Source organism: Echinops telfairi, unplaced genomic scaffold (assembly GCF_000313985.2).
Source record: "Echinops telfairi isolate 266 unplaced genomic scaffold, ASM31398v2 ScPeMD7_16;HRSCAF=60, whole genome shotgun sequence".
NCBI classification, from domain to species: domain Eukaryota; kingdom Metazoa; phylum Chordata; class Mammalia; order Afrosoricida; family Tenrecidae; genus Echinops; species Echinops telfairi.
The window spans coordinates 1,037,497-1,089,789 of NW_022103913.1; the positions used below are offsets into that span (position 1 = coordinate 1,037,497).

At 38.7% G+C, this 52,293-nt stretch overlaps 1 pseudogene; it reads right to left on the reverse strand.

Annotated features, from left to right (window-relative positions):
- Positions 1–7,583: 7,583 nt before the first annotated feature.
- Positions 7,584–27,597, reverse strand: LOC115868633 (annotated as a pseudogene).
- Between the last annotated feature and the right edge of the window lie 24,696 nt (positions 27,598–52,293).

Below are 52,293 nucleotides of genomic sequence, written 5' to 3' on the forward strand. Positions count from 1 at the left end.
AAGCCTTTAAGACCCCAGACGCTATACTTTTTGATAGCCGGGCACCATCAGCTTTCTTCGTCACATTTGCTTATGCACCCATTTGTCTTCAGTGGTTGTGTCGTGAAGGTGAGCATCATCGAATGCCAATTTAATAGAAGAAAGTATACTTGCGTTGAGGGAGTACTTGAGTGGAGGCCCAATGTCCTTCTGAGTAGTGAAGATTTCTTTATTGCTTGCAAGGATGGTATTTGTATTAGAGGTTGTCTTAAAAAGTCTGTTATGTCTACTTCAAGTCTAAGTCTAAATCTATAGATGTATTTTTAAAAAGGTGTGTGTGTGTGTGTGTGTGTGTGTGTGTGTTTTGTTGGTGGTGGTGGTGATGCAAAGGATCATGAGCTCTTCGAGGTAAATCTTTCAAAGGCAAATTCCAACTCTTTAAAAATTTCAAGCAATCATGTCTATTTGTTTTAAGTTAGTAAACACTACTCTTACAGAAAGGAGCCCTGCTGGGGTAATGGCTGTGCATTGGACTGAGATCTGCATGGTTGGCAGTTGAAACCACCAGCAGTTCTGTAGGAGAAAGACTGGGATTTCTCCTCCTGTAAACAATGATTGTTTCAGAAAACCACAGGGAGTCACGAGTCAGCGATGGCAGTGAGTCTATTTTGTTTCTTACTCTGTCAGATGTAAAGTGTGTTTATTTGGATTTTGTTTGTCTTATTTAAAATTATTTCAATTTCATTTTAATGAGAATTTTATAACACACTTTAAATAATTCTGATAATCATGGATCCTCACAGCATCATATCTCTGAATATGTTTGAATGGTCTTTCAGAGGTTGTCCTTTTTATCCAGGAGCCTCTGGATGGACTTGAACCTCCAATCTTCAGGTTTTCCGCTGTATATTTTAACCATCTGCAACATGCAGTGACTCCACAGTCTATGTATCATTAACTAAAAGTCGTTGTGTGATCTAGCCTTTAACTACATCTCTCATCTGAACCCTTACTTCTTTCAGATCACTTCATGAGCCCCAAGCACACTATGCCTTTGATATTCTTCAACACTCTGGGCATATTCTCAATTTAGTACAGTTCTCTGTTCCTGACGTACTCTTCCATAAATAGTCCTATATTTTATCATGTAATTAACTTCACTAGCCTATGTAAGAAATATTGATCTGCCCATGTCAAGCTTGCACCCTCTTTTCTGCTTTATCTTTTATATAGTGTGCATAACTACATCACACTGTGCCCTTTTTTTTGTATAATCTTATTAATCTCATCATCCTCTCTCACTAGAATGGATACTTCTTGAGGGAGAGTTCAGGTCAAAGATTTGTTTCTTGTCCTTAAAAGCTAACACAAAGCCAGCACTCAAAAATATTTGCTAAATTCTAATAATCCAAAATGAGTTTCTTTTAAATAAATAATTTTATTAGGGGCTCTTACAACTCATAACAATCCACGCATCGATTGTATCAAATCATACTTGTACATATGCTGTCATGATCATTTTCAAAACATTTTCTTTCTACTTGAGTCTTTGGTATCAGCAATTCTTTTTCCCCTCCCTCCCACCCTCACGAACCCTTGATAAATTATAAATTGTTACTACATTCATATCTTACACCCTCCACTGTCTCCCTTCACCCATGTTTCTATTTTTCACCTTCCTCAGAGTGGAAAGCAATTATACATAAATGATTGCAATCAGTTCCCCGTTTCTCCTTCTTCTCCCCTCACCTTCTCCCTACCCTCATGATATCACTATTCTCAGTACTGTTCCTTAAGGGTTAATCTGTCCTGGATTCTGTGTGTGGGGAGCTCTTATCTATACCAGTGTACACGCTCATCTAGCTGGATTGGTAAGGTAGAACTGGGGTAAGATAGTCGGGGGAGGAAGCATTAAAGAACTCGAGGAATGTTGTGTGTTTTGTTCTCAGTGCTATACTGTACCCTGGTTGGCTCATCTCTTCTTTGTGACCCTTCTGTGAGGGGATGTCCAATTGTCTACAGATGGGCTTTGGGTCTCCATCCTGTCAGCCCTTATTCACATTGATATGGTTGTTTGCTTTGGGCTCTCTGATGCCTGATGCCTGATCCTGTTGACTCCTTATGATCACACAGGCTGGTGTGCTTTTTCCATGTGCACTTTGTTGCTTCCCTGTTACATGGCCGTTTGTTTAACTTCAAGCCTTTAAGACCCCAAGCACTATATCTTGTCATAGCTAGGCACCATCAGCTTTCTTCACCACATTAGCTTATGCACCCATTTTGTCAAATTTAGTTTTAAAACCAATTTTTTGTGCATTACTTTAGCTAAAAATATTTTTTTAAAAGAAAAGAAAAAATATCCAAGCTGTGCTTCCATTCTATAATCCATTTTTTATATTTAATTACTATAATTAATTTATTGTGCTTAATTTTGAAAATATAATGAATAATTCACATTTTAAGTGAATAAGAATTAATATCTGGAAGATTTTAAATATATTATTTAATGACAATACATTATAATTCCTCTAAAACAAAATAGAAACAATCTCTTCATCTATGAAAATGTATCCATTTTATCCATCATTTCAAAAACAATCTGAATTGTTGGTTCTTTATTTGTAAGGACCATGTTCATTCTAGTGAATATCTGCTAATTATTGGGAACTGGAATATGAAGTTGGGCAAGTATAAATTTGGGAAAAATATTCTGGAAGTCTAGCATAGAAATACCCCTCTACCAAATCTTTAGAATATGGAAAACATATTTTATTTATATGAGGAGTACAGGGGGGCGGGGGGATTGGGGGGGTGGGAAGACGGACACCTGAATTGTTCAAAGCTTGGTTGTGGGGAGAAGTCAGACACTTGCTGCCAGACTGCTGTCTCATCCCACAGCAGGGCTGGGCCTGCTCCCTGCTGCTGGGGACAATGGCCTACTTCTCTCTGAAGCTTTGGGACCATTAGCTTGGTTCCTCTAGGTGGGGTTTGCACCCTACTGATAATGTTCCTATGGAGACCCAGAGACCAACCCCTAGACCACCCACTCATTGTTGTGTAACCTATAGTGCAGCCCCTTCCTGTGACGTATGTCTTTACCTGTAATTAGTGGGCTGGATTGCCCCCAAAAGGTATATAGGTGTGAGTCAGCAGAACTTCGCTCTCTGACCCTGAGCTCCTTGCTGCTCACTCCCTGCTCAGTCCCCTCTCCCTTGTTCCCTTCCCCTCCTTCCCTTCCCCCTCTCTCCACGTGGACCACCAAGCTGGGATGAGGTGAGCAATGTTGCTATGTATCATGCCTGACTGTATTATTGTATTATCTCTCATGCTCTCGATGACTTTAATATAATGCTTATATATCTCAACCGTACAATTGTGCATTACTGAACCCAGAAGTAGTATTACTGAACTCGTAGGAGTAATCAGTGGGTGGGTGCTGGTACCTCACCCTCCATCAGCGTCAATTATATTTTATTTAATACTACACTTGGTATTTAATTTTTTTTTTTTTTTTTTTTTTTACAAAACAGCCTCATCACCTTCAAACCACTCTCCATTACACTTAATGCACATGTAAAATCTGCAATTCCATTCTTGGAAATAATTTTCAAACCATTTGTTTGGATGGCTGTAGTGGAAAAGCCAGCCCCCACAACTAATCATGGGTTCGATAGGTGCAATTGTACGGTTTAGATATATAAAGATTATAATAAAGTCATAGAGAGCATGAGATAGAAGAGAGAGCAAAATAAGAGTCAGACGCATTTCATAGTAGCATGCTTACCTCAGCCTCACTTGGTGGTCCACTTGGAGACAGGGGAGACCACTGGAGGGCAGGAGAGAGGGGGAGGGTAAGGAGGACAAGGGGAAAGGGAACAGGGGAGCGAGGTCTGGGGGAAAGAGAATGGGAAGAGCCAAGGGGAGAGGAGAGGGAGCCGAGGAGAGAGTTTATTGCTAACCAACGCTTATAGATCTTTGGGATATGTACAACCCTCTAATTACTAATGACATAGGTCACAGGGAGGGGTTGCACTATAGGCTATACAGCAATGAGAGGGGGACAATCTGGGGGTACACACGCAAAAGGAAGGGGAAGGGTTAAGGGTATACATGTGGCAAGAAGGGCTGATCCTAGATTCAGGATGGCAGCCTAACTTTGGATGTCACTGAGCAGGTTTGATCTGTTCTCTGGCTCACTATAGAAACCATTATCAGTAGGTTGTAAACCCCACCTATAGGGACCAAACTGATGGTCTTGAGCCTTTAGGGTGAAGTAGCCCATTGTCCTTAACAGCAGGGAGTGGGCCCTACTTGTGGTGGGAGCAGACAGAAGTCTGGCAACTGAATGCCTTCAGGGAGGATACTTGACAATCATTTACCATTAGTTGGAAGCACTGCCCTAAGTCTAATATATATTTGGGGGAGATGATTTGAGAGAAATCTTTCTGTTTCCCACAGATGGCTGAAAGCACTTCCCTCTTTTTTTTTTTTCTTCACCTCTTCTATGTCATCAAATCGCTGTCCTTTCATGTCCCTCTTCATTTCTCATCCTGGCTTATAAAGTCACCTATAATTAAACTCTCCCTGAATATTCAGCTTTGTCTCCATTGTTCTTTGTAAATTGTTATCAAGACCTAATTCAAGGACCCATCTTCTAAAAAAACTTCAGATTTCCCTAATTGGATGGGACCGACCAAATTTTCTCCTGTGAGAATTAAGTATTCTCACCTTTCCCCATCACAATCATATGATCTATAAAACTTTTCGGATCTATAAAACATTGTGGAATCTGGCTCCACTCTCATAATTTTTATTATATTTCAGCCAATGCTACATTCATTTTGTCAATCCATCTTGTTGCTGCCCTTCTGCTCTTCCAAGTATGATATCCTTTTCCATGGATGGTCTTTCCTGATACAATATCAAAATATGAGCCAAATATCACCATGTTCTCTTCTAGAGAGCCTTTTGCTGTACTTCTTTCAAGACAGATGTATTTGCTTTTCTGTGTGATAGTTAGGCTTATTGTGCCAACATGGCTCCTGTATAGACATAGGGGCAGTGGATAGCCTATAAATCAGATTGCAGCTTGATTGGAGAGTGATTGAGATGAATGGTTCTCTAGAGGCAGGCCTCTCTCTCTGCCTGCTTCATCTTCCTATTGGAGAGTCACACAGCTGAGGACTTCCTGAGCTTTGAGATGGATCCACAAGACTCTGCACCCACCAGCCCGTGATCTTCTTGCATTCTCCATCATTGTATGTAGCTGTGTGAGTCTGAAGAGGGATTTATGGGCTTGTATCATAGTTATGGACTTAATTTGGACTGGGCTGGGTTGTTTTCTTGATATCCAAATACTCCTTGATATAAAGCTCTTTTTTACATATATATGAGTGTCACTGGATTTGTTTCTCTAGTCAACCCAGCCTAACACATTCTTGCAATTGATGGAACTTTCAATATTTTTCACCAGCATCATAAATCATAGGATTCAAAGCTATGGATAAAGGTAAAAGCATATATAAATACATTGATTCAAAAAAACAGAAGTATTGGCCTAGGCACATATATTTATATGGCAATACACTGAGGTAGTGAATGGACTTTGGGCCTCTGCTCATACTCTCCCTCAATGCAAGAACACTTTGTTCTAACAAACTGGCATTCTGTGATGCTCACCTTCCAGGCACAATCACTGAATACAAAATGTGTGCAAAAGCAAATGTAGTGAAGTGAGACAGTTTATTGTGCCAGCCTGGCTGAGAAACGCAGGTGGGATTGACTGAGGGGCAGAGAGATGGATGGCTTGGTGAGCCTCGCCTTTCTTGCCTCTCGCTCTGTGATCATCGGACCAGTGTGTGGCTGCCTTGCTTGTTCTGTGCCTCAATTTAAAGGCTACACAGCCTGTGGGACGCCTAGCCTGTGGACTGTGTTGCTGTAAATTGAGGTCCCTTTAAGACTTCTCTGGAGCTGGGGACTGGCGATTGGTGACCTGCCTTGTGATTGGCTGCTGTGCTGACATAAACTAGCTCTCTCTACAACTAGAGGAAGATCTGGCATCAGATAGAGACTTAAAGGACTGCTAGTCTCTCAACTTTCTCTCACGGACGTGAGTTGCACTAAGCCATTTATAGTGCTTCCAATTTAACTGTTTATTTCTTGTATTGTATATTTATCTGTATATGATTTAACATTTCATTTCTTGTTATATATCTAATTATCTTTATGATTTAACATTTCATTTTGTGTTATATATTAATTATCTTTATAAATAAATATATTATATTATCAGGAATTTGGTTTTATCTCTCTAGAGAACCCTGTCTAACACATGAAGAAAGTGGATGGTGCCCGACTATCAAAAGATACGGCATATGGAGTCTTAAAGACTTGAAGTTAAACAAGCAGAGAAGCAAAAAGCCCACATGGAAGAAGCACACCAGCCTGTGTGATCATGAGGTGTCGTTGGGAGCAGTTAACAGGGGTCATAAGACCACAAATACACAAACAAAAAAGCATATTGTTGAGAGAGAGAGAGGGCCAAGCAGATTCCCAAAACTCATCTGTAGACGATGGGACTTCCCCTCACAAAAGGGTCACAAGGAAGGGATGAGTTAGCCAGGGCACTAAAGCACCGATGAAACACCCAATATTACTCTGGTTCCTTAAGGCTCCCTTACCCCCCACTATCATGACCCCCTACTGCATTTCCCTGGAGGCTAGACTGGAACATGTGCGCAGGTACACAGGAAATGGACTAGTGATACAAGAAGGGTAGGGGAAAGATGGAGAGGGGAGGAAGGGGGATCCGATCACAATGATAGACATATAACCACACATACCCCCTACAGGGGGATGAACAACACAAAACATGGGAAAAGCAAGACAGTGGTTGGTGTAAGATATGAAAAAAAAATTTATAATTTATCAAGGAGTCACAAGGGTGGGGGCAGAGAGAGGTAAAAAAAAGAGGAGCAGATACCAAGGGCTCAATAGGAAATAAATGTCTAGAAAATGATGATGGCAACATATGTAAAAATATACTTGCTATAATTGATGTATGGATTGTTATAAGAGCCCCCAACAAAATTATATTTTATTATAAAAAAAACCCATCATAATTCAAATGTGTCATTTCCCTTCTTGTCTCCCTATTCGTTGTTCAGCCATCTCACGTATATGAGGTTTTTGATAATGTGGTGGCTTTGGACTAGCACACCTAGAACTCAAATGCATTTTGTTCTTTAACACTTCAAAGAGGATTGTACAGCAGATTTTCCCAAGAAGTCATTTTCTTTCTGTACTGCTATTTCTAGTAGCATTGATTGTGGATTTAAGCCACAAAAATATTTGTTAACTTCAATCTTTATTATTTTTCACCATATTGTCGATTGGTCCATTTATGAGGATATTTGCCTTTTTAACATTAATTTGTAATTCATGTTGAAAGCTATAGTCTTTGATCTTTATTACTAAGTGTTACAAGTCCTCTTGGTAAGCAAGGTTATGCCATTTGCGTACTTGGGTTGCTATAAGCCCTTTTCCAATTTTAATACTTTTTTTCACCAAGTGAAAAAGTTTTTTATTAGAGGTGGGAGGGAGATTCAAGTAAGGAGTGGTCCTGGGAGTGAGTCCCACACAGCATAGGTTGAGAGTTGAGGATATCACAGTAAAGAGGGGCAGGTCATGAACAAAATCACCATCCCCAAGGGGGCTCAGCCCTGAAGAAACACTGGGCTAGATAATGAAAACTGTGCATTGACAAAGTACAGCAAGATGTGGGCAATTCAGCCTATGGACTAGCACACAGTGAGCAGGGCTCCTTTGTTGAAGGAAGGATGGAAAGTGATGAGCTCGGCATATGTCCCTGGCTCCCTCTCGTTAATGCTATAGGGCTGTTCCCAGTGCAAAAAGGGAGAATGGCTAATTTACCAACCTGCACTGCGAATTTCCTTTCATGGGCACAGCCAAACGCTCTTCACTGATGTCCAAGACTGTGCCTCTCCCCCAAGTCTTTTCTTTATTTCTTGTATCTCTATTATTTTCGCAGACAGCTCTACCAAAATTGTGGCTGACTTGGCACCTCCAACACATCCCTTTCGCTTAATGTTCTGGAAAGGATAAGGAGTTAATCAGTGACTCCCTTAACACAGTGAGCAGCAGACTGTTTCATTCAAAGTTCCAGCAGCCAGCTGCCAGGACACTGGCAGCAAGTCCATCTTTCATAGGGCAATATTTGGGTCTCCCAGACTTGAAAGACAGCTGAAGTTAGCCATGTTTTTGTTGCTATCTGATTCCAGAGCAGCTTGATAATCCCACCTCTTCAGAAACAGTGAAGAGAGACACACGTCTCTGTTGATACAAGAATGACACAGGAATAGCAGCATACGCAGGTGAAGCAGAGAGCAGCTATCTCTGAGTGGAGGCTCAAGTCAAGCTGGTGACAAGTGTGTCCCCAGGGTGACAGAAAATTTGGGCACAACCAAAAGACAAGGAAGTGGGGACAAAAGTCCAGATAGGAATGCAGTCTGGCAGCCACAGCCAGTACAGAGGCACTGAGGGGCATCCAGTCCAGGGCCACCATATTTTGCTGGGGTGGTACTTCACTGCTTATTTGCTCAACTTACAAATTGAGTAAGTATAGTGAAAGGATACAATCCTGATGTACACATTTCTTGATTTTAAACTATGTATAATTATCTGATTCTATTCAAAAAGCAGTCTTTTTGAATGCACAGCTTCCCCAAGAGCCCAGTTAAGTGTTTTGGATTTCCCATTTTTGCAATGCCATCCATGTTTTTTTATGGTCCACACAGTTCAATCTGACATCAGCAATGATACTCTGGGTCCATGTCTTCTTCTGAATCAAGAGTGAACTTTTGGGCAGGTCTCTGCTGAAGTTTTGCTGCAAACATTTTTAATTACCTTCAACATTTTATTTTCATGTGATATTAATAGTTATTCAATAATTTCCAATTCTGTGTCACCTTTCTTTTGAATGGGTACCATGTTTTACACTTGATTGGCAAGAGCTTTCAGTGTTGCATTGGTTTGTTAAAACATCAGAATTGGTCTTCTGCCAAGTTTTGGAGCTTTGCTTTGTACTAATTCCTTCAGTGTTGGTGTTAGGTTCCATCAAGTGAGTTCTGACCCATATTAACCTAATACACAGCAGAATGAAACACTCCTGTCTTGCACACTCCTCACAATTGCTCCATGACCGAGGTTATAATTGAAACCATGGTGTCAATGCTTCTCTTTGACATACTTCCTCTTCTTCACTGCCCTAGCACTTTACCAAACATGCTATCTTTCTCCAAGGACTGGTCTCTCCTAACAGTATATCTTAAGTATGTAAGATAGAGTCTTGGCTCCAAAAGGCTTGTCATCTTTGACACTAAGGACCGCTTTTGCAATGCTTCTTACAGGACAGAATGATTTGTCCTTCTTCTTCAGTCTTCTTTATTCAATGTCAACTTTCACATGCATATGAGGTAATTGAAACCATGGCTTTGGGCAGGTGCATCTTAGTCCTAAAAGTAATATCCTTTATTTCCAATACTCTAAAGCGGTCTTGCGCAGCAGATTTACCTAGTGCAACACCTCTTTTGTCAAACAAGACAAAATCCTTGACAACTTCGACCTTTTCTCCATTCATCATGATGTTACCTATTGGTCCAGTTGTGAAGATTTTGGTTTTCTTTACATTGACTTGTACTCCATACTGAAGGCTGTAATCCTTGATCTTCAACAGCAAATATTTCAAACCACTTGAAAGCAAGGTTGTTTCATATGCATAGTGAAGGTTGTTAACGTGTCTTTTCTCCAATCCTGATGCCACATTGTTCTTAATATAAACCAGCTTCTCTGATTGTTTGCTTAGCATAGAGATCGAATAAGTATGGTGAGAGGGTACAACCTTGATGCACACATTTCCTGATTTTAAACCATGAAATTCTGTTCTCTTTAGTCCCTCATTGTCTTTTCAAAACTGCTTGTTGATCCATGCAGAAATTCCACATGAGCATAGGCAATGTTCTGGAATTCCCACTATTCTCGAGGTTACTCATAGTTTGTTATGATCCACACAGTTGAATGGCTTGGCATAATTAACGAAGTACAAGCAAATATCTTTCTGGTATTCTCTACTTTGAGGCAAGATCTATCTGACATCAGTAATGGTATCCCTCATTCCATATTCTCTACTGAATCCAGCCTTAAGTTTGGCCAGCTGAAACCACTGTTACATCATCTTCAGTAGAATTTAGTTGCATATAAACAAGTAAACCATATCAGTGATATTGTCCTATAATTTGAGCATTCTGTTAGTAACCTTTCTTCAGAAAGCATACAAATATGGATCTCTTCCAGTCAGTCGACCCAGTGGCTATCTTCCAAATTTCCTGACATAAACAAGTGAGTGCTTTTTCAGCTTGTTGCAACATTTCAATTGGTATTCCATGAATTCCGGAAGGAAGCCTTGTCGTTTTTTTCCCTAAATTTTTAGAATACTTTTATTGGGGACTCTTACATCTCATCACAATCCATACATTTCTCCAATGTGTCATTTGCACATATGCCACCATCATCCTTTTCAAAGCATTCTCTTCCCACTTGAGGCCCTGATATCAGCTCCCCGTTTCTTCCCCATCTCTCCCCCACCTGCCTCCCTCCCGAACCCTTGATAAGTTATAGATTATTTTTTCCATATCTTACATTATTCCCTGTCACCCCTCACCCACTTTTCCGTTATTCGTCTCCCTGGGTAGGGGTTCTAGTTGATCTTTGTGATCAATTTCCCCTACTCCCCACAGTCTCCCCTAATCTTCCTGGTATCTCTACTCTCCTTGTTTTCCCTGAGGGGTTTTTCTATCCTGGATTCCCTGTGTTTTAGGCTCTTACCTGAAGCAGTGTGCATGCTCTGGTCTAATCCAATTTGTAAGGTAGAATTGAGGTCATTATAGTGGGGGGAAGGAAGCACCAAAGAGCTAGAGGAAAGTTGTGTGTTTCATTGGTGCTATACTACACCATGACTGGCTCGTCTCTTCCCTCTGATCCCTCTGTGAGGGGATGTCCAATTTTCTACAGATGGGCATTGGGTCTCCACTCCATGCACCACCACCCCCAATTCATCCTGGGTATGTTTTTATTCTGGGACTTAGATGCCTGATACCTGATCCCATAGATACCTCATGATCACACAGGCTGGTGTACTTCTTCCATGTGGGCTTTGTTGCTTTTCAGCTAGATGGCCTCTTTTCAACTTCAAGCCTTTAAGACCCCAGATGCTATGTCTTTTGGTAGCCAGGCACCATCACTTTCTTCACCACATTTGCTTATACTCACATTTTGTCTCCTGCGATCATGTCGGGAAGGTGAACATCACAAAATGCTGGATTTTTAGAACAAAATGTTCTTGTGTTAAGGGAGTACTTGAGTTCGGGTCCAATGTCTATCTACAATCTTAATTCTTAACATACAGATATTAGTACATAGTTATATTCCCCTCTCATTATATATATATATTTACATATGTACATGCCTGTATTTAGGCCTCTATAAATGTCCATTTCCTCCTGGTTCTTTCTGCTATTTCCTTTTTACTTCCCACTTGTCCAACCATCATGTTTGGCCTTCATTCAGGTTTAGTAATTCCTTGCTGCTACATTGCCCTTGATTGAGCCCCACTAGGCATCCTACGACCTTCCTTCCTTTGGTTTTAGTTCACTTTTTGTTCCCTTGTAGTGGGTTGGTCCCCCACCCTTTCCTTTATCCCACCACCCCTTCTACTGTACTCCTCTGGAACAATTGGTCCCGTTCTTTTCATCTCCAAATTATTTATCCTGCCTATCTTATCTAGATAGACATGCAGATAAATTAATAAGTGAAAAAAACATGCAAAGCCAAATAAAACAACAAAGGAAGTCAAAACCAACAAAACAACAACAGCAGCAGAAAGCAAGAACAAAATAACAATAACAAAAGGAAAGCCACTGATAAAAATGGAAAAGCCTATAAATAGTTTAAGGTCTGTTTTTTGGCTTTTATGAGTGTTTTCCAGTTGAGTCTGATGGGGTGCCACACTCTGTATCCCAAGTCTATTTTGGTATTCCCTGGGAGTTTCCCCCTCTGCTCCCCCTGCTGCTCTGCTGCATGCCCTCAGTGCCTTACCCCAGTGTTATGGGCCCAGACCCTGCACGATTCTCACACTGTGTCTCCAATGCTGTCCCCCGCATCATCATGGTTAAGTGACGGATGTCACTGTGCTGGGGCCAGCCCTATGGTCCTCCTTTAGCGTTGTCTGCTCTGATCAGGAACATCGTCCTTGGGGCTTGGTGGGCCTGGATGTCTTCTCCTCCCTCTACATCCCATTGCATTTCTTCTATGTGCTCTAATACGACGCACCCCTCTCCCCAAGCTGTAGCCCCAGTGCTGTCCTCTGAAGTGCATTCTTCAGGGGGTGGGGTGGGGTTGGTATCCACATAGTTTGGATTGGAGCCTGCACTGTAGACCTCTCTGTTGGTTCCCTGGTACATGCCAGTATTTTGTATTCAAGTCTTGGCACATTGGGTTGAAGCCTGGTATCTCTCCTTCTCCTGTGGAGATATAAATAATCCCCTCCCCTGAGTGGATTAGTGCCCTGCTCCCCCCCATGCATGTCTTTTTGCCCCCTTTCTTTCCCCCTCTTATTTAGTTGGCTGCTATATGTATCCCAGTATTGGGTTTGGTCCCTGCCATAGTTGCTGGACCTCATCTCAGGGATGTATGTATATAGTAGCTTTTCCTATGCCCCATTTTTGTTGTTGTTGTTGTTTTAAGCTTACCTCAGTGGACTCATGTTGTACATGTCGTTTTGTGCTTTACTAATTCACTTAGTATGATTTCCTCCAGTTCTTCCCATGCGGAATGTGCTCCATGCATTCATCACTGCTTTTTAGGGATGCATAGAATTCCAATGTAAGTCTGTACCACAGTTTTTTGAGCCATTCATCTGTTGATGGAAATTTGGGTTGGTTCCAACTCCTTGCAATTGTGAACTGTGCCACAATGAACATTGGGACGCAGATATCTGGCCGTGGTTTGTTTCTTGCCTCTTCTGTGTATATGCTTAGTAGGGGGATTGCTGGGTCATATGGTAGCTCAATTTCCATCTGTTTTAGATATCACCAATCAATTTCCGTGATGGCTGTACATACCTACAGATTCACCAGCAATGGATGAGAGTACCTATCTCACCAAAGCCCCTCCAACACTTGTTACTTTCTGACTTTTTGAATTGTGCTATCTTTGAGGGTGTTAGGTGGTATCTCATAGTTGTTTTAATTTGCATTTCTCTATGGCTAAAGATTGGGAACATTTTCTCATGTTTATTGGCCACTCGGATTTCTGTCCCTGTGAAACTTCTGTTCAGGTCCTTTTCCCAACTCCACAGTGGGCAGTTAGTTCTTTTCCTATTGTAAGCTTGAAAAGTATTGTAGATTTTCATTATAAAACTTGAGTTTGATGTGTCATTGCGAAAGATGTTTCCCAGTCTGTGCGCTCTCTTATTTCTCCCTTGGTGAATTTGTTTGATGTCCACAGGTGCTTTGTCTTCAGTATATCCCACTTGTCAATTTGTGTCTTCTTGTATTTTTATCCTTCCCTACTTCCAATAGCCTATGTATTCCCGGTGGCAAGGTTCTTAGGTTTGTCCCAATTCCCTCATTAATAGCCCTAATTGTTTGAGGTTTTACTTCAAGATCTGTGATACACGTTGAGTTTATTCTTGTGCATGGAGTGAGGTAAGGGTCTTGCTTCATTTTTCTGCAGGTAGATACCCAGTTTTTTTCTAGCCCCACTTATTAAAGAGGGCATCTGCTTCCAATTTGATAGTTTTGGGGCCCTTGTCAAAGAACAGTTGCCTGTATGCTGATGTTTTTATTTCTGGTCTTCAGTTCTTTTCCATTGGCCTGAATATCTGTCGTTATACCAGTACCACACTATTTTGACCACTGTGGCCATATTGTATGTGCTAAAGTCAGGTAGAGCAAGTCCTCCCACTCTGTCTTTCTTCTTGAGGAGTTCTCTGTTAATGCTGGGCTTCATCCCTCTCCATATGAAGTTGGTAATCAGTTTTTCAGTTCTTTGAAGAAAGATGATGGCATTTGTATAGGATAGCATTAAAATTATATCGTGCCTTGGGTACAACTGACATCTTTAACATAATGAGTCTTCCAATCCATGAGCATGGGATAGTCTTTCATTTGTTGAGGTCACTCTTGGTTCCTTGTAATAGTGTTCTGTAGTTTTCATCGTACAAATCTTTTGTTTTTTTAGTCAAGTATATTCCTAGATATTTCAATTTGTGCTTGGTTATTGTGAAGGGTACTACCTTTTTTATACCCATTTCCTGGTCTTGTCTGATGTTTGTAATAGTCCGATAGACTTCTGTTTGTTGTTCTTGTATACTGCCACTCTGCCATATGCCTCTATTGCTTCCAACACTCCACTTGTGGAGTTTCAGGGATTTTTGATGTATAAAATCATATCATCTGCGAATAATGATAGTTTCGTCTCTTCCTTCCCCAGACAAATAATTTTGATGTATTTTCTTTGTCTTATGTTGTTAGCTAGGACCTTCAGTACAGTGTTAAATAGGAGTGGGGGCTACGGGTATCCTTATCTGGTCCCTTTTTCCTGTGGAATTGTTTTCATCTTTTCTCCATTGATTACCACGTTGGCTGTTAGTGATTCATATATAGCTTGTATAATATTAAGGAATGTCCCTTCTATTCCTATATTCTTGAGTGTCTTAAACAGGAATGGGTGTTGGATGTTGCCAATGCTTTTTCTTCATCTATCAATATTATCATGTTGTTCTTACATTTTTTTCTGTCAATATGGCGAATAACACTAATGGTCTTTTGTATGTTGAACCATCCCTTCATCTCTGGTGTGAATCCCACTTATTCATGGTGACTTACTTTATTTTATATGCTTTTGTATTCATTTGGCCAGTATTTTGTTAAGGATTGTTGCATCAATGTTCATTAAGGATATTGGTCTGTGGTTCTCAATTCTTGTGGGATATTTGCCCAGTTTAGATATCATAGTTATACTAGCCTATAGAAAGAGTTTGGGAGTTTCTGTCTTTTTCTATGTTCTGGAAGAGTTTGTGTAGGATTGGTGTCAGTTCGTCCCTGAATGCTTGGTAGGATTCTCCTGTGAAGCCATCTGGCCCAAGGATTTTTTTTGTTGGTCATTCCTTAATAACTTTGTCTATTTCATTAATTGCTATGGGTTTGTTGAGGTTCTTGACATCCATCTGGGATAAACTAGGGAGGGATTTTTTTCCCAAGTATTTGCTCATGTCTTCCAAGTTGTTGAATTCGTTAGAATACAGGCCTTCATAGTACTGTGTAATTATCCTTTGGATTTCATTAGTGCCCGTTGTAATGTCCCGTTTCATCCCCAATCCTTGCTAATTAAATTTGTTCCTTCCTTTCTTTTGTTAGGCTTACCAGCAGCCTCTGAATTATGCTAATCCTTTTAAAGAACCATATTTTAGCTGCAATATTTTTCCCATAGTTTTCTTGTTTTCCCTCTCCTGAATCTCAGCTTTGATTTTTATTATTTCTTTTATTATTTTATTATTGGTAGGATTGTTCTATTGACACTGCTGTAATTGGTGTAAGCTTTATGCCAGCATATAAACCACAAGTCTCTCTTCCTTTTTCATGTGTGCATGTATTGCTATCAGCCTTCCTCTGATAAACATCTTTGCTGTATCCCAGTTTTTGGCACATAGTATTTTCATTCTCGTGGGTTTTTGGAAACTTCCTGATTTCATATCTGATCTGAGTCAATACCCACTCCTTTTGCATTAGAGAACTATTCATCCTCTAATTGTTTCCTTTATCGTACTTCTGTTGATTTCGTACCTAATAGCACAGTGGTCAGAGCAGGATGCCTGTATAATCTCTATGTACTTGAATTTGCTCGTGTTCAACTTGTGTCCTAGCATGTGGTCTAGCTTTGATTATATGCCATGTGGACTTGAAAAGAATATTAACTTTTTTGCATTTGGTGGAAAGCTCTGAAAATATCAATCAGGTCAAGTCGTCCAATTGTGCTGTTTAGACCTGTAGTCTCTTTGTTGAGTTTCTTTCCCTCTGATCTGTCTTTTTCAGAGAATGGTGTATTAAAGTCAGCCACTTTAATTTTTGAGCCTGTGATTTCTTTTATTATCTTTTGGAGTGTTTATTAATTTCATGGGTCTCTCATTTGGCATGTATATATTTATTATGCTCACTGGTTCTTGGTCTACTGTTCCCTTGAGCATTATAAATAGTGCCCCTCCCTGTCTCTTGTTATGGCTTATAACTTGAAATCAATTTTGTCAGACATTAAGATTGCTACCCCTGCGTTTTTTGCTTTGCCATTTGCTTGGTACATTTTTCTCAAGCCTTGAATTCTCAACCGGATTTTTCTGCAAGCTTGAGTTGTGTCTCCTGTAGCAGCAGATAGATGTATTATGTTTTCTGAGCCAGTCTATTAGCCTCTGCCTTTTAATGCCTGAGATCAGTGCATTGATGTTCAGTGTTATTACATCCATCTGTGAATTCTGTAACTGCATCTTGTACCTTTTGTGTTAGTCGTTGTCCTACCTACCTTATTAGTTTGTGTTGTGTATGTGTGTGTGTTTCATTCTTTCCACTCTTGAGCTAATGATATCTTGGGGGCTGTTTTCTCTTTGTTACCAACTGGTTGAAGTTGTTCTATGTGATGGTCTGTTATTTGCACTCGGTGAATGTTGATCTTCTGCCCATACTGGGTCAACAAGGATCTTTTTTAGGACTTGGTTTCTTTTAATGTATTCTTTGAGTTTTTCCTTGTCTGGAAAGACTCTTCTCAATCTATTTTGATAGATAATTTAGGCGGGGATAGTATTCTTGGGTTTATTATTTTCCTTAAATTTTGGGAATATGTTACTCCATTTCCTCCTCTTCTTCATTGTGTCCGCTGATAGGTCTGAACATACTCTTACTTGGATACCTTTATAAGTGATTTTTTCCCCTAGCTGATCTTATGATCTTCTCTTCCTCATAACTGGATAATTGAACTATTATGTGTCTTGGTGACTTCTTCTTGGAATTCAGTCTGGCTGGTGTTCTTTCAGCCTCCTGAGTGGTTGCCTAATTTTCATTTATTAAACTGGGGAAGTTTTCCTCTAAGAATTCCCTTGCCATTTTCACCGTTGATTTCTTTGCTGTGTCTTATTCCAGTTGTCCAATTATTCTAATATTGTTCCTCTTCATAACTTCATACATGACTCTCAAGTTTTCTTCAGCTTCTCTGATTGTCTTATTTGACTGCTTTTCCTGTTTGTTGAGGTCTCCTTGGCTATACTCTGCCTCCTCAAGTCTGTTGGTAAAGTCTGTTAATTTGCTACTGAATTTTGCTATTTAATCACTTAAATCTTGTATTTCATTTAGGTGTGTTTCCTTTATCTACTCTATCATTTCATCCTTTTTGTGTATTGCTTCCCTCATATCCTGTATTATTCCAATCAGCATTCTGAAAATTTCTTTCTGTGACATCGTTAGGTTCATGACTTCTTCTGGAATTGTCTTCTGTTTCTCCTGCTTTTTCATTGTGGCTATTGGGGCTTGTTGCTGTTTATATGTTGTTTTAGAGGAGCCTGGTGCCATCTGCCAGAGTTGAAGAGCACTGGACTGTCTCTTGGGGAACTCATATGTGTGCTTCTATGAACTACCTGCAGGTAGCTGCACTGGGGAGGTCAGGATACCACTGTATCTTCCTGTGCTTTTACTCTTACCCCAGAAAACCAGTATGCCGTTATTTGTAATGTGTTTTATAGTTCTCTCATGGGTCACTGGTCAGGTGGTTGTGGGCCCAAGTGAATGGCGTTTCACTGGCTGACCTCTCTGTAAACTGCAGTGGTGTGTTTCACAGTGTTTTGAGTGCGTTGGATATTATGTGTTGGTTCTTTCTGCAACTGGAGTGCCACAGAGGATGTGTGTGTAGAACACCGTAGATGGCAGTCGGAATTATCCTAGTCTGAGAGATCACAGCGGAGGTTGGACAGATATTCTCACAGCACCAAGGAACACCACTGATGGTGGGCAGGAAATCCCCAAGTAACTTGTAGGGTCTTGGGGCATATACTGGTGTTCCCCCAGTTATTTAGAGGGGAAATCGCCCAGTCACTTGGGGTATGGTGGAGGATGGCCATGATTTCCCCAGCTGCATGTACAGCCAAGAGGTGTAGGCAAAAGCTCCCCTATCTGGGCTGTAAGAGTTGCCCTAGGTTGAGGGGAGTGGCCTGGAGCCGGAGTGGCTTGTGAAAGGAAAGAGAGGGAGAAGATAAAAAGAGAGAAAGGAGAAAACAAAGACAAGAGCTAATATGAAAAACAAACTAACACATACACACAAAATGCAAAGACAAAATAAAAGTAAAAATAGTCAAATAAAAGAAAACAACAAAAAAGTAAAACTGAAACTGCTGAGATTGTGGTGGGAAAGAGAGAAGGGATATAAGAAGCAGGGAAAAGAAGAAAAAGAGAAGAAAAATAGATAAAGAGATAACTGAGCCCCATACCATGCCATGTGTAGCACTGCCTCATTCCATGTGCAGCACTGTCACAGAGAGCAGGCTGTAGCTCTCCCCACTGAGTTGGCAGAGTTGCCCCAGGCAAAAGTTAGGGGTCTGGAAACCAGTAGTAGCATGTGGAAGGAAAGAGAGGGACAGGATATAAATGGAAAAGAAGAAAGAAAGAAAGAAGAAGAGAAAAAGAGAGAGAGAGAAAGAAAGGGGGGAAAAACCACAACTGTGCTAGCTAGAATTGACAGTGATAGGAAAGAGAAAAGAAAGAGTGAAGAAAAAAAACGTGTAAAGAGATAGCTGATCCCTGATTGCCTGAATGTGGGGCTGGAGGGGTTTAAACCTGAAAAGAAGAAAGGAAGAAGAAGTGGAAAAAAAGAGAGAGAAAATAAAATAAAGAGGAAGAAAGGGGGGGGAAACACCTGTGCTCGCTAAGATTGAGTGTGATGGGAGAGAAGAAATTGAGAAGGAAAAAAAGAGTAAAGAGACAGCTGATCCCTGATTGCTTGAATGTGGGGCTGGAGGGGCTTAAACCCTGCCCCAAGGTGGGAAGTTAGTGTGCCCTTTTAGTGCAGGGTCCCAGTGGTACTGGGAGAAATTGCCCTAGTTGGCAGAATCACCTTAGAGGCCAGACTGAGGTTTCCTCAGCATCTGGGAGCACTTAGATGGTTGTCACAGCTGCCTTGTGTGGTATAAAGCGCCCCCACAGATGGCAGGCTGGAGTTCCCCCTGTTATTTGGGTTGAGTTGCCCTGGGCAGAGTGTAGTGGCCCAGAAACCAGCAGTGCAATATGAAAGGAAAGAGAGAGAGAGAAGAGGAAAAGAGAGAAAGAAAGAAAGAAAGAAAGAAAGAAAGAAAGAAAGAAAGAAAGAAAGAAAGAAAGAAAGAAAGAAAGAAAGAAAGAAAGAGAAAAACATAAAACAAAGCTGGGCTGGCTGAGACTGACTGTAGTGGGAAAGATAGAAGGGTGGAAGAATAAAGAGAGAAGATAAAGAGTTGTAATAAGGAGATAACTGATGCCTGGCTTTGGGGCCAGAGGAGTTACAATCCTGCCTCAAGGTTCCGGGATGGTGTGCCCGCTTGGTGTAGGGTTTCACAGATGCTGGGCAGAATTACCCTCAAAAGAAAGATCACAGCAGAGGCTAGGCAGTGGTTCGTTCCCACAGTGTTGTTGAGCACTGGAGTCACTGGTATAGCTGCCTTGTGCTGCATTGCTGCATGAAGCACTGCAGCAGAGTGGGGTACGTTCCTTCAGCCCCATGTAGGGCCCCAGGACAGGTAGGACCTCCCTACCTGTGTGTAGGATCACAGAGAGTGGAGCTGGGTTTGTTGTTTTAGCTTGTGCCAGGACCACTGATGCCCTAATAGCTCAGAGGTTGTTGTTGTTTTTTTCCTCCTGGCCAGCAGGAATTGAATTAAGTTATCCTCAAACTGAGGCTTGTTATGTTGAAAGCCTCTGGGCTCTGTAGCTAACTTCTGGCCTTCCTTAGCAGGGGCTCCAGTATTCTGCTAATATGTGCTAAAGGACTCATTCTATCAGTTGCCTTAGAGTTAAACAGTGAACCTGGGATTTGCAGTTTTTACTGAGAAAATACTTTTCTTTCTTGTTATATAGTGCTTATGGAGTGCCCTTATTTGGGAGCTGTCATACTGATCCCCAGAGGAGGAGATCCAGCTTATCAGAGAGATTTTCTTCTCAGCCAACTGGAATTGAATTTTCCCCCAGGACTATGACTATCCGCTTATTTTCTGTCATACCATGACCTGACTCAGGTAAATTTCCTTACTTTTTTTCAATTGCTCCAAATCTATGGCTACCCGCTGACCCCGATCCCCAGGCTATGAGCTCAAGGCAGCTAAAAAACGCAGGGAGCCCTGGTGTGGGGTCTTGTGACTAGCTTTCAGAGATTTACATCATGTCTGGGATTATGTCCCTTTTAAAAGGGCATCAGCCTGGGGAAATCGCTACTCACTGCCAAACTGAAGCTAGAGTGATTTAGTGTGTTCTTGGTTCGCATTGAGTGGAAATTTTTAAAAAACGGGGTTCAGGACAGATGTTAGTACCCTGATTCTAATTTCAGGAGTCCACCTCCCAGTCTCCTTCACCTTACCTCCCAGTTTTCTGGTCTGGCAGCAGGAGCTCTAGGTCGATGAATCTAACTAGACATCATCTTCTTGTGTCTCTCGGAGCCTTGTCTTGGACTAATTATTTCAATGCAGCTTGAACACCTTCTTTATGCACAATTGGTTCTTGCCCATATGCTCCTAAAATGCTGTCATGTCAACTAGGTTTTTTAATGTTTTGAAATCCTTTTTTGGCACAGCGATTCTGTGCTCTTTCAAGCTTTTTTGTTAATGCTTCTTGCATCATTCAATATTTTACCCATTGAATTTTCAATACTGCAACTCAAGACTTCAATTTTTTCTTGAGTTCTTTCAGTTTAAGATATGCTGAGCATATTCTTCCCTTTGGGGTTTCTAATTTTAGTTTTTTTTCACATTTCATTATTATATGTGGCTTTGTCTTCTCACTCTGCCCTTTGAAATGTTCTATTAAACTCTGACTTCATCCTTTCTTCCATTAGCTTTAGCTACTCTACAATAAAGAAAAAGTTTCAGAGTCTCATCTGACATACCCTTTGGTCTTTTATTCCTTTTCTGCCTTTTTTAGTAACCTTTTCCTTTTTTCATGAATGAGGTTCTTGATGTCATCCCACAGTTGGGAGGTCTTCTGTCATTAGTGTTCAAAGACTCAATTCTGTTCTTAAAATTCAGGTGGGATTATTCAAGTTCATATTTTAGTTTTCGTGGACTTGTTTTAAATTTCTTAAGCTTTCAGCTGAACTTATATATGAGCAATTTATGGTCTATTCCACAGTTAGCCCCTGGCTTAATTTTAATGGCTGATATGTAGCATTTCCAGTGTCTCTTCCCAAAAATGTAGTCAATTTGATTTTTGTGTACTCCATCTGAAGAAGTCCATGTGTCTAATTGCTCTTTGTTTTATTGAAAAAAATTTCTGTAATATTTCTACTTTCTTAGGTTTTGCAAAATTCTATCATGTAATCTCTAGCTTCATTTCCATCACCAAGTCTATATTTCCCCACCGCTATTTCTTTCTTTTTGTTTCCAAAGTTTGCATCCCAATTGTCAATAATTATCTTGATTGCACATTGGATCAATTTCTGACTGAGGTTGTTAGTAGTATTCTTCAATTTCTTCATCATTAGTTTTATGGTTAGTAAATAAACTTTATTAATTGATTTAATTTCCTTGATGATGGAATATCTTAAAACCATTATTATAAATGGTTAATTTATGACATTCCTCCTGAATTTGTCATTCCTGCATAACAAATCATATTACCTGGCTCAAAATGGCCAATACTATTCCATTTCAACTCTAATACCTAGGATATCAACCTTTATGCATTGTATTACATTTTTATGATTTCCCTTTTTTCCTAAAATCATACATTGTGTGTATCCCACATTCTGATTATTAATGGATGTTTTCAACTCAAATCTTGCCCTATCAGTAAATAAAGTTCCTAAAATATTTGCCCTATCCATTTTCCAACATAATATTTCAAGGGACTTATACTCCCAAAAGCTCATCTTCCAGCACTATATAAGACAATATTCTGTTGCTCTTCACAAAATTTAGTGGCTAATACCCTTAACAGCAGATTTTAAATTCCTTCTTTCCAGACTGCTTTTATTATAAAAGCACCCCAAAAGCCTAGCCACCATGGGTCACCCTGCTGTTATTTAACATACCAGCAGTATAGCAGTAGGTGGCATACCAGCAGGTAGAAAATTTTTCAGCATCACATCAACATTCAGGTCTCCAGAGCATGACAAACTAGCAAACTGGCAGACAAATTGAGAAGAAGATTGACTGAGTTTTTATTTAAAGAGGTCTGTAATCACGAGGCAATTTTTTTTCTTTTCTTTTTTTTTTTATTAATCCCCTTTCTTTTTTTGCTTTTCTTTTTTTAAAACATTTTATTAGGGGCTCATACAACTGTTATCGCAATCCATACACACATCAATTGTGTAAAGCTCATTTGTACATCATTCTCAAAACATTTTCTCTCCACTTAAACCCCCGACATTAGGTCCTCATTTTTCCCCTCCCTCCCCGCTACCCCCTCCCATGAGGCAATTTTTTATTAGGAAATGAAAAACAATGTCAATAAAGAATCCAATATGGGAATGCCTGTGATTTCTTGAGTTTCAGTCATTTGATGTATAAAATCTAGAGATATGAGAAAAGGTTATAATTTTAAAATAATAAAAGTGATTTATACTGTGATAAAAAGTGATAAAATATATACACTATAGTATTTTATAACTTACCAAATTACTTTGTATTTCTTATCTCATTCAAAGTTTCATGATATATTGTTGTGGTTGGGATACAAGTTTCCATGGACAGTAGCTACCTGGGACTGCCTGTCACCCTCACTGACATTGTCAATTCTGACTCATAGTGACCCTGTAGGACCAGGGAAACGCACCTTTTCTTTCAAAGACTGTAACTCTTTTTTTTCCCCCTCATAAGTTTGGGGTGTATGAGAGAAGTTGACAAGTAAAAACAAGTCAAGTTCAGAAACTATTAAGGATACAGTCGTTTTGCCTACAGCAGCACGTCTCCTCAGCCATGCTGGTAGGCATATCTCTTTCTGATCCTGAATTTCTCTCTTGCTATTGTTCTCTCACCCACATGGCCCCTTGGCTTCTTACCTATTCAGGAAAATATTACAAAGCTTCCTTAGCACCGATAAACGCTTAAAGTTTACCCCATTCTAAAAGCCACCCACATGGCTAAAGGTAGTCAGTTTTACTCATCTTTTGGGCTGGGAAGCTTGCTGCTCATTCTCATGATCTCAGTGCTGGAGCCTCTGTTGCCTTTACTCTTGCCTCGCCTTCATGTAGGACTGACATCACTTTATACAAGGATCTCCCATACACTCTACTGGTGGCTCTTCTTTCTTTGTGGTTATAAGATTCTTCTTCCTGCATCTTAGAGGGTCCACTTTATACCAGAGGAATGGTAAAACTGATCAATCCTTCCTTAAAGTCCTCTATACCTTATTTGCATGTCATTTGGTGGGAGATACAAAGACTTTGGATAGAAGAGCCATACCAAGTAATTTCCTTTCATTATAGCACCCTAAATTCCCAAACTCACTGCCGTCAAGTCAATGCCAACTCATAATGACCCTATAGGACAGGATAGAATTACATCTATGAGTTTCTGAGACTGTAACTCTTTTTTTTTTTGGCTTTTTAACTTTCTTTTTAATGTTCCACTCCTCTTCTTGTTGTTCTTCTTTGTTACATTTCTATTCACACCTAATCTACATTTCATACAATTTAATAGTTCAATCATTCAGTCATATTGAGAAAAAATTATAGCAATATTACAACAATCAGTTTAAGAACACACCTCCAAATATGATTAAATTGCCTTTAAAATGAGTTGTGTAAACACAATCAGTTATAGTCCCCCCACACACACTTTCATGGTCTACTCCCCAAATCCCCTCACCCTCCCTATCTCTCACCCCCACACACATACATTCCATATAAACTCTTGCATCAGTTATTAACTCTATGCATCCACTCCTTCTGTGCTTCATAAACTGGAAAACCCAATAGAAATAATTTAAAAAATCAAATTAATGTGGTAAGGATAAAATAATATAATATAAAGATAAAAATACAAGTAATAAGTTAAAAAAAGAAGAGACTTCCCACAGTATTTAAAAAGCTAGGGAATAAATTTTTGCTTTGGAACACACAAGAGATACTTGCACCTAGAAGAAATTCAGGTTGAGTCAATAAGGAGGTCAGCTGAGTAGGTATCAGATTGAATGCAGCATAATCAAGATTACAACAATCTCTATCTGATAATAATGCTGTTTGAGATTTTTTCTTTTGAGTAACGGGGTCTACCAGCAGCTTAATCTAACTAGTTTCACAAAAAATTTCCTCTCCAATACTCTGTATATGTCACTCCATTGTCTTCTTGCATGCATGATTTCTGCTGAGAAATCTGAGGTTGTTTTAAATGCTGACCCTTTGTATGCAATTGATCTTTCTTCTCCAGCTGCTATTAGAATATTTTCCTTGCTGTTGATGTTAGACATTTTGACTACAACATGCCAGGGAGTTTTCCTTTTGGGATCACTTCTGGATGGGTTTCTCCATCTTCTTGAGTAATTAGCTTTTCCTCTTTAGAGATTGAGGAGAGTTCTCTTGCAGGAGCTCTTGGACTGTTCACTGTGTGGATATTTTTCTTATTCCTTTTCTGGAATCCCTATAAGACACACGTTGTTCCACTTTTTTTTTTTGGTCCTTCATTTGTCTCAAACTTTTCTCATCCTTTTTACATTTTTTTGGTTATTTCTTCATATGTTGGGTTTGAATTTATAGATTTTTCTTCTAGCTCACTAATTTGGGTTTCCTTTTCCTGGATTCTGTTTCTCTGTTCCTTTATACCACTGTGTTGTTCCTTTATAGTGTTGTTCAATTCTGCTCTTGTAGTGTTTGATTTTTGTGTTTCTGTTTGGAGTTTCTCTAGTGAGGTTACTAGCTTTTCTTTTGTTTCACTTTTTCTCTCAGACTCTTCCTTCAACTATTGCATGAGCACTATCATATCCTGTTCAATTTCAGGCACTGCATTTAGGTCTGGTTGGTATTCCGTTATTTGTCTGTTTCTCTTTTGTGTGTGTGTGCCAATAGCTTCCTTTGTTTTCCTGATATCTTGGTGTCAATAGCAGGGATGTTAGGTAGGTGGTGTTTTTTGGGAGTGGTTTACTCTGTTATGTTGTGCAGTAGAGGGGTGATGGACAATTTGTATCAAGTATCTGGGAGAATGTGTGAGATTAGGTGTTAGGGGAGCTATCCCAAAGTGGGTAAGTGTTATGGAGGGAGAGCAAAAGGAGCAGTAGGTAAAATAATGAGAGGGATTGGGTATTGTTATTTGGAAAGGAAGAGAGATTATGCCCTCAAAATTCCTGATTTGCAATGTTGCAGAATGGATTTCCAGTGATGGGGAGTGGGTATTTGATAGATAAAACTATTTTTCAAAAATATAAAAATAACATCAGATTTTGATTTTATGAGGATGAGTAGGAAAGAAATTGTTTGACGAGACGAAAAGTAAAGCTAAAAGATAGGTTAATAGTGTCATGAAATAAAACTTCATTTATTTAGATTAAAGAAAGGAAAATTAAAGGAAGGGGAAAGAGATGAAAGTTTTAAGAATAATAATAGGAAAAAATAGTAGTGTAAGATGCAGAACTGTTAATATGTTTGGACTCTAAGCTTTGCTCAGGAGCTTGTAAAACCTGCTACAGTTTCTTCTTGTTTTGTTTATGCTAATACATTGTTAATGGAACAAGTGTGTGGTGGCTACATTCCAGAGAAGTTTGAAAAGTAAAAAAAAAGAAAAAAGTCCTAGTGTGACTGTGTTTTTTAAGGGCTAAGGCTTTTTTGGGTGTTTTGGGATCAGAGGCTGTTCTGAGCTGTACCTCAGGGAATGGGGATTAGATGTGCTGAGTGGGGCTGGAGCTCCCTGGGCTTATGTTCTTTACTTATACCTGCTCTCAGCTGCCCTGCTGACTCACCCTACACAGCTCCATAAGAGATGACCAAGGGGATTCTAACTGGCAGACTTTGATGCTCCCTAATTTTGGCATATTTGTATCTACCTATCTTTATGCTGAAAATACTGTGGTCTGAAAGTGGAGGATATACCTCTCAGTGGCTTCTTTGTTCAGTTCTCCATTAAATCCCTTTCATGTATGCTCCTCGGTTGCCATCTTGATACTATAATTATTGACTGTAATATGTCATAGGAGTAGAGAGCCTCATATTCCTCCCATGGAGCAGCTGCTGTTTTCTAATTGCTGACATTTTGGTTACCACCCTAACTCATCACCCATTAGGCCACCAAGACTTCTCTATGGACTGTAGCCACTGTATTAAACATCAGTCACTGCAGTAAAAATCAGTTTGTAAAAAAAATGCTTTCTCTCTCTGATCATCAAACTATTCTGGAAGTTAATTGAAGCTCAAAGCCCTTAAATTTAAAAGCAATATAGGAAATGTGATTTTAGCATTCATATCCAATGAGAGTCAATATGTCTCAGCATTATTTGTTACATATAGTTAGTTAATTTGTTAGAGAAGCTCTGTGCCAGACTTCTGCCTAACTATGTAATATAAAATCAATGATAGCATAAATATAATAACTAGTATTCAATTCTTAGAGCCATTCTTATTTCATAAGCTGTAGCCGTATAGTTTGAGAATATTTACTTTGCTTAATTTAGAGGACGATGATGGAGTTAGGTAGCCAGCTTATGGTTAGGTGGGTTGTCCCTCCCATGCCTGCACAGACTCCCTAGGCCAGTGGTTCTCAACCTTCCTAACACTGCAACCCTTTAATAGAGTTCCTCGTGTTGTGGTGACCCGCCACGCACACACCATAAAATTATTTTCGTTGCTACTTCATAAATGTAATTTTGCTACTGTTATGAATTGGGTGACCCCTGTGAAAGGGTTGTTTGACCCTCAAAGGGGTTGTGATCCACAGGTTGAGAACCGCTGCCCTAGGGGAAGTTGGAAGGGAATCAGACAAACATTAGACACCCATGAAAACCCCTGGGTTGGGCATGGTTAAATTCAGGTGCCAAGCCAGGTGGATGGTACACCTGGGTTGCCCAAACTAGGCCCAGCACATTGCTCAGGTGTGCTAAACACAGCCAGTGGGGTCAACCAATACCTTCAAACTTGCCTGCCTGAGCAGGTGGGCTAGAATAAAGGCAGGAAGCACACTCTGATATTTCCTCTTTTTTCCTCTTCTCACTTACTCTTGCCCCCCACAAGCACTTGCTTGCACTGTGCCACACTCTCTCTGGCCTCAGTTCTGCATGTGTGGGTGCGCTGGTCCACAAATTTGCTCTTGTCCAGTTGTGAACTTCTGCGCAGCTTCTGCATGGTTTGGGACGCTTCACTGAAATAGCATGTACTCTTTTGAGACTGTAAAATCTGAAACTTCTCCCATTCTTCATAAAAATGCACTTAGATTGCAAACGGGCTTTGCTGTGAATTCTTTCTTGTGCAAATCCCAGAACCGAGGTATTATCTACTCAAGAAACCTCACAATGGCTCACCTTATTTTCTGTCATCAGAGTGTAAGAAACCCAGCCGGGAATCATGAACAATGATTAATTACCGTGTATAGCTATTAGTCAACATTGACTAGATAGCAATGAGTGAAATAGTTGGGGATATTCCCATTTCTTCTAAACAGAGTCCACAAAGCATCAGTAAAATTTGCTGTAATTTCACCTTTGCGTTTTTATTGTTGTTTTGAAACGATCTCCCATATCCTCTTTCAGCATGTCATTTGCTATTTCAACACTTTTCATGTGTAAAATTCCATGATGCCAACTACATCGTGATGTACATCTGCCTAATTCTCTATCCCCATAAGCAATAACTCAACACTTCTTACACAGTGGTTCATTCTTTTTCTGCTCCATTCTACTCTGCTAATCACAATTAAACATGCATTTCTATATATTCGCCTATCCTAGGTAATTTGTATAAATGAGTCAATACACCATTTGTCCTTTTGTGATTGACTTAACTTCACTGAGCATAGTATTTTCAAGATTCATCTCTGTGTCTGAATTTTATTTTTCTTTATGTCTTCCCCTTCTCTGTGTAAAGACATACTCAAAAAGGTAGAGGGGAGGGGACTTAATTGGGTAGTTCTTCCCATGAAATTGGAATGTTTCAAATTAATCATGATAAGTTATGGAGAATATATAGTGTTCAAAATAATGTTTAATATATATAAAGCCAGCCCTTTCTTCACTTACACACAGACACCCACATATATGTGTATACACCATTTGCTAGGAAAGATTACACTAATATCTGAGAAAAGGGGATTTTAAGATGGACTTATGAGTCAGGTAACACAATGCTCTAGAGATAGTTTCATCTTGACCTTATATTAAATGCTCTACCCAATCATTACAGCACGGCCACTTAGGAAATTTATTTGTTCCAAATTATCTTCATTTCTCATAAATTCAGTATAACTGATGTGGAATCAGGACTCTGGCACTGTGTGTCTTCTCCAGGAAAACAAGTAGTTATCAGAGTTCACAGCGAGCTCATCTTTTTTTATCATCTTCATAATTTTTCTAATTTTAGAAAACTGCAATAATACATTATGATTACATAAATGAACATTTCACTCATATAATTTTCATTTTAGCTTAGTGTTTAGTTATAATGATCCTCTATGGTTTATTCTAAGTTAATTTATACAACAACAAATTTCTAAGTTTAGTCTTTTTTTCAGATCTGGAAAATAAGCTAGGATTAAAGGTTAAATTTTAAATAAGAATACTTAACTCCAAATATATATATAGCATATTATTTTTAATTAATAAAATATTGATTTCTCAAAAGATCATGACTAAGTTACACATGTATAGAAATATAATAGTAATAATAATTAACCTTATGGCATAGTGAGTTATACTTTGGACTAAGAACCAAGAGTCAGCTGTTCAAAACTACCCACCATTCCATTAGAGAAAGATGAGGTTTTCTCCTCCTGCAAAGACTTACTTTCTCAAAAACCAACAGGGCAGTTCTACTCTGTCCTACAGGGTTACTATGATTCAGAATTAACTTAATGGCAGTGATTTATACACATACAACTTTCTACAAATTTAATTCTATCTACTTGTTTGAGGTAACTTCTATGTCATTCGCTTTTATAATGGAGATGATTCAAATGCGTTAAATATCTTATCCAAATTCAGAAACTGTTGATAATATGCACTGTGGGAAACAGAAAGATTTCTCCCAAGTCATCTCCCCCAAATATATGCTAGACTTAGGACAATGCTTGCAGCTAATGGTAAATGATTGTCAAGTTACCTCCCTGAAGGCAATCAGTCACCAGACAACTGTCTGTGCCCACCACAAGAGGGCCCCACTCCCTGCTGTTAAGGACAATGGGCTACTTCTCCCTAAAGGCTTGCAGTTATTGGTTTGGTTCCTGTAGGTGGGGTTTACACCCTGCTGATAATGGTTTCTATAGTGAGCCAGAGAACAGGTCAAACCTGCTCAGTGACGTCCAAAATTAGGCTGCCATCCTAAATCTAGGATCCACCCTTGACACATGTGGACCCACATTATCTCCCCTTCCTATTACGTGGATTCACCTAGATCACCCCACTCCCATTACTGTATTACCTATAGCACAACCATTTCCTGTGAGGTATGTCTTCACCTGTAATTAGAGGACTTGCATGTTTCCGGAGAATATAAAAGAATTGGTTAGCAATCTCTCTCTCTCTCTCTCTCTCTCTCTCTCCACATGGACCACCAAGGCTGAGGTAAGCATGCTACCATCAAATGTGTCTGATTCCATTATTTCAATCTCTTCTATCTCTCATGCTTTCTATGACTTTATTATAATTTTTACTTATTATCACTATACTATTGCACCTACGAGACCCATGATGATGTGTTATGGGCTGGTCAACCCTAACAATGCACACATATTTGCATAATTAAACTTTGATATAGGGAATTACATATTTTAATAAACATGTCCAATCTTTAAAATTTGTCTAAGTATACCCTTAAAAATATCTATAAGATATAATTCTGATTTTAACCAATCTTCAGAAATGACTGAGGTAGTTTATTGTGTCAACCTGGCCGATAAACACATGTGGGGTTAATTGAAGGGCAGAGGGATAAATGGCTCAGTTAGCCTCACCTTTCTAATTCTCAGGTCTCTTGCTTTGTGATGGTCAGACCCGGGTGCAGCTGCCTTAGCCAGTTCCCTGCTTTAGCTGGCAAGGCTTACTTCCTGCAAGACATTCCTGAGGCGAAGTCACATGGACCTACCCTGTTGTAGCCCTGGGTGTTGGAGCAGCCGTGTGGAAACCTCTGCCAGTGCTGAAATGCTTATACATTCACTGACTCGGCTTTCCATCCTGCAGTCAGCATCATTGTGTCTGTTTTGTGAGATGGAGGAAGACTTTATGGTTTGGTGTTGGACATATGGGTTAATGTTGGACTTGTGGGGTTGGGCAGATCTGGGTTGGGATGTTTTCTTGATGTGCACTTACCTTTTATATAAAACTCTCTCTTATGCATAAATTTCTGTGGATTTGTTTCTCTAAAGTACCCAGACTACCACAATTATTCACTGCTATTGAGTGGATTCTAACTCTTAGTTAACTCTTAAAGTAGAATAGAAATGGTTCGTGGGAATTTCAGGGTTGTAAATCTGTATGGAAGTAGATTTTGTCAACGTTCTCTTTGCCACCAGGACTCAGATATTACTAAACATGGAATAACATCAACACGATAAGCAGGGGTTTTCAGTACATTTTTAGTTTCATCATATAAAAATCGACTCATACTAAGAGGCATGACATCAAGACAAATGAAGATAGTGAGACAGGTTAAAGTTAAAGTTACCCAAGATTTTTAACTTATTAACAATTTGAGATAAGCAGATGGCATAATCTTGCTTATTAAAGAATAGGACTTTGAATACTAAGATGCCTGACCCAACCATGGTATTTTAAATTATCCAACTTGCATGTTAAAGATGAACACTGAATAAGGAAAACCAGAGAAGAATTAATGCATTTGAATCATGCTACTAGTGAAAAGTATTGAAAGCCCCATAGTCTATCTGTGGAACAAACAACTTTGTCTTGGAAGAGATATACCCATAATGTTCCATAGTAGTGAAGATGATGAGCCTTTTTCTTACATGTGTGGACATGTTATCAGGAGAAACTTGCCCCTAAAAAAAGGACACCATGCTTGATCAAATAGAAAGTTATTAAAGAAGTAGAAGGAAGATACTTAATGAGGTGGATTGAAAAAGTGTCTGCAAAATTGGGCTCAAGTATAACAATTGTGAGGATGACACAGAACTGAGTAATGCTTCATTCTGGTATACATAGAGTCACTGTAAGTCAAGGACACTCATTAACAAAATATATAGGTTGGACAGGGAATATTTCTATATGTGTTTACATGCTGTAAATATATCTATGAATATAGTGGAGCAGAAAGGGGGTGAAGTTGTGAAAACTTCTTAGCCATAACCAAAACACTTGAGGGAATGAGCCACCTGGTCTGGAGGCTCAGGACCACAGTCTGGGGGCACATCAAACATTATGTCCTAAATTCTACTTTAGTGATTAAAATAACGGGGTCTTCAAAGCTCATGACAGGCCATCTAAGACACAAATATTTGTTTATCTCCATATAAAGCAAAGAAGAGTGAAGAAGATCAAAGATACATGGAAACAATTAGTCCAAAAGGACTAATAGGCCACAGGAACTTTAGCCTCAATGACCCTGAGTGTCAGAAGAACTAGATGGTACTTGGCTACTACTACTTTAGGGACAACATTAGAAGATTCTGGCTAAAGTATAATATAAAGGTGGAATAAAACTATACATGATAAAAATAGTTACACTTACTGGTCAGCTAGATACTATTGCAACTAATTAGTCTATGTCCCTTAGTTACCTTTCAGATCTATAACTGTACCCACTGTACCCCTATGACTCAATTTTCAACTAAACTATAGAAAAATCTGTAAGGTGAGCAATAATGCTAGGGAGGTATAAACTCTTTAGAAAAATTTAGCATTTAAAATCAAAAGAGTCTAAATCACTCAAGGACAGAGGTCAGAAACCAGAAGGATAAAGAAAGAGGAAATATAAGTGGGAAATATAGGGTAGAATGAGATAAATGATTTTACAATGTGTGGACTGAATCAATGATGTGAAACAAAGTATCTATGTATTGTTGCGTAGGAACTGGATTGCTCTGTAAATCTTCACCCGACTCACAGTTAAAATGTAAATATCAAAAATAAAAATATAAAATGATGTCAAAAACATACAAACAAACAAATAAATAGACCAATAATGTTATTGGCTGTAAATTCAGCTGATGTGGAAAAAAAGAGAAGAAACACTAATATAGCTAAATATAATAGAAAAGCTAATTTGTTGAATTTATTTCAACTCCTCACCAAAAATTATTTGGGTGTGAAAATAATATTTTACCCAGTTGTCAGTTGCACATACTCTTAGAAATAAGAGTTTATTCTCACTGAGTACTTTAAACAGCATTTTTTAAATTCAGGGAATAGAAGTATCACTTAAAGACACAAAATGGGCTTCAGGGGTTAGGCTGAAGTCTGGACACCCAGAGTGGAAACCCAGGACAAGACAAAACTGCTGTTCTCTGTGAAGCACAGTGGGCAGCTCTAAGGAATTGACAGCCTTTGCCAACAACTGAAGATATTGGAAACTTGCAATGCAGGGCAGACAAAGTTACACAGCAGCTGTTTGTACTACACCTGGCACAAACTGGGTTTTCATCAGTGAGAAATTACAGTGGAATTCTTGGAGAATTACGTATGATAACATCTCCATGAAACTAAATTAATTTAATTTGATCAATGTGGTGACAATTAAAGGACAAAAAACCATGGCAAACCTCAGCCATTTTGTTTCTCCCATGAAACAAGTAGCAGTGTACAAGCCCCATTTATTTTATCCTATTTTAATCCCCCACAGAATCCACCACATTCTAAGATCACTTTTAGAATAACTAGAAGGAACAGAGACCTTTGTTTCAGCAGCTGATACTGTATTCATGCAAGAATTATGCATACATATCATTTTTGAAGCTGATAAAAAGAAAACGGACTGATTGTTTTGACAAGGAGTTTAGGAAATGGACATTTGAAACATTAATTCAATAAAATTTAATGGATTTTTTGGATGTGTGTGTTGGGGTGAAGGGGGTGGGTAGTTTGAGGATTGAGCCAGTGAACGTCTGTAATTCTTTACTGAGAGGTAAGAATGAAAACACACACTGTGCCATGACTACAAAAACTATTTATTTTGGTAATTTAGTTAACATGGACTTCATATTTTATACCATATCTACAAATAATGTGATTTATTAAATAAATGAGTAATTTTCCTTGAAGTGTCCTCTTTTTATGGAAAGATGGTTGATACTCATACTACCATCCTGCAGACACCAACTCATGGAAATTCACTGCATAAAGATTGAAAAGCTGCCTGTCTCTTGATCCCTTGACGAATAGACAATTGTGATCCATAAAATTTTCATAGGCTGATTTTTGGAATTAGATTGCCATGATGTCCCTTCAGTTTATCTTAGTCTGAAAACTTTGCTTGAACCTTATAGCAACATATAAGCATCACTTGGCAAATCGATGCAGGCTGTGCATGAAGTCCACTGGGTGTATATGAGGTATGGGGAGAGAGAAGTCTATAATCACATTCTTTCAGGAGGAAAACTCTTAGTCCAGCCATGCTCTTCTAGAAGCTAGGGGTCATTCTATAACATTAGTATCACATTAAAAGAAGGAATATCCATTATTGGCCTTCCTTCTTTACCACCATCCTATGAAACACATGCACATGGTTATTTCAACCTTAAATTCCGAACACATGCATTTGAATTATTAATTCATAACCTTGTGTGTATATGTGTATAGATATATATTTATGAAATAAATATATGAAAGACATATATATCTACACACAAACACACACACGTGCACACACATATGTAAGAAATGAGCTTTTCTCCTCTCAAAAAGCTGCAGTCTCAGAAGCCCACAGAAGCAGTTCTACTTTGAGCTGCTAAGAGTAGGAATCAACGTGATGGTGGTGAGTTTTGTTTGCCTGTTTGTATACATATCTAACAAGTATGTTAATTCTAAGGAACTCACAGATAGGATTTTTCTTTATGCTTTGATAATCTAGGATAATTGGTCAGTCTTGGAAAGTCATATTCTCCCACACTCTCACTATTTGTAAATATAAATAATGATAATAAAAGGCATCTTGCCAACTTTTATAACTTTGACATAAGGAAATTGGAAATTGATAAAACAACAGTAAATGATTTCTGGCCTTGGCTTTGCTTGTCTTAGTTGTGTTATTTTGATCCAACCCAGTATTCTTTTTGGGTTTCAGTGTCCCTGTATATAAAATGAAAAAATTTGATGAAGCCTCTAACATCCTCTTCACAAATTATTTGAATTTTATAATTACTTCTGTTTCATGGAGTTTTGTAAGGAGCCCTGGCTTAATGAACAATTGAAGCCAATGTTTTGTTAAAGTATTTTTTCATAGATCTGGTGTTCCCAAGGGGGAAAAACAATAAGAAATTAACAAATAGTTTGCTACCCATAATATACTATCTTTGAAAATATCAAGTACTATGACAAAAATGTCGTATGCCCAACTTCCATTTTAATTAATGGCTTAAAGTAGACATACTATTTTTCACTTTTCTCTTTGTTTTCTGGCGATAAAATCAATACATTGTCATTATAAGTAATATCTTACAAAGCATACACTAAAGAGCACACAAAAGAGGAGAAAAGTAATTAATTTTAATCTCACAATCCTGGAGATCCATTATCAAAATTAATCCTCTGTGTGCATAAGCATGTGTGTGTACACATGAACACATATAATATACTGTTGCAGGATTAGTATTTTTAGTGTTGCATTTTTATTTGCTTCTATCACATATAAATATTTAAATCATATTTTTGTACTAATGAAGGTGAAATTTATGTCATTATTTTAAGAGCAGCATGTAATATTAATGCCATGATTTATTTAACTAAGCAATTTGTTGTTGGGCAACATGGCCTTTCTGATGTCTGCTACTATTATAAAGTCTGCTTTATCTTATATATTGCTCTCATTCTTTCCTTGGATAAAGTAGAATTTTTTATTTATAGGATAACATCATTTTATTTTGGATACATGTTACAAAAATTAATCTCCAAAATTCTATCAATGTATACTCAGATCAGTAACCAATAAGAGGCTGTTCATTTTTTAAAATGCTATCTCTCAGTGGATGTTGTCTGTCTTTTAATTGCAGAAAAACATCTATTTTCATTGTGTTTAAATATCACCTATAGAATTGCATGAATGATCACATTTGTATTCATGTTTATCTCTGACTTGGGGAATCTTTCATGAAATTGTGAAAACTGAGACCCTACTTGACCAGCTTGCAAATAATTGATGAAGACAAAGCAACATTAACGAAATTGACTAGTAACTGAAAGGTCAACTGAATAGATCAAACCTACTCAGAAATGCCTTAGAAGACAGGCTTGATGATCTGCTACCAAGTCACAGTCCTGAAAAGTCTATGGAGTATTTCTACTCTGTACAGCCATGGTCTCCATGAGTTGGAATCACCTGCATGGATAGTGCATTATTGTTGTTACTGAGGGATTTTTTGTTTGTTTGTTTTTAGTTTCAATTTTAAAAAAATCATTTTATTGGGGCTTGTACAATTCTTGTCACAATCCATACATCCGTCCATTGTGTCAAGCACATTTGTACATTTGTTGCCATCCTCATTCTCAAACATTTGCTTTCTACTTGAGCCCCTGGCATCAGTTTTTCATTTTCCCTCTCCATCCCCATTCCCACCTCCCTCATGAACCCTTGAAAATTTACAAGTCATTATTATTTTTTTCATATCTTGCACTGTCCAATGTCTCCTTTCACTCACTTTTCAGTTGTCCATTCTCCAGATAGGAGGTTATGTGTGGATCCTTGTAATCGGTTTCCCCTTTCTAACCCACTTTCCCTCCACCCTCCAGGCATCGCCACTCTCACCACTGGTTCTGAAGGGGTCATCTGTCCTGGATTCCCTGTGTTTCCAGTTCCCATCTGCACCAGTGTACATGCTCTGGTCCAGCCAGATTTGTAAGGTAGAATTGGGGTCATGATAGTTGGGGGGAGGAAGCATTTAAGAACTAGAGGAAAGTTGTATGTTTCATCATTGCTACACTGCACCCTGACCAGCTAGTCTCCTTCCCCTGACCCTTCTGTAAGGGGATGTCCAGTTGCCCACAAATGGTCTTTGGGTCCCCACTCTGCACTCCCCCTCATTCACAATGATGTGATTTTTGTTCCTGGAAGCTTGATACCTAATCCCTTTGACACCTTGTGATCACACATGTGATCTTCTATGTGGGTTTTGATGCTTCTGTGCTAGATGGCTGCTTGTTTACCTTCAAGCCTTTAAGACCCTAGATGCTATATCTTTTGATAGCCTGGCACTATCAGCTTTCTTCACCACACTTGCTTATGCCCTCATTTGTCCTCAGTGATCATATCGAGAAGGCAAACACACAATGATCTGATTTTTCCTTTATTTGATGTGGCTCTTCTAGCCAAAGCCTCTAAATTCCACCAGAAGATCCTTCCCTCTATAGGTCTGATAAGAATGTGGGGAAAGATACTGATAGGTGTGGTAGTTACATAATCTGGTGTCAATTTGAGAGGATTATGTGTGAAGGGATGGAGTCTGGCCTATCAATCAAGATATAACCAATGAGGCTCTGTAGGGGCATGGCCTTCTCCTGAAAATTTTGGGAACTCCTGTTTTTTCCTCCTTGGAGGTGGGAGACACTTCTCTCTTTCTGCTCACTCCTTGGGAGATGCTTTACTGACAAGACTATCAAGTCTTGTGCCCTGAGCTGGAGAAGCCACATGGAGACCCCTGCCAGTGCTGAGATACTTACGCTGTCACTGGCGCCACAAGACTTCTCATCCACTGCCCTGTGATCTTCCTGCATTTGGCATCATCGCATGCACTTCATGAGTCTTAAGAGGACTTTATAGACTGGTATCAGATATATGGGCTAATATCGGATGTATGGACTTGACCTGGACTGGGCTGGGATGTCTTCTCAATATTCAATTGCTCTTATATATAAATCTCTTTCTCATACACAGATGAGTGTCTATGAATTTGTTTCTCTAGTCTACCCAGACTAAGACAATAGGATTCACCTGTGAGAAATTGTGAACAGCATACCATGGAATGCCATCCTACTGTGTATAACACGAGCTCTTTGAGAAGCAGGAGGAGGGACCTCATTACCAGCAAGAACCAGAAGTAGATTATGTTCCCTGTTCCCAAGATTTCTGTAAAGTGAACCTCCTAGATTCAGAAGACAGCTATAACAACAGAGGAGCCGGAACAGAACCAGAAGCCAGAGCATGGAACATAATGGTGGGCTTCCCAACCTATGGAGCAAGTTAAGCTGAGTGTTATCATGGAAGAGGCTGGCTTGTGGAGTAGGGCTGCCTTTGGGCACATAATTGGAAAAGTTGTGCTAGCTGACCCATGAAATTGAAGGCTGAGGATTACTGGAGTGGGTGAATCTGGGCACTTAATTTAGGGAGCTGAGGTTGCTGACTCACAGAGAATAAACTGAAGGCTTTCATGTTAAGGCTTACAGTGGAGTTGTGTGCCCATTTGAGGATTTATTAGCAGACCTGGAAGAACTTTGTAACATGTTCGGATAAACAACTCAACCCTCAGCATTTCTCACTGGCCTAAAATCATGTTAACTTAATAAACCCTTTTCATGAATTCTGTCTGAGTTCTGTGTAGCCATTTCAATGCATATTAGAACCCAGAGAGTTTAAGTAGCAAACACTTAATCAACACACTGCCAGCTGACAATTTATAAGACATCACATAAGAGAGTACTAATTGAAAAGGATATTAGAAATGTTAGTTAATGGCTTCAGCCCTGGTGGTGCTGTGCATTGGACTACTAACCCCAAGGTTTCTCAGGCAGTTCAAATTGACCAGCAGCACCTCAGGAGAATGATGGGGTTGTCTGGTCCCATGAAGAATTAAGCCAATATAGATTACATTATCTGCTCCCATTAAGATGTCTCAAATCTTTTGTGCTAGAAGAATATGTATAAGTAAAATATAGAATTGAAATAATGTTTTAAAAGTATACAGTTGCTATGGTCAGAATCAACTGGATAGCAGTGGTTTTTTTGTTTGTTTGTTTGTTTGTTTGTTTTACCTTGGATGGTGGGTGTGCAATGTGAAGCTTTAGCTGTTTGGCACTTTTATTCTTTACATTATATGTTTGTTTACTGAAGTAACCAAAACAAGGGAATTAAAATGTAGTATTTCATCATAAGTATAAAAAATGTTGTAATAAATGAGTATTAGAGCATAGTTCTAATTTTTTATCTATATAGACAGAACAAACATTACTACAGGCACTTAAAATATACTGTAGTGCAGGTGAACATTAAAAAAGAGTAAGGATAAAAAAATAAAAAAATAATATAAAAAAAAGAGTAAGGATGTAAATTTGTGACTTCCACATTGGTAGCTGCCCAATTGCCCACCTTAGAACCCTGATTACAAGTGTCATTTTAACAACTGGTTCAATGAAATTAGGTATCAATTCTGCCAAATTGGTGTGAACAGCTGAATCCTACCACTGGTTCCAGCTCATAGCAACTTTATGCACAGCAGAAGGAAGCACTCCTGTGAAATCCTCACAACTTTTTGTACCTGTATCTGGTCCTACATGAATAATTTTGTGACCCTATCATTCAACTCATGATCCCTAATTCCTGAAATGCTTGAGATCTTCAACCTTCACCATCTGCTGCACCCACACCCATGCCTTTATCATGAACTCAACCTCTCTGTTTGATTAACTGTCTTGGTTTTTAGTTCCCTTATATTCTTTGTATACTTGCTGTGTTCTGTCTCATACAATATTCTCTACATTTTTCTATCTAGATTTTTCAATCCACTGCAATGACCACACAAAACTCAAAATATTCATGGTGAAAGGGTTTATTAATGAAGTTAACAGGTTATAATGCAAGTGAGAAATGTTCAGGAGAATGTTGTTCATTAGGACATATTACAAAGGTCTTTCATGGCTCTTAATAAATGTTCAAAGGGCATGTGATTCTGATGCAAACCTAAATCCAGACAGTCAGCTCAAGCTCTGTGGATCCCCAAACCCAGTGCCCAGTCGAACCCTACTCCAGTAAGCCTCAGTCAGAGGGCACTGAGCTCCTCCTCAGTGAGCCAGCAAATCCAGCCCCACAATAAGCACCCAGGGACACTCACATCCTCAAGCCAGCATGCTTTCCAAAGCACTCAATTTTACTTGCGTCATGAGCTGGAAGTCCACCACTCTGGTTCATGCTCTTGTTCCTGGTTCCGGTCTTGCTCTGCTAGTATCACAGCTGTTTTCTGGATCCAGAAGGTTCACTGTCTCCCTCCTGCTGGTAATGAAATTCCCACTCCTGCTTCTCAGAGGGCTCATTATATGAGGGTGTACCCCCACACCCCCAAAAACATAAAGGAAAAAAGCTCCTCTGGGTGGAACTTTCATAGTATGTATTTTTCCACTAGGCAAATATCTAACAACTCACTCTGAGTTAGTACCCTGAGTGGTGTCACCTGGGAAGTTTCTTTCTGGTCACAGTAATTTTTTTTTTGTAAAAGCAGTTTTGTGATGGCCAATTTAATAGAACAGTGTGCAGCTGAGAAATTTTCTTTTCTGCCTGGGAAAAATGACACAGAAACTGTTGTGATGTTGAACACAACTTTCAAGGAGAGCACTATGGGAAAAACTCAAGTATACAAGTGACTTTCTCATTTCACAAAAGGTGAAATGTCATTTGTAGAAAACCCTCTTTATGAACACCCATCAACTTCCTGGACGGACAAAAATGTCAAATTGCAGTGCATTTTGAGCTCGTTCCACCAGGTCAGACTGTTAATCAAGCTTTTTAGAGGTACTGAAAACATAGCATGACAGTGTGTGACACAAAAGGCCTGATTTGTGGCAGACGGGGAACTGGTTTTGCCACCACTACAGTGCACCTGCTCAAGCAACCATCTGAGTGCGCCAGTTTATTGTGGGAAAAACCCAGCATGCCTGTCTTACCCTACACACCTTACTCACCTGCCCTCACTCCATGAGAATTCTTTTTCTGTGAATTAAGAGGGAAATGAAAGGACAGCAGTTTGATGACATAGAAGAGATGAAGGAAAACAGGAGGGAGGTGCTGTTAGCCATCCAAACAGGTGAGTTTGAAAAATGTTTTCAAGAATGGAATCACAGATTAGATGAACGTATTAAGTGTAATGGAGAGTATTTTGAAGGTGATAAGGTTGCTCTGTAAAACAATTGAAATATATAGCTTTGAAAAAAAATTCTTTTGGGGGTGGTATCCCCTCATAGCGCCAGCAGGATGGCAGTCCAATGAATCTTGTTCACAATTACTCACAGATGAATCCTACCCATATCCCCCATTTTATCCATAACCATGAAGGGAAATGTCATGTGGTGGGAGTTCAGAATTGGGCTGTGATCCACACAGTTGGCAGTTTGAAACCACCAGATTTTCTGAGGGAGAAAGACTGGGTTTTCTATTCTAATATAAAGTTGCCGTATATACTCGTGTATAAGTCGAGATTCCAGCACATTTTTAATGCAGTTTTTGTGATAAAATTAGGTGCCTCGGCTGATATTCAGGTAGGCTTATACTTGAGTATATATGGTAATCTTAGCAATGACTCAATGGCAGTGAGTATGGTTTTTTGGTATAGTGATTTTTGGCTACAAGAGCCAAAATAAATAATTTACTGACCCTGCAACAATTTATCTTACCAAAATCCTGTATGCCTTCTCCATGAAGTATCTTGTATTTTTATTCCAAATTTTAGACATGCAAACCCAAAAAATTGTTTTCTCCATCCCTTGTGTGACAAATAGATTTTGGTTCATAGTATTAGTACTTGAATGTTAAGAAAAAATTGTTATGGGTATAAATTATAGTTAGGTGAAAAACTATAATAGTTGATCCTTAAATCCCTAAATTTCACACTTAGTCTATATGCATTTAAAGGATTAGCTTCATAAATTGTAACATGAATAAGATCAATGTGGTTCATTTATCTGATATTAACTATTATGTTTGGACAAATAGAATATGCATTCGTAGTTTTGCAATGTCTCAGAAGAAAAATATATAAACAGGCATATTCGTTACTCAGTGGACTCCATATTATCTCCACTGCATTTTAGTTGCATTTAATCTTCCATTAATTCTATATAAAAATAGGCAGTTTTAAAAAAAGCATTTTATTGGAGGCTCCTACAGCTCTTATCACATACATACATATATACATTGTGTCTAGCACATTTGTACATTTGTTGCCATCATCATTTTAAAAACATTTTCTTTCTAGTTGAGCCCTTGGTTTCAGCTAATTTTTTCTCCTCCCTTCTTCACCCTCCCTCCCTCACGAACCCTTGATAATTAATAAATTATTTTTTTTTCATGTCTTGCACTAACTGATGACTCCCTTCACCCACATTTCTCTTGTCTGTGCCCCAGGAAGGGGGTTATATGTAGATCATTGTGATCAGTTCCCCATTTCTCCCCCAAACTTCTCCATCCCCTCCTGGTATTGTTATTCTCATTAATGGTCCTGAAGAAGTTATCTGTCCTGAATTCCCTGTGTTTCTAGCTCTTATCTGTAACTGTCTACATTCACTGGCCTAGACAGATTTCTAAGGGAGAATTGGATCAAGATAGTTGCGGAGAGGAAGCATTAAATGGCTCGAGGAAAGTTATATGTTTCATTGGTGCTATACTGCAACCTGACTGGCTTGTCTCTTCCTTGTGACCTTTCTATAATGGGATGTACAATTGTCTACAGATGGGTTTGGGTCTCAACTCTGTACTCCCCCTTATTCACATTGATATGATTTTTTTGTTCTGGGTCTTTGATGCCTGATACCTGATCCCATTGACACCTCATGATCACAGAGGCTGGTGTGCTTCTTCCATGTGGGCTTTGTTTCTTCTCAATAATACTTGTAGCCATAAAAATACAGAAATATACATTTTCTCTAATATGTCATATAGCTCTTTCCTTTAATTCAATTCCAACTCATAACATCCATGCATCAAAGAAAGTAGAACTACTGCATATGATCTCTAAGTTTGAAATCTTTCTCTTTCTGCTGGTGAGTTTAAACCCCTCTCCTTTCAGTTACCAGCTGAGTGCTTGATTGCTCTGCCACCATGGATTGCGCTTATTTAATGCAGGAATCATTTTGCATGAGAGTCCCATTCAAATTGCAGGATCAGGTGCTGAATTTTCCAAGTATATGAACCCTTAGAGCTAAGGAGAGCAATAGCAACATCCACCCTAACCAAAGCAATAATAGACCTTCCATCCCCACCACCACTAGTTGGCTGTTGAGTTATTCCTAGGCAGGATGACACTATGTCTACCAAATTAGAAATCTGCTTCAGAGGATTTCTAAATGATTTTTTTTTTTCAGAATTAGATCTGAAAAAACTGTCTGAGACAACTCTGGGTGGACTCAAACTTCCTCTTTCTCAGTTAACCATATATATCACCCAGGGGCCCACATCTTCCATAGAGGTGCCTTATGTGGACTGCATGACAATCATTCTGTTCCTTATTCTCAGAAGCAATCAGTTCATAAGTCTCAGGAAAAGAAAGATTCATTCTGAGTTATTAAAAAAATTCTGGGGAGACGGGAATTTAGGATAATAATGAGATATCCCAGTAAATCTTAATGATGATATATCAACAGAAAGGTGATAGAGAGCTTTAAAAATACCTGCAATCTAGAAGCAGAGGGAAAATAATAAAGTAAAAACTAGACAGGGCAAGACAAAAAGCAACAGCAAGAGTTGGCAAGTCAAGAGACAGATTTGAACAATAAATGGCTTATAGCCAGAATGTGTCAAACATAGCGCTACTACTCATAAATCTCTGGTACAATGTTTAAATTGTGCATAGCAAGTTCAATTTATTGACCTGAGGTACTCTGCTTTGCTGAGGTCAATATCTTGGCTTCTAAGTTCACATATACCCATACACATCGATGAGCACACATGTGGGCACACCCCAACACCCTTCCATATTGTCCACTACAGCATGTGGCCACTTTCCTTTTTAAATTCAGCAGAAGAGAAATGGTTATTAAAAATCAAAATTAGAAAAGAAAGGGAAAGGAATGGAGCTGATGGAATACGTATTTTCTTGAACCACTAAAAATAGAATATTATTCTAGAAACTGATAAATACATGCTTATTTAAAGCCATGAGATTCCGTGGAGAGCTATAAACTGAGAAAATTGATTCTGTCAGGGTCTTCATAAGGCTATTCAGTCCCTGTGGTAAAATAAGACGTGATCCCTTCATTGTATAGATTCTAACACATATCTTCTACCAGGGTGAAGAGGGTTAGCCGGAGATTACATCACATAGCTAAACAAAGATGTGCTTATGTAGGCAATTCTCAACTTAGAATAAGGTTCCTGCCAGCAGCTTTGCAGGTAACTGAGCTCCCTTCTAAAGAGCTTCAGGATGAAGAAAATGGCTTGGCAGGTATTTGTGTGATCATTACATCTGACACACCGACTCAATGACACATCGGAAACACGACCTTATAAATTATATCACTGGATTTCACCCTGAAAAGGGAATTTTTTTGCTTGAGGAGCAATGAAGTTTAGGACTATTGTAATGTGTGTAGCCGTGAAATCTATTTGTAGCTGTGAAAACTATTTGTAGCTACAAGCATATACAAAGGCAGACAATCTTTGGATTGCATGTAGAAATAAACCAGAGAATTCAGAGGTGCCTTACATGTTGTGTGAGTGAGGTATGGTTCTGGAGAATTTCCCAGTTTGGGAATTTCTTTGTTGTATAGATTAATTCAAAGTCCTCTGACTAACTTTGTATGGATAATCTCAGAGTCCAAATCAGCCAAACTCTCCTGATTTCAGACACTAACAGATGATTGTGGAATGAGTCCATATTTTTTTCACAAAATTTCTGAGATATCTTCAAAGATGAAAGAGAGTCAACGATTAACTAAATTTTCCTCAGGTCATGTAAATCTAAACCCTAGCCCTCTGGAGGAGACCAGCATTCTCTCAAATGATATAGGGCATTTTCAGCATACACCCTGTGGAATAAGCAATATTTGCTCCAGTAAATATTTACAACATAACAAAAATGTCTCCACATCAAATTCAGAATAGAGTAAATAGGTTGATATTTTTTGTGTTAAGAGAGTCACTTGCCTGTGTCTTATGTGCATTTTGGTCCTGTAGGCAGAGCCTAAGGATCCCTGGGGGTTCAGTGAAAACAAGGGAACCATTTGTTGTTGATGGGTCTGTAGCAGGTGTTCTTTGGGATTTATAGTTGTTCTTGGGGAATGTGTTTATCTGTGCTTTTTGATATGAATTATGGTAGTATTTTGTTCAAGCATTACCTATACACAAGAGAGATTGTGAGGCCACAGATAAAATAAGATTTTTATTTACTTTAAATTTAGAGAGTCTCAAATTCAGTTATAAATTCTAGTTTTCTTTGGAACAGTTTTTCCAAGCCCTCACTATTCCCTCTCAAACCCATATCAAATCCCATATTTTTCCAGATGGCATAACTTAAGATATTGCAAATAAACCACCACAGACTACTGCCCTGGTGGAAGTGATAGTAAAGCAGGCCTAGAAGAGGAAAGGTAGTGTTGGGGAGGGGCAGGCTGGAGCAGTGCTTCTGAATGAGGGGCATGTGTGCACTGTGAAGGAGAGAGGGACATTTCTTCAAGGAAGATTGCAGAAAGGAAAATAAAATCATAAACTAGGGAACCTGCATCAGATGTTTCAATTTTTTTCCCTTCGACTCTAAGAAAGTCATGTAAATATATAATATTCTGGCCTACCTCTAAAGCCCTGCCATTGCTGTAATTCCCTGTGGTTACCAACCAAGCATCTGTAAGTTATGTTATATATTTAAACCTGCAGTGAAAAACTTTGTAGTGGCAAAGGTATAATTGAAGGGAAAATGTTAACTAGTGTTGGTGGTGGTGTTAATGATCAACACGGAGGCCCTGACTCATAGTGACCTCATGCCCAAAGAGATAGGGTTATCTTTAGTGGATTTTCAGAAATAGAGGGCCATTCTTTCTTCCTAGGCCACCTTAATCTGGAAGCACCATTGAAACTGCTTAGCATCACAGAAAGACCCAAGCTTCCACTGATAGATGAGTGGTTGTTTATAAAGTGCATTGGTGATAGAAGTTGAAAATTCTACCACCATACAACCACTGTCCTCTTCTTAATTCTGTAGTATCACTCAAAAGGCATTAGCAAATAAAACAAACAAGATGGGAGAGGGCTTGTTAGGAGTCTGGGATAATGGCAGAATTGTAGTATGGCCCAGATCAGGAGAGAAACACATGCTCATTATTCAAATGTTGTCTTTGGCAGTGGTTCTCAACCCGTGGGTCGAGACCCCTTTGGGGGTTGAACGACCTTTTCACAGTGGTCGCTCGATTCATAACAGTAGCGAAATTACAGTTATGAAGTAGCAATGAAAATAATTATATAGTAAACGGGGTGGTCACAACAACATGAGGAACCATGTTAAAGGGTCACGGCATTAGGTGTGGTGTGGGTGTGGGGTAGCTATAATGAACAAAGTGCTTTTATTTGGTCAGTAAGGGTTATTCAGCCATCAGATATTTGGGTTAGTCTTATAAATGAAAATATCTTATTTATTTCCAGGTAATGTGTATCAAATATATACATATTTCAGTAAGATATTAATTTAAAAAGCAAAGCATTTTAGATCCCCATTTAAAACTTTAATTTTGCAGAGCATATTTTGATAGTTATATGAGTCATTTTCCATTTTGAAAGTCATATATTAATGTTTAATAATTTGGTGTGTTTTCTTTCTCCTTAAGATTGTAAGCTCTTTTCCTCAGGACTATTGCAAAACCAAGTGGCTGAATTTTGATCCTGTTTGACATTTAAATGATTTCTATAGACAGATATCAAGAAGGACTCAGTCTGAAGGTAAAATCCAACCAAATTCACTGCCATCAAGTTGATTCCTGCTCCCAGTGACAGTACAGGACAGAGTCGAACTGCACCTACAGGTTTCTGAGACTCTTTAAAGGGGTAGAAAACCTCATCTTTCTACTGTGAAGCAGCTCTTGGTTTCAAACTGGTGACTTTTCAGTTAGGAGCCTAACATGTAGTCCACTACATCACCAGGCCACCTGAGTTAATAGTGTTAGAAATAAGTCAATCTAGCATTTTCACTTAGTGAGACACCAATGCTTGCTTTATTTTTATATGTATGTGTTGGCTTTATGGTGTAGTCATGAGTAGCTCATAAATGGGCACTGATTCAGTTTACTCAAAACTGACTCAAACTACCCTAAGTTCATATAGCCTATAAATTTTCCATGTATGTGATTTTTGTGCTCTAAGCCAGTGAAGCCTTGGTGACAGAGTGGATTATGCATTGGGCTGCTATCCATGAGGTCAGCAGTTTGAAACCACTAGCTGTGTCATGGGAAGGAGATGAAGCTTTCTACTGTCCACAAAGGTAGTTGTACTCTGTCCTCTAGAGTGACCATGAATGGGAATCCTCTTGAAGGTAGATAATTTGAGGTTTTTTTTTTTCTTTTCTTTCTTTGTTTTTAATTTTGTTCCACTCCTAAAGCTACATTCTTCCAGCACAAAGGAGTTATAAAACTCTCCTTCTTCATGATCTAATGAGATTAAAATGGTTTCCATTTTAATATCATCCTATACCCCCCTGCCATGAAGTCACTCCTGATGAGCTGTCTCTTAGGGTATCCAAGGCTGTAATCTTTACAGAAGCAGACTACCACATTGTTATTCCTTATAGTAATTGGTGGGTTTCAACTCAGATATTTAGGGGGACAAAAAAGGCAAATAAGTATCTGCCATTGAAAATGCCAGATTTCAAGGTATTTGGGGCTTATTATGCATACTTCTAAAAATGTGTTTCTCAATTTTATGTCAATTGTTTCTATTCCAGTAAGGGTTTATGTCAACCTCTTTTGGATTATCTACCATCGCACTTAAGATTTTGCTAGTCCTGGACCAGTTTTCAATGAATGTAATTTTATTGATAGTTCCTTGTAGTAGATTTTAACCTATCATTATGGAATTCCTTTGAAACTTCTCTATGAACTAGAAACCTCTTTGGCTCCTGGTTGCCAAGGAAACAACACAGGATCATGAGACTGTTGACTATAGGTCAATGTCGTCCAGGCTGACCACCCTCTCCACATATAGTGTGTCAGAAATCTATTCTCCAAGATAGAAGCTGTAGACTCTTTCTGATACAGCCAAATGAAAGATTATTTGGAATAAAAGCAAAAATGATCATCTTTAACTCTTCATACTTTAATGTATCAAGATTTTCACTCAGGTAAGTTTTATCTTGGCCAATCAACTGAATGAGAATAAAGTATGATGTCACTATTTGCTCATTATGAGAGATGAACAATAAGTAGGAAATTAATTAATTAGAAATCTGAACTAAAGTCCCTTTGTTTCTGTTTTAAGACTTGCCTGGGTATGGCTACAATATTATGACTATGTGTTTCTTTTTTGAATTCTGAAAGAACATATATTGTAAAATATATATATATATATATATATATATTGTATTTGAAACAAAAAAGATTATTCCCTGCCCCCCCTTCTCCACCTGCCCCACCCCAACCCCTCACCACTGTCACTAAGCACAGCAGTCACAGACTAGGAAATTCTCTCTCCCTATAACAAACACACTTATTGAAAGAGAAGACAGCGTGTCTCCCTGGCAACATTAAAAGTTCTTACACAATTCACCTATTTGCAGATTGCAGATTTGAAGTTAGTGAGTTGATTGAAAAGGCAGCTTGCTAAGTTTTGTCTGACAGCAAGGAGAATGTATTGTTACACAAATAACAAGAGCATTACATGTTTTCTTGCAAACAGCACTATCCCCTCACTTCTTGGCTTCCTATGTGCTCTGAGTTATATCAATGCTCATGTTACTTATGTGGGCACGTCATTTGCAAATATTGCTGTTAGTTTGACCTCTACCAGACAAATTCCAAATGATATTTGTATTAGTGAAAATTAATGTGTTGGAGACCATTAGATGCAAATATTCTGTATCTTATCTAGCCACGGCAGGTATAGGACCATAGAGACTTACGGTAAATATGTATGCATTTCACTGTATGAACATAAAATTTAAGTTTTATTTATCCTTGTGTTTGCCTGGACTCTCCTTGTCTTCAAACTAAATTATACTTTCATGGAAGGCCTTCCCAGACATAACTCTTCACCCCCTTGTCCCCCAAATAAGACATTCTTCTGTAACTATAACCTTTTCACTTTCCATATCAAGCCTAATTATAAGCTTGTGAAATCACAGCTTATAAATATATCTGCTTCTGTTTACCATACATTTTCTTTCTTTATCACCAGGCTGTGGCTTAGGTTCTCCAAAAATATGCACCAAATGAATGAGCAATTGATTACTAAAACACACCAAAATGCTTATTCATTTTTTAATGTTTGAATATTTTATATAATAATGACATAAATATGTACGAAGTCCAATATTTAACATAATTGCAGGAAAACTTGACATAAACTGTTTACTAAAAACATGATTCTTTCCCATAGCAAATGACTATGCACTTTCTGTACATTTCTCAAAAAAACAAAATTCACTGCCATCAAGTAAATTCTGATTCACAGTGATCCCATAGGATAGGGTAGAACTGCCTCTGTGGGTTTCCAAAGCTAATTCTTTAAAGGAGTAGAAAGCCTCATCTTTCTCCTACAGAGTTGGTGGTGGTTTTGAACTGTGTGACCTTGAGGTTAGCAGCTCAAGTGTAACCATGTGCAGATTATATATAATAAGCATTTAATGTATTTCTTGAAAATAATTCTTCTAGAAAAGACAAAAAACAAAAAAAAAACAAATGAGATGGCAAAAACTGAAAGATTAATTAAGTAGAAATAAATAAGCTTACTGGGCACAGTAAACATAAAGTAAAGTAGATGGAGCTCTGGGGGTTGCATTAGTTAAGCTCTTGACTGTAAGTCAAAGGTTGGTGGATGTCTTGAACTCACCAGTGGCTCTTTGAAAGAAAGACCTGGTGCCTGGCGGTCTGTTCCCAGAAAGATTAAATACAACTTTGTAAAGCCTACAGGGCAATTCTATCAGATAGAGTTGCTATGGTTTGGAATTGACTTGATAGCACAGGACAATAACAAAGTAGAGCATACATGGTACTGAATATAATTAAAAGGTAAAAAGATATAAATGTACAAGAGTTCAATACATATCAAGTCTTAAATTCTTTAACCATTGGTGAATCCTATCCCAATTTTACACAAAACACAAATTTCTTTTTCAGCTTAATAGAGAGTTACATCTATGAATCAGACATACTTGCCTATCTCTGATAAAGCAATCTTACCTGGTAGCACCTACCCATCGGTTTTTTAATATGGTAATTATTTTCTTAAATGCTAAAGGTCCATTTTACCATCTGTCGTTATATCCTACACTGAAGACAATAGAAAAGGAATGATGAAGGTTTAAAAATAAAATGAATTCCACTGTGATGTCCAGTTCATAATTACATAAGCCTAGGGAAAATGAATTAGCACTTTGAGAACAAATGACAGAAAAAGTACATTTCTAATTCTTCCCACTATGTGCTGGAAAGTCAGGACTGCAAGCCTCAATATAGCAGACCCGTGTTAAAAAATATACTCATGGTTGCTTTTTAAATGTGTGTATATTTACTTTCTGCTATTCTCCTATTTGTTTTATATGGAATAAAAACAAAACCTCAAAAGAGGATTCTGAAACTATAGGAGAGAATTAGGAGCTCTGTTATACAAAGAATAATACTGGTGAACTTAAGGGAGATACACATGGACTCTGTGAAATGAGCGTTTGACACTAAGCACCTCCATTTTTGGTTCCTTGCCACAAATACTCCAATCAGATTATAATGAGAACACTCAAGAAGATATCTAGGTCACCTCTGGGGATGTTTCAGGTGCCTCAATGGGCTGCACAGCTCTTGCAGTAGATATAGTAGGCCAGAGTTAAACAAGTAATAAAACAAGGATCGTTGTATTGGAAAGATTTGATTCTATTCCTTTAAGTCTCTTCCCTGGTGAAAGGGTATACTTAAATAATAGAATAGGACTCCCTTCAACATTATTTTAACTTTGTATTTTTCTCAAATGGACCGCACATCCAAAATATTCTAATTTTACACTGTGAAGATTCTAATGAACTATTGTGTTACACAACCCTCATATTTATCTATCTGATGTTAAGTAATTTAGTCTCAAAATAAAATTTCTATCTCCTATTGTCTTAAAACAACCAGCCATCTAAGTGAGGATTAACTAAGTTCACATGGAAGACGCACACAAGACTGTGATTCAAGAATTATTAATAGTGAAATCCAAATCCAAGAGAAGGCATTGTAATAGTTAGCCTGAGGGAAACCATTTTGTAATAACCTCCATTTTGTACCGGAAAGTCCCCAAGGTCGCACCCCACCTAAGAATTATCAGAAATTGATAGCCATGACGAATTCCCAGAAACAAGGCAGTACCCCTGTAATCAGAAAAATTTCAAAAGGTTAAGGCTATCTGTTCCTGCTTGCTTGCACAGCTGCAAAGCCCACTTGTTTACTCCACTCTATAAAAACCTGAGTCTGTAAGCAAACAGGGCCACTCTCTCCTTGGAGAGCTGGTCCCTGTACAGGTTGTCTCTCTTTCTGTCCCCTTTAATAAACTGTCTTGCTTTGTACCAGAAACTGAGTTGTTTTTGTCCCAGTTCATGTACAATAGCATAATAACAGAGTTTAAATTCTGAACACCTGGTTTTCAGAGACTATTGTTAACAGTGGAAGCCCAAAATCCACTGCTCTGATGAATACCCTTTGCACATAGTCCAGGGATGTGAATAATCTTACTATTGGACAGAGAGCACTATAGGGTCGATTATGGCAAATGTAGTTGGATTAAAATATAATAACTTATCATTTGATCTCCCTTTTGACCCATTTTAAAGTTGTCTCAGTTATAATTAAAGGGTTCAGCTGAGTGTAGAGCAAGCATTCGGCCATTATAAGCATCTCTATCCCATAGCCCCTCCCACCTTCCCTAGCGTGCCAGAGTTCCTGTGCTCCTCAGAGTTTACGTCATCCCCCCCACTTTCAGACTTTCCCATCAAGAGGATACATGGGACTTTTCCAGACTTAATGACTAATTACTGCCATGAGGGTTTTCTTTGTTTCTCTCTAACTCAGCTTATTGCCCCCTGGTTCTGTCTCTTACTCCCAGCCCTGCTTCTCCACAACTCTAGGTTTCCCCTGGCCTTGCCTTTCTCTGATCTCTATTTCCAGTTCCTTCCCCATCTGTCTTTTTTCCGTTTTCCTTCCCCTCTGGAAAAACTCCAGGACTGGCTTTTCTCAATAAAGCTTGTTAACTGATATTCACATCCTTTCCCAGTATCTAATTCTCTATCAATAATATTTTCTGCTTTCTTTTTGATTGAAGTTTCTCTATGTTTTGTCTAGTCATTGTTGTTGGGTTGTGTTTGTTTGTTTGCCTGTCTGATTCCTGTGTGTGTTTTGTATGATTTTCCATATATGAAATCTAGGGTATGTGTATTAGTCTGGGTACTTTGGAGAAACAAACTCACAGCAACTCATGTATAAGAGAGTTTTATGTAAAGAAAACGTGCATCATGAAAACATCCCAACCCAATGCTGCCCAAGCCCACAAGTCCAACATTAACCCATTTACCCAACACCAGTCCAC